This window comes from Diceros bicornis (genome assembly GCF_020826845.1).
Source record: "Diceros bicornis minor isolate mBicDic1 chromosome 27 unlocalized genomic scaffold, mDicBic1.mat.cur SUPER_27_unloc_1, whole genome shotgun sequence".
NCBI lineage: Eukaryota > Metazoa > Chordata > Mammalia > Perissodactyla > Rhinocerotidae > Diceros > Diceros bicornis.
The window spans coordinates 18,503-90,591 of NW_026690889.1; the positions used below are offsets into that span (position 1 = coordinate 18,503).

The 72,089-nt window shown below is 46.1% G+C and overlaps 1 pseudogene; it reads right to left on the bottom strand.

Moving 5' to 3' along the window:
* Window positions 1-5,600: 5,600 nt before the first annotated feature.
* Window positions 5,601-29,202, bottom strand: LOC131401965 (tubby-related protein 4-like; annotated as a pseudogene).
* Window positions 29,203-72,089: the final 42,887 nt, after the last annotated feature.

A 72,089-nucleotide genomic window follows, 5' to 3' on the forward strand; every position in this document is an offset into this window, starting at 1 on the left:
AGGGAGAGAAGGCATTTTTGTTCGACCACGTCTCCTTGCTACCTGGTTTAAATGATGAAGATACAATGAATGTTAACTTGAAGTTCACAAACTTTCATAACAAAATAAGACATATTTTGATTCTTATACAAAATTCAGGTCAGTTAGCTTTGTATGGCTACTACTACTTAAAGCACAGATTTATAGTCCTATGATTATTTTAAAACAATGCATAATTAGAATTTGTTAGAGCCAACAGTGGTTTTTGGTTCTTCTGTCTCTAAAGCCTGAGTGATCACATGTTTATTTTTATCTCTGAAAAAACCAAAAGGGCAGTTCTGCACATGTGCATGTGAACTACCGTGTTTACAGATGAGCCTCCTATGACCCCTGTCCCTGCCCCCTCCCATGGTCAGAGGGAACTCTAGGGCAGGGCAAGGAGGTGCCCTAAGACTCGTTAGTAATAACAACAATGAACAGTTCTATTAGCACTTACAGTGGAATTGCTCAAAACCTGGTTTTATTAACTTTCCTACAAAGTAACAAAGAAGGTGTCAATGTATTTAGCACCTCTGGTCTTGTAGGTACTGTGATAGATGCATCCTGAATGGGCCCCCTCTAATAAAACACGAAAAAACAAACACAAACTCAAACCAACTTGTCAAGACAACAGCACAGCCTCTGACCTCTCGAAAAGAGCAATGATGATAAGGATCTCAGGGTGTCCAGTAACCGTCAGCAGTAACTCACGGAGCTGGCAGTAACCCAGGGATTGGAGGGGCAAGTGGAGGATGGGCCATGCCAACAGAGCAAGGTCATTTCTTCTCACAGGACTCAAGACCCACATCTGAATTTTGCACACCAGTAATTGATTTTTTTTGATTTGCAATATTTTATTAAGCAATAGCTGGACAACTCTTACAACTTCAAATCATCAAGAAAAAAAACATAAGGAGATTAATCCATCTCAATAATAAAGACAAAATAATTTGGACAAACCACACCATTTTGAATGCAAACCATTAATGCCTTCTAGAATACCTCCTGCACAATCTGATACACCAAATACATAAGAGAGGCAAACGAGGGTGAGCTCGTTAGACTGCAACCAGGAATCTCAACAGATCTTGCTTGGAAAGCAAAACAAAGCAGGATGCTGGAATTGAAAACAAACAAAGCAACGGTGGAGGAACTGAGGCGCCCACAGCAGCGTGCGCCATCCCCGAAGTTTGGACGAGAACATGCTGGTGGTCTGGTTTGGTCTGGGACCTGTGCACCTGCATCGCGCACTTACAGTTTAAAAAAAAAAAAAGGGAAAAGAAAATGCCAGTAGTAATAAACTCAGAAATTATGTCCAAATTTACAGTACCAAAATAATGCATTTATAAACAAATGCGAAAACAATACCCCTTTGGTAAATAATACAGTGCCTTTTTCATCAAACGCATAACCCATGCTTTTCTACAACATGAAAAGAAATTTTTTGATCTACAGTAAACAACGAGATCTTAGAACCCTATCCCTCCCCTTTAAAAGAAATTGTAAACAGAAAATATAGGTACAAGTAAAGTTACAAGAAAATTGCACGAAGCCAAAGAAACGAAAACAAAATAAGCCACAACCCTTCAGAGTTTTATCAGCTGGGGAGAAGGAAATAAAAGAATGGTGAAGAGTTTTGAGTTGTGTGCTATTACAAAATCCCAGGATCTTAAACAACATTTTTGACACATTTTGTCTCAACTAACTTGGTTCACAACCATTGACTTGGCCAAGTGATGGACGGCCCACACAGGGACACAATGGGCTCCTTTTCAAGAGACCTTTGAACCTGAAGATAGCGCAACACTGCAGAGGACACTCGAATTCAAGCCAGCCGGGGCATACACTCCTTTGCTCTTTTTTCAACCCACTCTCTGGTCTTTGGGGCAAGCGATGACTTCTTTTAGGGCTGTTCTCAAGGGCGTCCACCAAGCAGGGCACACTCATGGGGAGGCTCCTCTGTCTCAGCTCGAATTGGTGTTTCTGTGTAATTTTTGAAAACAATCGCAATTCCAAATGCATTTGTTTCTAGAGGTGAGCCTGCTCGAGACAGTATTTTAAATGCACTGGTTTACACTCAGTAGATAGCTCACTAATACAGGAGAAATCTCTACAAAAAGGCAATGTTTGGGAACACAGCTTCCGAGTTTGTACAGCGGAAGGATGAGGCGCCATGTTTTGCGCCTTTGGGCTGTTAGAGTGGAGGGCAGTTCAGAACACGGTCCTGGTCGTCCTTTCATTTTACAGATAGACAAATGGAGGCCCACGGTCACCCTCCAACTTTCGGCACAGAGACCCTGGGGTCTCCTGACGTTCTGCTATGCTAACAAGAGGAACGTGCACGTTCCTGCGTGTCCTTGTGGGACACTCGACAAGGGAGCAGTGGCCATGGATGAAAAACACTAACCTACAAAATCCTGACTTATGCTGCCATGAGAGCTTTGACATTTTCCTGCTCCTTGGTGCCAATTTTTCTTGGGATATACATCCAATGGGTACACTGTACACACATCTGTGCCTTTGGTTTGATGAGGTTAGAGTTAAAACCAATTTAAAATTGGTTTTTATGTTTGTTAATTTATTGCTTCCCTGAAAAAGGCATGGATTCTTTATGTAGTTGACTATTGACTGGGCTAATGTTTTTAAATTTAGGGATCCAATGAGGTATCTTAATAGTCATAAACTGCTATTAACAAACATGAAGGATGTACAATTCTGCTGTTTAAAGTACTGACTTTAGTAGTATTTAATAAATTGGGACTGACGGAATGAAAACAATTTTTAAAACAAGGAAAAGCATCACCATGAACTTAAAAGACACCACACAGCAGCTGCTGCAGACACCTGGGCCGTCTGCCGTGGCCTTCGAGAGTCTCTGCTCCTTTGGCAGGAGCAAGGGGAGCTGGGCAGTTGCTCATCCACAGGCGGACGCGCATGTACGCAAAACATCCCAGCCCGAGGTCTCTGTCTCTACCGGGGGGAAAAGGCCTTTTGGGGAGCGATCTAAGAATTTAGTAAGTTTAGTTAATTATTTGCTACACATACTCACTTGCTCTTCAAACATGTATTTGTAGTTTTTATTCCAAGGATTTCCCCCTATATTTGCTCTGATGAAGAAAAGTTCTAAAATGTACCCTTTCGTGGTCTTTACATCTTAAAGACCAGGCAGAACTTTAAAAACGGAAACTTATTACTAATAATTCCTTCCTCTGCTACTCTCTTCCTAATAAGTCTCCTCTCATTTCATATCACCTTTTATTTTTAATTAAAAATAAAACTTCCAAGAGAAGGGGAAATATTATTTTAGGCTATGTTATCTCAAAGAAGTCTTCTCCTTTGTATATGATCAATACCACAAAATGCATAAAAAGAGTTACTTTTAAAGGATTAATAGGATTTTTTCCCAATTAGAAAAAGTTATAAATTGTCCAGCAAAAAAACTTCTACCATATCCTCTTTATTTCTTGCAGCAAAATATACTGCTACCAAATACGTCATTACAAACATACTATTTTTCTAAATAAATAATAAAATGGGCATAACTCACCAGTACATAGTAACAAAATAATTCCTAAGAACACTATTAAAGCAAGATAAATAATTATCTTTTGGACAATAAAACAGGGGAATTGCATTTGAATTATTTTAGAAATAGGCTATAACCATTATTGCACAACTAATAATAAGCAATGAAACATCGTAACAAGCTACAGAAACTCATAAAATAATTATATAATTCTGAATACACTGCTAAATTCTTTCTGGCAGAATTTACCCACCAAAGAATCAGGTTCAATATTTTAAAATATAAAATGGGAAACTCTGGTATTAGCTGGAAGATGGTCTTCACCGTATTTAAAACCTCATCTGTTTCTTGGCAGTCTGGAGAGAAGGGTGAGCGGATACCATCTTGCTCTGGGAAAGGAACGGGCCAGTGTCTTTTAAACCCAAACAGGGAATTAAAAAAAAAATTATTTTGAAAATACTTTTCTGCAGTATCTTCCACTTGTCTGTTTCCAAACAAAATCCAAATTTAGAACCCTAAGCTAGTAGACAGTTCTTGTGCTCCTGCCCTACCTAAACAACATTACAGATGTGAATAACTGAAAAAGAGGAACTGGGGCTTGTTCTCAGAGCTGAATGCCGCCCAAGGCGTCCCCTGAGGAGGGGGAGGTGGCAGAAGATCATCTCAGTGGACTTTTTTTTGGCGCAATTAACAAAGAGTAGTCAACCAACTACCTAAAGTCCCATAATTTAACCACGTTCTCCCAGTGGTTTATTTCCTCAGTAAACAGTCTGTACGGTTACTAAACAACTTTTTTTTTCCCTAGAGAAGATTGTGAGACTTTTGTCAAAGAGCTGACTGTAACTCTCTCCCTTAATACCCTGGCAAATGCTTAAAATTTTTTTGTGACATTTCTAATCTAGTGGAAACCATTTCTAGTCAATTGCATTTCAATGCGACCAAGAAGAGGAAAGGAGGGCTTTCAATTGGTATCGTCAGCCTTCTCAGAAAGGGTAGAACAGTGTCATCTCACGGGAGAGAAAATGTCCACTGCTGCATTTTCCAGATTAAACAATAAAAGGGGTGGGGGAATAAAGGCTGCTTCTCAGCTGGTGGGCATCCAGAGACTAGCCACCGCGGTAGCTGAGAAAATCGCTACCCCACCACACGCCAGGATCTCTCCACTTCTGTCTCCTACCTTCTCCCGAAGTCAATCATACTGAGTCAGTGAGCCTACGGAATTGTGACATATTATGAAACTAGTGGAGTCTTCAACGTAAACATCCTCCGAAGAGGAGCGCAGCCCTTGTACGATTTCAAGTCACGCTGCGTGAACCGCCCGTGCGTACATGTGCAGGAGTTCCCTCCTCACCTGCCGTCCCTTCCCCTACATCCTCATGAGCGAGGCCTATTTATACCGGGTAATAGCACCCCCATACAAAGCCTACTTTTATTAGTCAAACACAGTGCATTTGCCAAAACACCCTTCATTAATCAAGTCACCTCTGGGGGAGTAACAGAATATGTGTGAACTAAATGTTGTTCCCCCAAGAGAAGCTGTACCTTCAGGATTTTTGGTTGTGTCTTTTAAAAAAGTTTTTTGTTTTTACACTGGTGGTGATGTTGGAGGAGTAATAAAAGCTAGACATTGTGGAGAATGAAAAGCACGCATACTCCTTAGTCTAAAAGAATAGCAGGCCAGAAGGCAGTCCATGTTTCTGCTGAAGGGCCCCTCGGCCCGCAGCTCACACAGGCACACCAGGAGGACATTCCCACAGCAACCACGTTTCCTGAAAGAACACCAGGTGCCTTGCACCCTTTGCTTCCAAATACCACTCTCCTGTGTTTTGTTTTTGTTTAAAAAGAAAGAAGAAAGAAAGACAATAAAGGAGAATAAAAGCCCAAACAAACGACAGCAACTGAAGGTCAGTGCCTTTCCCGGGCCTGACAGACGTTTCCAGTTCTGCTCCTGTCTTCTGGTCCCCAGCCCCTGGGGCCCGGGCGGGCTCCTCGAGCATCTCCATCAGGCCCCTCTGGAAAGGCTCCTCTCCCTCTCCTCCTCCGCACAGCAGTCTCTTCATTTCAGGCGCTGAGTCACGGTGGCCAGGGCGACGGCGAAGGCCTGCACAGCGGAGAAGGGGTACTGGAAGTCCAGGATGTACGCATTGCCGTCGATCCTTCCCAACTGCATCACCTGGGGGGCGAGGGAGGGAAGCAAAGACATTAAAGCACAAACAAGGCGGGACACAGGGCAGCCGGGTCTGGGCAGCACCTGCTGGAAGCAGATAGCACGGCCTGCGAGATGCCAACAAAAGTGACTCTGATCACGCTTCTCGATCTAACTACGAGTTTGGTGGAAATAAAGGAGCGGAGGAACATGTTAAACAACGCAGTGGGGAGACAATGAGCAGACTTCAGGGCATGGAAAGCTCCACAGGTCAAATGAAGGGGCTTCCTCATCCAGGAAACGGAAAAAAGAAGAACAAGTAGGAAGAACAATCTACAGGCTAAAAGGGGCTGATGAGAAATATCAACTGCAACTGTCAATGTCACTACTCAGAGAGGGACAGAACGCCACCGCCTCTTTCCCGAGCCTGCTTGCCCTTGTCATTTCAGTACTCATGGGGACCACGTGACACTGTATTATTATACAACATGTTATGTACACTTATTTATTGTCTTTCTTCCATTTTTGTAAACTCCATCAGGATAGGGATTTTCTGTTTTCCTCATCGATCTAATTTCAGCACTTAGAGTAAGGGCTGGCAAACTCTCTGTAAAGGGCCAATAATATTTTAGCCTTTGTAGGTCATACGGTCTTTGTCACAACTGCTTAACTCTGTTGCTGTAGGGCGAAAGCAGCCATAAACTATACTTAAGTGGACGGGCGTGGCTGTGTCCCAATAAAACTTTATTTATAAAAAACAGCAGCAGCCGGACTGGCCTGTGGGCCACACTCCTGGCTCAGAGGATTGCCAGGCACACAGCAGCTGCTCAGTCAACATTTGTTGAGTGAATTAATGAAAATGAGATTTAAATAGGAGAAGTGAAGGGAATTCCAGGATGGTGGAGGAGGGTAGTTCCAGAACAGTAGCTACACAGCAGGGCTGGGGCAACCATTCCAGGTTGGAGCAGGAAGAACCGACAAATTACCCAATGTGTTTGCACCAAGAGGGGATTTGCATTCTGCCAGGGAATCAGCGAATGACTTAATAATAAATACACAGAGAAATTAGCAAATAAGCAAGCAAACGAAAACTGGGTAATTATTATGTCTGGGGGACAAAAACCACTATCCAATAAAAAAAGAAATGTGATGAAACCATATCACATGGCTCAGCTCTGAACGGTACTTACTGGCATAAGGAGGTGACCAGTGACTACTGATTCAACTGGGAAGGGGGCAGGGAAAGTTCACGTGTGTGTAGTCAGAGAGTGGGGGTGAAGAAAACAAACCCTCACGTTCCTCAGGAAGAAGTCAATACACGATGCTGAAAACTGAAAAATCACCAAATACTAGACACCCTGCTCTTTACAAATATGGTGGCAAATACCAGAAAAAAGCCAACAGAGGTGGAAGCACGCCCTCTGGGGGAGGCTGAGGTTTGGGAGCGCGCAGGGGCCTGTTAGGGGTCCTCTCGGGTCTTGTAGAAGCATTTGACTTTAAAAAATCAGTGCATGTGTTACTCTGATGAGAAATAAAGACAAGACAGCAAGGGGTACACCGAAAATCACAACTCCACTTGGCCCCGAGAGACACCAGCTGTTTTCCACATTTCCCATGCGGCCTTTTGAGAAACGCCCCCCCAAGGCCAAGGCACTGATATCCTGCCCCCCCCCCTTAAAGGTCCCCAGAGGCCCATCAGGATGAGACAGCCGCGCCGTGGCCCCGGGCCAGGCTCTCACCTGCCGCCCCTCCAGCTCCATCTGGAAGTTCTTGGCCGACTCCTGGGTCACCCGCCCCCCGAAGTCCAGCTGGCGCCCCTGCGTGGCCTCGTCCACAGCCGCTGCTTGTTGGCCATGACGTGCACGAAGCCCTGGCTGCGCGGCCGGCCGTCCTCCCGCTCGCTGGCCCTGCGGCCCTTGGCCTCCTCCGGCTCGCCGGCCACGCGCAGGCTGCGCTTGCCCTTCCAGCCCGTCTGGCCGCCCTGGCTCCGGGTCACCAGCTCGTCCCCGCTGACGCCCAGCCCAGGCTGGCTCTCCCAGCTGTCCTGGAACCCGTTCCTCTTGTTCAACTTCTTCCACTTCAGCTGGTCTTTCTGACTCTTCTCTTTCTTCTTCTCCCTCCCCAGGCGGGGGCTGGAGATCAGGGAATTCAAGTCGCTCAGAGTCCGAGCGTCCTTCTTCATCTCGCCCTCTGTGGTGGCCTGAACGTTTCCCTCCTCAGCTCGGCTGTCCAGGCGCTTCCGGCTCTTCTTCCCGAATGTCTCCGGCCGCTGGGGGACTGGACTTTCCATCAGGGAGAGGACTTCCTGGAAGTTGTCAGCGGTCTCTACCATCACCTCTGTGCCCAGGTGGCTCTGGAGGTCGGCGGGCGGTGGGGACACGAGGGGCTTCTCCACCACCAAGTGTGCCTTGGGGGGAGCGTGCCCTGGGGGTTGTGCACGGGCGGGCACGCGCTGTAGGAACTCCAGGGGTGCAAGGCGATAGGTGGCGGCTGTAAACTCGAGCACGTGAGCTTCCTGGATACATGGGGGGCAGGGGGCAGTAGGAGAGGGGGGGCGGGTAGGCGGGCTGCAGGATCAGGGCGGGCTCCTGTTGTGCAAACTGTGTCTGGGACAGGGTGTCTTTCGGGGAGCAGGGAGCCTGCACTCCCGGCAAAGGGGGGGTGTTATAGCTTCCTGGGTAGGGCACTCCCATCAGATAGCCCGTCTGGAAAGTGGCAGTCGGGCTGGCGGGCGACTTGGGGGAGACGAAGGGCACTCGGGACACGTCCAGGTGCTGGCTCTGACCTGCCATCAGAGGGGACAGTTTCAGGGGGTTGGGCACTGCAGTCTGTGCTGTCCTGTCCTGGGGAACCCAGATGTCCTCCCCCAGCACGGGGTCCCACTGGTAAGGGGGCGGCCGCTTCCCGGCCACCGCAGCCTCGGGCAGCGCGGGGTGCCGCAGGGGCTTCTCGACGGACAGTGCTGGCCCAGCGCCTCGTCCTCAGGGAAGGCCGAGTTGACATAGTGGGCGCGCTCGCGGGCGCCGTCGGGCGGGCTCAGGAGGCTGTAGGAGGACTGCGGGGACAGCGGGGACGTGCTGGCCGCATGCGCCCCCGCCCCCGCGCCCTGCTCGGCGCGCCCGGCGGCGCCCCCGCTGCACTGGCTGCAGGTGTAGAGGGCGGGCGGCGGCCGCGCGGGGAAAGGCGCCGCGCCCTTGGGCTTGGCCGGCGGCTGCGGCGGGGCGCGCGGGGGCTCGGCCAGCTGCGCCGCCCGCAGCGCCGCCTCGCGGTTGTTCCTGCGCAGCGTGGCGTGGATGAGGCTGCTGTCCGGCCTCTGCGCCGCGGCCGGGCCGGGCCCCGCGTCCTGGCGAGGGCGGGATACGGGGGCGGGGTCCCCGGTGGAATGGAGTAGCGCGGCCCCGTCAGGCGGTGCAGGGTCGCGCTGGTGCAGGGCTGGGGGACCTTCTTCTCGGTGGCCGTGAGCCTCAGGGTGGCCGAGCTGCCTGGGCCGGGGAGGGTGTAGGTGTTCCGGGCGCAGAGCATCCGCGTCCGGGCCGGCACACCTCCTCCACGCTGCCGCTGCTGTGGAAGGTGGTGATCCTCTCGTAGCCCAGGGGCGGCTGATGGTGCGCCGCCGTGGGGTACAGCGAGAAGTCGCCCTTCTTCAATCACACGTCCACCGGGGGCTGTGGGGGCGGCAGCGGGGGCGGCGGCGCTGCCGTGGTGGGGGCGGCGGGGATGGTTCCTGGGTAGGGCGGTGGGGGGCTCATCGTCGCCACCTGGACCTCCTGGAGGACACTGAACACCACGGCGTCCCCCTCGGCGGCCAGCTGCGGCACCGGCCGCAGGGCCTTGGCTGGCTTCTGCAGGTGCTCGGGGTCTTGGTCTCCGTGGTCCACCACCGACAGCTGGATGGCCCCCTGTGCTGGCGGCGGCAGGGACAGCTGAGGGGGCTTCGGAATGATGCGGCGCATCTCCACGCCTCCGAAGATCACCTGTCCGGGGTTGGAGTAGTGGTCGGAGATTGCGTATGGGTTGGCACTGTCACTTGCGTGCTCAGCTGCCCCCACGGCCGTGGTCTGGTTGGTCAGGACGTCCAGCTGCACGTTCTGATTGGCCAGCAGGGACTGCACCAGTCCTGTGCTCTGCGTGGGGGCCGTAGCTTGAGCTGACCTGTGGATGGGCGCGATGGGGATGTTCACGGTACACGGTGGGTTGTTCTCAGGCACGCCAGATGCTCCCGTCACTGGACGATTAGAAAAACCAACTGCTTACAAAACAGTGCCATGAAACTGGGTCAGAATAAGCAACTCATCTAGGCCTTTTACGTATAAACTGTAATTCCTACACACAGATGCCTTTGCGTGGGGAAAGCTGGACCCTTCCTTCAAGTTACACAAGCTTTTCCATATTTCTGGAAGGACACTGGCAATCGGTGGGCTCTGGAGCTAAGGGCATTGTCAGAGCATTTCAATGAATACTTCTGAACCTTCTGAGTGTGGTGCCACGTGTCTGAATGGTACCATGGCAAATAAATGTTTAAGGACACTTTTTACTCATGATGGTCATAAAACGGCCCATTCTTATGCGAGAGGAGGGCAGTGGTACAGTATGAAACTCCACTGAGGACTCAATGCCTAGGCTTCTGAGTAGGCTTATCCAGGGTTTTGGATTGGTTAGTGTGGGAAGTGTCGTGGGGCAGATGTGTATCTGAAATTTGTACGTAAATTAATTTTCTGTAAATAGAACCATGTCAAATGCAGTAGAGAAACCAATGATAAGAATCCTTTGGCAGATCTGCATATGAGGGGAAGGATCATTTCCTAACTTAACTGCTTTTTAGCATTTCAAACAGTATATAAGTTAGAGCCACACTGATTAAAACCCTGTAAATCCACCCTATTTGCACACAGGAGGAGTTTAATGGAGTGTGCGTTTGAGCAATCATCTGCAGACCACACGCAGGGCCTCAGCACCACTGTTCAGTACTGCCCTTTCTAAAGAGCCCACAGAGCACTGGAGGTCTGCTCATCTGGGCCTAAGTGCCACGTGACTATGAGCACGTGCGCAGAAAACAGGCATTAACAGGAAATTGCACAGGCTGGCTGACCTTTCACCAGAACTACAGAGGGAAGCCAGTAGTCCATCAAAAGCTAAGCCCACCCTTCGTGCCTGTGACAGACTCATCCCCCTTCCCTGGGGTCCTCCACTGAAATGTGACTGTCCCCTAGCTGCAAGAATCTAGGTCCTGTCTCAAGTTCTCTATGATTCCTGTTCAGATCCCTCTTCCAGATGCTCTCTCCTCTGTATGGAGTACTGAGGGCAGGCATCTTCCCCGCCAAAGGAGAGTCTCTCTGTTGCGTCACCAGCAGTATGTGTAAGCCCTGAGACAAATCATTCCTCCTTTCTCTGGGAAGCACAAACAGTGACGACAACAGCAGCAACAGCTGAGCACGAGAGAGCTAGATTAGCCACATTCCGGGGGAACGGATGGCGCTAAGGGGAAAGTGTGAAAGCCACTTCTAAATCCAAGGTTCTGAAATAGCAGGAGAGCTGCTATAAAGCTCATGTGTGAGGTTTCACCAAACTGCAGGTTTATGGGGTTGCAAAACCTCGCCCATTAGTCCAGAACATCTGCTCCACCCATGAGGAGAAAGTATACCTATCAGAGAACCAAAGACGGCTACTGTCAGAAAGTACAGTAGAATAATTTTACACGCAGAAATCTGGCTGAAGGAAGATCAACAACGCCCCCAAGTTCAGAGCCCGAGTTGGGACGCGTGTCCCTCCCCATCCCACGGTGAGGTCCAGAGCCCCTCGTTTGAGAATGACAAGATACAGTGGCCGTGTACGGTTCCTCTGGCTCAGAAGCTAGAGGCTTTCAGAACCTTGCTTGGTTCTAAGTAGAGGAGCCTCTATATTTATAAAATTGCAGGTGGACTTTTTTGAGAATAGTTACATATAAATAATTGGTGGACTACTTAGAAATCATTCTAATAATCAAAATAGGATCCCCCCCAGTAGAAAAGACTTAAATTAAGATGCTATGGATCTGAACGTTTGTAAGTTGAGATTTTAAAAACTTATACCAGCTTTGACCTTGAACTCAGACCTGGCCTCTATGCACTGAGACACGCTCTGCACATTAGGAGAGAGACGTTCCGCCCCGGAGGTGGGGCAGGTTTGAGAAACTGGGCTCTGTGGCACCACAGGGAGATGCCATTCTCTGAGCAGGGATTGAGAGGATGAGGGCTAGCCTGGGGTCAGTGAGACTGGGTTTCAGTCCTGACTTGACTGAGTCCTGATGAATCCTGTTAACTTCCCTATCTGGGCATATGACTAAGAGGACTACCGAGAGGATAAAGTGAGATGGTAGAAGTGCTCTAGGATCATGAGCCATCACGGCCACCTCATCGTCCTTGCTCTGGTAGCTCCCCTCCTCCCCAAACCAGTGACAGTAGGTGACCTTTCTCCAGTGACACGCCACCACACCCACCAACCTTACTGAGGAAGTTGTACCTTTTCCAAACCGAGGCAGCAGGCACGGACTGACATGTTGGCATTCTTGACTACTTACCACTCTGTCCCCGTCACGACCCACTAACAGAGGGCTCGTGACAAACCAGTTGATGTGTGAACACACCTGGTAAATCATCCTCATCTTCACTGAAAACATTCGGGTTGAAGACAGGTAAATTAACATACTCCATGGAAATCTTCTGGACCTCTGGGAGATAGATGGTCATCTGCCGCGGCTGGAGATGCAGGAGGCTGGTTTTATAGATTACTGGTGGGAGGAGGAAAGCACGGTTAATAGAGACAAGCCAGAGGAGAGCCAAGGCATCAACAGTCACGGGAAGAGACGTGGGGTGACCTGTGTGGGCAAAGCCGGAGACTCTGAGAGCAGCTCTCCACCTCCCCTGGTGCACGACTGGCCACCCCGGCCACGGACTGGATTCGGGAACAACAGATTCTCAGTCTAGCCCAGACTATCTTAGTCTGGCTATCTTAGACAAATTCTTTTTTAGAATGAGCTGGGTTATGACAAATGTATTTTTTAAAAATCCCATTTGCAATCACCAGGAGAACTTGGTGGAAACAGTTGTGATAACCAGAGAGCCAAGCGCAGGGGGCAGTCAAGCAGCTACTGGAGGGCAGCTACGCGGTGAGCAGCAATGACACTCGGGCTGTATTCGGGACTGGATTCTGGGCTTCCTGACTTCCAGTTTCATGCTCAGGATAGAGAATCACGGAGAACTTCCACACAGTTTCTTTAAATGCTAAGATTTAATTTCATTAACAGGGACATTTAAGAGAAGGCCTAGACTGAAACTAAAATATTTAGAGAAGACAAAACAAGTTAAAAAATAATGAATCTGAATTTAAGTTTCACAATAGGTTAAAATCAGGATGAAACTGTCCCGTCAACTTTCTCTTATGTTTAATACTCTTTGCTGTGAGATATGTAGAGGTTCTTTAATTATTCCTATTCTTATTTTTTATTAAGATGAGCCAAGTTCTACCTGCGAGGCTGTCACCTCACAGCCTGGTGGCTGAGTGGCCAGCATTCCCACAGCTCCAGGCCTTCTGCTCTGAAGCACCGTCGTAAGGCTGCTCCTTGGGCTTGAGTGGGCTGAGACGCCTTTTCCACGCCAGGGGTCGTTACAGGTCTTATTCATGTTTTCCTCTCTCTTGCCCACAAAAGAGAGTTTGAATTTTCTCTCAAAAATTCTGGATGGTTCCATATAGCTTAAGAATTAATGCATTAAAGTGCTATTCTTTGTCGTTCAGATTGACAAAAGGATGTAAAATTAAAAATCTCAGGAGGGATTTAAAAAATAATATCAGTTGCCTCCAGGGAAAAAAACTAGGTGGTTGGGGGTGAGGATAAGAAAGATTTTTACTGTATATTCTTTTAAATCTTTTGAATTTTGAATTTATTCCACATTTTTAAAATTAAGAAATGCAAAAGATTAAAAACACAAAAATTTCATGAGCCTGATCATTCTAATTGAAGGAAACAAATTATTCAATGTAATTATCCAATTATTCAATATAAAATATCCAACAGCACTCACTTTTTGAATCTAACAGAGTGTCAAAGATTATTTAATAGGGTGCCATATGTAACAAACCCTCTAGAATCCCAGAGTTAATTTCTTCTCTCTAGTAGAATCACGTGGAAAATTCTTTTAGCTTGACAAATGAAAACGCTCTTTTTAAAAAGGTCAACGATTAGGACAATGATTTCACCGCAGTCACACACCAAGCTTTTGTCTTGGGCACTGAGATTCCTAATACAGGCCCTCCCATCTTAAGGTCCTCCTTGACTTCTTTATGGATCTACTCAACATCCAAGAACTAAGGGCAGAATGAGAAGACCCATTGAGCAAATGCGCACGTCCATTCCTTTTTTCAACATTTGCTGTAGGCAGATGGCTAAATTCTCAGATTACAGGTGTGGGGTAACCATGCCTCTCACACAGTGGTTATTAGAATCACCATACATATCATGAGGGTGCTGTTGAATTACTGAAGGGCAGGCTTTTGTGGTCATGAGAGGGTTTCCCGGCTGTTGAAAACATAAGAGATTTCTTTCCGTTACGTGAATGGATTGTCTATTGTTATTTCCTAAGTCAGTTTTATGTTTTACTTTTATTCTTTTTTTCCTTTGAGCTGAGAAACCTCAAAATGAAAAATCCAAATGCAGCACCATTTAATGTCTCTGAAGATGCATACACAGCAACAGGTCTTTTTAACATCTGCTTTGCAAGAATTATTTGTTTTAAAGGATCTAACTGTGTCTGAAACAACTCTAATGGGCAGATCCAGAATTTTTCAAAAACTATTTTTGGTAGGTTACACAGACCACATTCAAGATGGGGCCACCAGCCATCGGTGAACCCCACTGGCTAAGCTGGCCTTCTAGAGAGACGTGTGCGTGTTAGATGATCAGGCAACGTAGCAAGGTGGGGGACAACACAGGCCCTTAGCCCACACAGGGATGTGGCCATTAGGATGAAGCTGCTTTGAAAAGGACCTTCTGTCATTTCACTCCTTCACGGTCCCCTAGTAAATACGACACGTCAGTCATTCAAGCAGATACAGAAGAGAAGACAAATTCTGGGTTCTGCCCAGCCTGGTTCTCCCTGGGTTCCATTTTCCTCGATGTCTCAAACTTCTCATGGAGAGGATATTTATCTGGTACTTAGAAATGAAATCCAAAAAGATTTACCACTAAGAACTGTACAGTCAGCCAACTTCTTCTTAAGGTCTTGAACACTTTCTTCTTGACTCAAACTTCTCATGGAGGGAATATTTATCTGGTACTTAGAAATGAAATCAAAAAATATTTACCACTAAGGCTGTACAGTCAGCCAACTTCTTCTTAAGGTCTTGAACACTTTCTTCTTGACTTTCTTCAGGAGTTTCTTCTGACTCAAGAACCTAAAGACACTGGTACCAAAATCTGTCCACAGTAAAAGGCCAGAAATCAAAGTAACCAGAAGCCTATAAGAGCTTTGATAGAGATTTCGGCTATTTTGTCATTTTTGTAAGTCAGGGCTTGTATTAAAAAACGAAAACACCACTGGCAAAAAAACAATTTGAGTGATAATTCTAATTTTTGTGAAATCAGAGTGGCTAGAGTCAAACTTTGGAAGTAAAATACATGCTCATCTTTTGGTGTCATAAGAGCTCATTTTCTACATTAGGCCACCAAAGGTTGAAATTGCTTATTCAGCCTGAGTTCCAACCGGGACAGTGGGCAGAGAACAGGATGCAGTTTTTACCTGCACCGAGGTTGGTTGGCAGGAAAGCAGCCAAGCCCATAATCTTAAATTTGGTTCCCCAGATATTAGACGTGACCTGAGCAAGATAGTTGTGCTGTGGGAAAAAAAAGGAGAAAAATCACAATCTATTTCCATATTTTCTATTGATCACTCAAGAAGTAAGGATGTTAACACTTTTTGCTTAAAAAGCCACACGTGGGCACTGCCAGAAATATTCGCTTTCTGTCATTCCACTGTTTTTAAGACCAGAAGCTGCCTACAGCATGTCAGGCGCCCATTTGCAAGTGGTGGCTCAGCGAGGTGTCATTCTCAGGTTGGGAGTGGGGGCGGGTGTGTCCCGGTGTGTCCACATGTGTGTAGGTTAAAAAGGCACAAAAGTGATTTGGGCACTTTTTTCTTTACCTCTCCTTCCTCCCAGTCACTGAACCAGAGAGAGCACCTGGCTCTGAACCCATTTTCATCCTTGATATTTCTCCTGGAAACATCAGCTGCACTGATACCAGTATATCCCAAAACTACCCAATTATCTGTTTCTTATTCAATCAAATTTTTAAAAATTTAAGAAGTTATCACTATGCCGAAACCATGCATGAGTGTGTGTGTGTGTGTGTGTGTGTGTGTGTGCAAGGGCAATAATAAAGATGAATAAAATACAGCTCCTCAAAGAGCTTAGAACCTAATGGAGGAGAGAAGGCCTGTAATTATTTATATACAAGGAAGTGACTGAGAAATGTCCTGAGGGAGTTACAAACAAGATGCTCTGGGATTACTGTGGCTGAGCCAGGGGAGGAAGCCTTCACGACAGAGGGGAAGTTCTATCTGGAAGCACGTGCGCAGAAAGGAGGGTGAGGAGATGGAGCGGGTTACCCAGGCAGGGCAAAGGCACAAAGGCGGGAAGAGGTGAGTCAACAGTGTGGCTCTGGCACCTGGAGAGGAGGGGGCGTCGAGGAGGACAGGAGGGAAAGACAGGCCAGGCCAGGCAGTGGGGCTGTCACCAGGGATTGGCTCCTGTCGACACTGGAGTCACTGAAGGGTCAGAAGCGGCTTGAGGGAGCAGAGGTGAGAAGTGTGGCTGTGTCTCAACCAGAGCTACCTGTGAGGAGATTCCTGTGGCAACAGGGGGATGCCCGAGGTGGGAAGAAGGCCCCTCGGGATGTGGAGGTGACGGAGCATGGAGGAGGGCAGACAGGCTCTAGTTCTCTACGCCCGTGTCTGCAACTGCGGTGACAGGCACGGAGAGAGGGGACCGAGGGTTCAGCGGCCATCAAGCACACACTGAGGAGGGGAGAGGAGCATTGGATCAGGGGACCACCCGAAAGCCGACACTACCTGAGTGATGTCTTCAAAGGGAAACTCTCTTTGCGTCAGGCTGGGGAAGCCAATGGAGGGCTTGCGCATCGGCAACCGTGGAGACCTGGAGATCTCCTGCACCGCCCAGGACAGCTTGGGGGACTTCCAAGACTCAATGTTGATCCTGCGGAGGCAAGGCCCCGAGGGTCAGGCGCCCCGGTGGGGACGGCGCCTGCACTCCTGGCACTCCCTTCACTGTCCACCAGTCACCGTGGATGTGCCACTCCCAGGGGCAAGGTCCCTTAATTTACCCAGGCCCCGCCCGCCTGCTTCTGCCTTATGAACACGAGGAAAGAAGGACAGAACTGCATATCGAATAATATATATTCAACAATATAGTGAGGTTCAATTGAGTGATTCATTTGTAAAGAACCTCAGAGAATTAACTTTCTACTGAAAACTTTCTACTGACTAATAATAAGTTTGGAATCGTCCACATGTCTTCTGCCAGGGGTCTGCAAAATTCGTCCTGAGGAAAGTGGCGGGTGGAAGAGGCGTTTCTCACCTAAGTCCACAATGGCTTTATAGTTCCTAACACAGTGCTGGGATTTCAACAGACTTACCTAGCATCTCCCCCCTGCAATATTGACATCAAATCAGTGGATCTAAGTTTTTCTGTTGCCTTTTGATCCTATGTTATATGTCTGGCCCTCAGTTCATTTGTTTATAACATGGGGACACACGTGTTTAATGGCAGTCTACCCCAAAGAGAGCGTTATAAAAGTGAATATGGTAAGGTTGATGACATTCCCTGAAAGAAAAGCATTAAGCCTCACAGATACTGCTTGAGAGCTTGATAAGACACCTAGGGCTCCCAAAGTGTGGGAGGACAGGGGGACCGAGCTGGTTAAAGCTCTGAGCGAGGACAACTGGCCTGGCTGCTGCGTAGGGGCACTCAACACTGAGAAAGACGGAAGGAAAGAGGACCAGCTCCAGAGACCGCAACATCCGGGAGCTTTCCAGGGACATTTACAGGTGAAAGATTTGGTTGCTTATGTATTAAATGTCCTCTTCTCCTTAACCAATGGGAAAAGCCAAAACACTGTAGAAGTGTAGAAAAGTTCATAATTTTATTTGCAATTTTAACAAGCCTAGAATAAAGATGAAAAAAATAAATCGAACAGATTGCTGGATATCTGGATATTTATATGGGAAAAAAATGAATGTTTACCCCTAACTCAGACTATACACAAAAATTAATCTGAGGTGTAAAATTAATCCGAGATTTAAGTGTGAAGGCTAAAACTATAAAGCTTGTAGAAGAGAACAGAAGAATGTCTCATGATCTTAGGGTAGACAAAACAGGACAAAAGCATTTCCTAAACAGCACACGAAAAGTGCTAATCATAAAAGAAGAAATTCACATTAGACTATACAGCAATCCATATATCTGCTAAAGGACTCATAGCCAGAATACATGAAAACTCCTACAACTCTAAATAAGAGAAAAACAACTCAATAAAAAATGGGCAAGGGGCTGGTCCAGTGGTGTAGTGGTTAAGTTCACGTGCTCCGCTTTGGTGGCCCGGGGTTCAAAGGTTTGGATCCCAGGTGTGGACCGACACATTGCTTATCAAGCCATGCTGTGGCGGTGTCCCATATGAAGTAGAGGAAGATGGGCATGGATGTTAGCCCAGGGCCAATCTTCCTTAGCAAAAAGAGGAAGATTGGCATCGGATGTTAGCTCAGGGCTGGTCTTCCTCATACACAAAAAAAGGTGCAAAAGACTTGAACAGACACTTCACAAAAGAAGATATCCAAATGGCCAATAAACATAAAAAGCTGCTTAGCATCATCAATCATTGAAGATATTAGGATTAAACTACCATGAGATACCACTATACACCTACCAGAATGGATAAAATTATTTTCAAAAAATGACAATACTCTGTAGGTGAGGATGGAAGCAGCTAGAACTCTCATATACTGCTGGTGGGAATTTAAAATGGTACAACAGGCACCTTGGAATACTGTTTGGCAGTTTCCAATAAAGTTGAACATACGTCTACCCCGTGGCCCTACAACGCACTCCTAAGCATATACCTGAGATAAACGAGTGCATACGTCCATAGAAAGTCTTGTAGAAGAATGTCTACAATGGTTTTATTCATGATAGCCCCAAACTGGAAACTACCAAACATTCAACTGGTAAACGGAATAAACAAATTGTAGTATATTCATTACAATGGAATTCCACAGAGCAAAAAAGAAAAACTGCTGATACACGCAACAACATGAATGAGTCTCACAGTCATTATGTTGATTAAAAAAAGCCAAATAAGAAAATAGGACATGTGGTTTGACACCATTTATATGAAGCTCAAGAGGAAGCAAAACTCATCTATGCTGACAGAAGTTAGAACAGTGATTACTCTAGGGAGTGGGTGTCGAATGGGAAAAAGTACAAGGGAACTTTCCAGGATGATGGAAATATTCTTTATCTTCAACTGGGTGGTGAATACACTGGTTTACCAACTGCACAATGTATTATGTGTTTACAATCTGGGCAGGTACGTATCTGCACGTACATTAGACCTTCATTTCACACAGCATCAAGAATTTTAGAGCTAGAAGGATCTTAGTGAAAATCTGCTCCACCCTTTAACTTCATAGACAAGGAAACTGGTCTCCAGGTCATGGATCAACGTTACATTCTGAGGTTACAGAGCCCTCGGTGGCAGGGTCAGGACGAGCAAGGCAGAGTTTTTTATCTATGACACTGCAGGCCCTTCCATCTGCTTTTAGCTTATTGCCACTCTTTAGGACAAACCCTTAGGATAGAAATTTTTTGTGTGTGTGAAGAAGATCAGCCCTGAGCTAACATCTGATGCCAATCCTCTTCTTTATTTTTTTGCTGAGGAAGATACCCTGGGCTAACATCTGTGCCCATCTTCCTCTACTTTATATGGGACGCCACCACAGCATGGCTTGACAAGCAGCACATTGGTCTGTGCCCGGGATCCGAACCTGTGAACCCCGGGCTGCCAAAGCAGAGCACATGAACTTAACTGCTATGCCACTGGGCCGGCCCCCCCAAACATTTTTTTTAGAATACTATTTTTTCCAATTACAGCATCAAAGGCATTTAATTCGGCATTCCTTTCAACACACTACATACACTGTAAAACCTCTGTCTTACTGTTCTCAGACCAGAAATAAAAACAAGTAAGCCAGAAAGCTACGGCCGCTCCTGCCACCCACCACCAGTGCTGACCCCTAGAAGTTCTGAGGGTTCAGCAAACTTCTTCCTGGGGATCTTTTGCTGTCCTGAAGGGAAGAGTAAAGGAAAGCTATAATTATCACAGGCAGATCTTCCAGACGACAGACTTGGACTGCCTCTTGCTATGCTCCTCTGGTGTGGGTTAATGGGATTCTGCTGCAGACACAACACAGACACACCTCCAGAGGCTCAAAAAGGGAGGACGCCCCTACAGACCAAGATTACCTTGGGAGTTTGGGTGATTTGCTAGCTCGGGAGATTTCTTGGCAGCCCAGTCGTCACTCAGTTCGATGTCACTGGAGTCTGAGCAGCTGCAGCTGTCGATCATGGTAGAAATCAAGCTGTTTCCATAGATTTCATCTGGTAAGATACCAAGCAGTAGATTTTAAGGAAGTGACATCAGTTAGAACCTCACGACGATCATTACTAGGAACTAAGGACAGCCTGACTCTATAGGCCGCCGTTTGAAGTCTACAGGTTGAAACAGAAAGGAGCAGAGCATTGTCTTCCTTTTACATTTTTATGCCATTATATTTTCTAAGCAAAAGTAGCCCATTACTTCTACGGTTAGCAAATGGGCGTGGAATTTTAATGCCTCTGGAATGTACAACAGTCTGGCACTGCTTACTGTGCCAAACCTGGCAACAAAACGGCGCGCTATTGTGCCTCACCACACACCAGGCTCCATCTGGGTTCACACGGGCAGCCTGGGAACCCAGGCCGGGCAAGGGGCTTGCTGACTCACTGACTCCCCCAGAACCTGCTTCTGCCCTGGGACCGGGGAAGGCCCTTGTTGGTTCTGGGCCTGCTCTGGACTCAAGACCTGGCAGAGTCGGGTCCATTTCAGGGACCCCGAGAAGTTAATGTCTGGCGTGTCAGAACCGTCTCCTGGAACCGCCACAAAGATGCTTGTGGGGGGGTAGGGGGTGGCTATCCCACCTGCTAGAGGTGCCTGCCTGCTTCGAGCAACGGCTGGAAGAAGACCTGTGTGGCAGGACTTTCAGTGGGAGCTTTGGGTACTCCTGAGGGTGCCTGCGTGGAAGCCACTCAAAACAACCTTGTCAATTGGCCATTATGTAGAAGATTAGAGGCCCCAAGGCAGAAGACGACAGATACAGCAACGGGGCCATCACAAAACTGCAGAGTAGGTGAAGTCCATGTTTAACATCCTCCTCAAAACCCCTTCTCCTTTGCTGCCTTCCTCACACGGCCTCACACCCCCTCACATCCCTTCACCACCCAAACCCTGCTCTGCCCCACCCCAGGTCTGCCCTCACTGGAAGTACCTCATTCTTCAAAATCACTTTGTTTTGCTGACAAAAGCCTCATTCCCTCAAGGCTCCAAGAGCCTTGCCAGGCAATAAAAAAGCTGCATCATTCAATCACAATGAAATAATTTATAGACTATGAGCGATTTTACCATTCAGAAGGGCTGTTTACATTTGAAAGAATGAGTTTGTAATCCAAACTAATCTCTGTTTCTGAACACGTGGAGGCGACATCTGTGTGGAGGTGACATCTGTGAACAGGGCCTCTCTGAGGGCCCTGGAGGCAGAGCAGAACAACTTGGCGTGCTACTTGGAAGGAGACTAGCTGATGCCCGATCGGTGTTACTACATCAGCCTCTTCTTCAGCTACTTCCTGAATCAGAAGGCACGACTCGTGAATCCAGCAAGTTGGAGTGGTGTGCATCTGAGTTCCAGCAAACAAAAAGGCTTAATTCACACGCCCCAAGCAGTGCTTTACATTATTTAACTTAGGAGCCCTAGATCAAAGGAAGTTTGGCCACGATTCCAAAATGCATGTAAGCCCACAGAACGCTTCCCCTGTGTTCACGAGCACAGAGCCAGTTCACCGACCTGAGGAAATTCAGTAATGTATTGTCCACTCAACACCTCAACATTGTCCACGGCAACATCGACTTGCTGATGCCGGGGTTTTGTAATTGCTGGATGTCATACCCTTTGCTTTTTTCCTTTACTCACGTCTTAGTCTGTGTGGGCTGCTATACCAAAATACCACAGACTGGATGGCTTATAAACAATAGAAATTTACATCTCACAGTTGGGAGGCTAGAATTCCGGGATCAGGGTGCCCGCGTGGTGGGGTTCTGGTCACAGCCCTCTTTGGGGTTGCAGACGGCTGACTTCTTGCTGTGTCCTCACATGGCAGAAGGGGCTACTTTCTGGAGCCACTTTTATAAGGCAATAATCTCATGATTATAAAGGCTCCGTCCTCATAACCTAATCACCTCCAAAGGCCCCACCTCCTAATTCCATCACAGTGGGCATCAGGATTACAACATACGAATTTAGGGGGGCATAAGCATTCATAACCACTTTTATTCTATTGTCTGTCTCCCCAACTAGTGGAAGGAGAGTTGCCTGTCTCGCCTCCTGCTGTAACTCTAGAGACCAGAACAACGCAGAGACTCGATAAATACTTCCTGAAAGAAAAACGAGGTCTCTCCCTGCCGCCTGGCTGCACCCCAGACTAACTGCAGCAGGATCTTGGGGGTGGACGTGGGCACTGTCGATTTTTAAGGCTCCCCGGTGATTCCCATGAGCAGCCAGGGCTGAGAACCACTTGCCCAGGAGCAGAAGGACTTCCCCATAGAACGGACTTAAAGGGGGCGGCGTGAGAAGAAGGGAGTTGCTTTCTGAGACAAGCCCCAAGTCCTGCTTGTTCAGTGTTACAGTTACACATTTGGAGGCTCATCACTCTGCTCCCTGTCATCAACAACTAGAAATTCAGTGCAGCACGTCAGAGTAAGACCCAGGGAGCCTGGGGGTGATGGACATCTGTACCTCTTATTTCTAGAGATTCTGTGTCATTAATTTATCATGAAAATTCTGGAAGAAACATACAAGTTGTAGAAAAACGTAAGTTGGGATTCCTCTTTGAGAACAGAAGGCTGAACTGTACTGTTTGGGGCTTCACATCCCAGTTTTGTCAGTTTGCAAGAATATGCTTATTTCATCTGGGTTGAGGCCTTTTCAAAACACACAACCCAAATCAGGTATCTTTTTAGAATTTTAAAAAAATCTTTAAGCACAGTTTCAAAGCTTTTAAATAAAAGTTCTGTCTTAGTCTGCTTGGGCTACCATAACCAAATACCACAGACCAGGTGGCTTAAACAAGAGAAATTTATTTCTCACAGTTTGGGAGGCTGGAAGTCCAAGATCAGGGTGCCAGCATGCCAGATTCTGCTGAGGGCTGTCCTCCTGGCCTGCAGACGGCCACCCTCTCACTGTGTCCTCACGTGGGCTTTCCTCAGCGTGTGTGTGTGTGTGTGTGTGTGCAGAGAGATCTCTCTTCCTCTTCTTACAAAGCCACCAATCCTACTAGATTAGGATCCCACCCTTACAGCTTCATTTAACCATAATCACCCCCTAAAAGCCCTGTCTCCAAATACAGTCACATGAGGGTTAGAGCTTCACCATATGAACTTGTGGGGTGGACACAATTCAGTCCATACATTCCGCCCCTGGTTGCCCCCTCATTCATATCCTTCTCCCACGCAAAATACATTCATTCCATCCCAACACTCCCAAAAGTCTTAACTCACTCCAGCATTAACGCTCATGTCTAAAATCCAGAGTCTCATCTAAATATCACCTCAATCAGAAATGGGTGAGAGCCGAGCTACGACTGACACTGAGGCAAAACTCCCTTCCAGCCGTGAACCTGTGAAACCAGACAAGTTACGTGCTTCCAAAACACACAAGACGGCGGCGGGCCAGGCACAGGGTGACATTCTCATCCCAAAGGGAGACACAGGAGAGAAGGAAGGGCCTCAGGCAAGTCCAAAGCCTAGTAAGGCGAATTTCTAGACCTTAAGGCTTGAGAATAACCCTCTTTGGTTCAATACTCTGCCCTCCAGGCCCACTGGGGTGGCAGTGTCACCCCACAGCTCGAGGTGAGGGTCCCCACGGCTCTGTGGGGCTGGGATCTTGTCCTCAAGGCTCCGAGTGGAGGCTGTCTGGCCTACTAAAATTGAGGCAGTGGCCCTGATGACCTTTGAATCGCCTTTGGGGTCATTTTTCCCTCTTGAAGAATAGTGCATGTTCCTAGCCGACCAGCTCCATCATCTCGTCCTGTCAAATCCAGGAAGTCAACAGCCTTCCTTCGTCTTGGCCCGTATGGACAGGCTGAGAACTTTCCAAATCTCCAAGTTCTGGTTCCTTTTTGCTTAACAATTCCTTCTTCAGTCTGTCTCTCTCCTCTCTCATTTTACTATAAGCAGTTAGGAGGAACCAAGCCAATCCTCCAAAACTACTTAGAAATCTCTCAAATATCCAATTTCATTTGCTTGCAAGTTTTATCTTCCACAAAACATTAGAACACAGTTCAGCCAAGTTCTGTGCCACTTTACAACAAGGATCGCCTTCCTCCAGTTTCCAATAACATGTTCCTCATTTCTGTCTGATACCTCACCAGACATGGCCCTAATATCCATATTTCTAACGTGTACCTCAAAACCCTTCCAGCCTCGACCCATGACCCAGTTCCAAAGCTGCTTCCACATTATAGGTATTTGTTACAGCAGTTCCCCACTTCTTAGTACTAAAATCTGTGTTAGTCAGGGTTCTCCAGAGAAACAGAACCAATAGGAGGCAAATACATATACACACACATACAGAAGAAGAGAGAGAGATCATAAGGAGTTGGCTCACGTGATAATAGAGGCTGACAGGCCCCAAGGTCAGAGTGCCAGCCTGGCTGGGGTCTCGGCTTGTGGATGCACACCTTGCTGTGTGCTCACGTGGCCTTTCCTCAGTGTATGCGTGCGTGTCGAGAGAGAGCTCTCCCTCTTGCTTTTCTTATAAGGCCATCAATCCCATCCAACTGAGACCCCACCTTCCTTAAAAGCTCTATCTCCAAATACAGTCACATTGCGGATTGGCATTTTAACATGTGAATTTTGGGGGGGACACAATTCAGTCCATAGCAAGCTCTGACTAAAGATTTCCTTTGGAAAATTTGTGAACTTTTGTTAAAAAAAAAATTATTGGGATTCATGCTATCTATTATACAAACACACACTGGTAATTCTGAGAAACACATTTGTTAAGTTACTTGGGGGACATTTACAACAGAGGATCAAAAACTTCAGAGCATAGCAATCCCCTGGAGCTCCCACTAAGTTGCAGATTTCTAGGCGTCGCCCCCAACATGCTGAACCAATCTAAGGGGCAGGCCTAGGAACCTGGATTCAAGTAAGTCTCCCAGGCGATCTGCGGGAAGGTGGCCCGTGGACCACATCTGAGAAACGATGACATGGAGGACTGAGAGAGTTCATCAGCTTCTCACAATGAGCAAGTCCTGGCTTCTCAAAGTCAGGAACCCTCTCCTCTCTGAACCAGGTTACGTCTACCACTCAGTTGGAAATTAGTCATGTTCTGCCTTGTGACACATCGTCTATTTTTGTCTCGAGGTATTTAAATCTTGACTTTTTTATTGAACTTTTCAAGTGTTAAGTTGTCTTTCACCCAAAAGGGATCATGAACTCCTGAAAGCAGAGATGCCCCAGCACTGCTTCACAACCACCTCGAGGAGACTCGAGGACCATGCACAAGGCAGGCACTCAATACGTCCCGCCTATCTGCTTTGCTTTACAACCTTTTCATTATAAAAACACAACACCTCCTTCCCCACAGGCCTGTTAGCAACCGGGCCAGCCTGTGTTGGGAGGAGCTGACAAATGTGACCACTACGGAGAAGCAGGCTGGGACGCTCAGGTCAGGTCCACGCAAGCAAGGTCTTAGGAGGCTGCAGCCTTGTCCCTATAGCACAGCCCCCGCTGCTTCTGTCCTGTTCTTCAGTGGGAAATTGACGCACAGGAGCGGGGGAACAGAAGCAAGCTCTTCACATAACTTTCCGTCAACACGGAATCCGAGCATAGGTTTTATAAAACTGCATACACGGGAGGAACCTTAGAGACAACGACCCCGCTGAGAACCGGCGATGCACCCTCAGGTTCAGGACCTTTCCCAAGTCCCCCCATCAGTCATCTCTAACCGCCATGGCTCCTGTCTTCTCTCTTCCCCTGAAACTGCAACTTCCTTCTAAGTTCACGTGCACTGCTCTCTGGCTTCTCTCACTTTGCCTTCCTTCCTTCTGAATCTTCCCTCTCCCTCCTTTCCACCTGCCTTCCTACGAGCCTCCAATTCTTCTCGCTCTCCCTGTTCTTGGTACTAGGTCATCACATGACTCAAAAGACGAAATAACTGACTAATATCCAATTTTTAAAGTATAGTTTCACTGCTTTCAATCTTACGCGGTAACACTGACAGCAGAATGTTGCTACAGATGCGGAGCATTCCAATAAAGAAAAGCAGACAGCAAGTGGATCGACTGTAAAATACTGAGGTGGGCAAATGAGGCCAAGGTTGAAAAAGCCCATTGCACGTGACACTCGGCTAACTGGTGATGCTGCACGGCGCAGCGGCTTCAGGGACAGAATGGGGGCAGAGGCCAGTCTAACGGGCGGGAGAGGGAACAGGAGATGGGAAGTGGAGAGAACAAGTATGAACTAATGAAAACAAATCTAATTCAACCCACGTCGTCCCACGGTCAGGTGCTTGCCAGGCACTGGGGGTACAAAGATGACTCAGTTCCCTCCCTCCGGGCCCTCAGGATTCAGGGACTGTGTGCCCCGAGGGAGACCAGCAGCTCAACTGACTGACGGGCGATGGGCACAGAGGGGACAGCTGCTCACTCTGCTCTAGGTGACCGACAAGATTTCACAGGGAGGCGGCGGAACGTTTGAGCCGGCAGGTACTGCTGACAGAGGCCACAGGCCTCGACTGTGACTACAAAGAAAAAGAGCAAAGTCCCTTCCCTGGAGGCTCACACTCTAGGGTCCCAGAGAGAGGTGCGCAGTGAGCCCCCTGAATACGGCAACGGAGTCATGAAGATTGGCATAGGAGAGTCTTTAGAAGGAGGGAGTGACTGTCATGCGAAATCTTTACGGACCAGCAAGAAAGTCTCCTCGGTCATCAGCTAAAAAGCAGCTAAGGGTGGCTTAGCGAGAGCAGAAGCAGGATCCCAGCAGGAGGCTGAGGAGCAGGCTGAAGGTCTGAAACGTTTAATCCTGTCACTCGCTCTGGGGGGCAGCGACGGCAACTCACTGCTGTTTTGACGGTCTCAACAGCACATTAAGGCCCTCAGTGGATACCTGACAAATAACTGAAAGAGGAGGCTGCCATTCCCAAAAGGCCCGTGCCAGCCTCCCCTTGATGACAGCCGATGTCTCCTCCCCCCACAGCCCCAGCCACACGGAGCCTCAGGAGCGCTCTTAAAAACCCGTCGGAAAGTCCACTTAGGGAATCGGTAACTTCAGCAGGATTTTGGAAACGGAGTAGCTTCAGGGATGTTCCGCGCTAGCCAAACGTTCACAGATAGGCGTTACCTTTGCGTGGGCAGTCAGGAATACCAGTCCGCACCCCCCGAGAGGGGCCTGCAGTCCCTGGCGAGGCGCCCCCCTGCGTTGCTGTCTGACGGCGGGTCCGTGATGACGAGCTCCGGCGCAGCTGGCTGACGCGCCGCCCCTTGAGGACGCGCACGAGCCCGCCCAGGTGCTCCAGGCAGAGCGTGTGGCACGGGCCGCCCACCTCCGGGCCGCGCTCTGTGCGCTTCACGGTGCGGTGCAGACGCTCGTTGCCGGCCGAGGGGCAGCTGACAAAGTCGCGCATGTTGTCGGGGTCCGGAATCGGGGGCTGGAGGCAGGACGTGGAGAGAAAAGAGCGTGCACATCACTGATTACCCTGGCGGAGCTCTGGCTGGCAGCTCGGGGAGGGTTAACTGTGCGGTGCGGAACAATGACTCCCAACTCTGGGCGCACGTCACAACCTCCTGGCAGCTTTCAGAGACCTCAGCCCGGATCCCACCACAGACGATGGAACTGGAATCTTGTGGGGGTGAGCCTGGGCACGTGTATGTTCTAAAAACTCCCCAGGCGATTTTAACGAGCAGCCAGGGTCCAGAATCACTGGTGTGGAACCAAGAGTGTAAAGCAACTTGAAGAAAGTATCACAACAGATTCTAAAACTCGGATGTTTTAGGAAAAAATTAACCAAGAAGTCAATCTGATACTTAGAAGCAGAGACAGAAAACAAAAAAGAGAACACAGGAAGCAACCTACGTGCGGAGGGCCAGAGGGAACGGGGAACCCACACTGGAACAGCCACAGGCAGGTCCAGTCCACATACCACCATAGCGACAGACCAGTTCTCAAGCTCCAGTCAGCACAGAGGACGCTGACAGCGAGGGCTGGGTGAGGGTCGCCCCTCCGCACAGTGATGAGGAGAGCAGGCCCCGGGATTGACAGGGTCCCATCCTGACCGTTCCCCTAACGAGCCACAGAGCAAGTCCCTCACTTCTAAGAACGCGTTTCCTGCTTTCTCAAGAGGGGATAACGGCAGCATCTGCCAGGGAGTCAGGACTGAACAAGGCAGACTGATCATCAGGACGACAACGGCAGCCACGCTCGGGATACTGCCTCTGCCATGAGAAAGCTAATGCCTATCACACAAGGTGACTCTCTTGTGGACACTAAGGGTGATGCTAGGGACAGACTGCGCGCGTGGGAGACCGAGGTGGGACTTTGCGGAGCCGCACACCTTCATCTTGCAGAGGAGCAGACGTGACTTCTGTGCTCCTGCTCTGGGACTCTCGCCTGTGTTCCTTGTCTCGGCCCTCCTCTTGGCGAGCCTTCGGGAACAGGCAGCCAGCACGAGTGAGGAAGGAGGAGAAGGTGAGTGGAAGGGCTTCACCTTGATGGTGGGGATGAAGGCAGTGGGGAGGTGGGAGCAGAGGCGGGGGGGCGGGGTCAGCTTGCTGACGTCTTTGTCCTCTCGCAGGGCGCTGGCAATGGCCTGCTGGCACAGCAGCTGCAGGCCGGACACGCGGTGCTCCACACGGACCACGTACAGGGCTGGTCCTGATGCCATCAGCAGCCACGAGTCCCGGTGTCCCCAGCAGATGGAGATGATGGGGCGCTGCCAAGAAGTGAAGGGAGACTACGCTTAAGCTGTCGCTCTTGTAAGCAAAGATCATGCACGCTTGTGTCAAGCCAATTCAAGTGACCTGATAGTTCTTGAGGATATTGGTTTTAAAAAGCACAAGAGAGGATGTTAAATACCATATTACAAAAATTCAGTATTTCCATTGAAAAGCAGTTAGATCCCCAGGCCACAGCACAAAGCACTGGAAAAGTTTTACAAAGTTCTTTTACACGTATTATCTCATTTAATTTGGTGCCATAAAACCTAACTTAGCTCTTATGACGTTTCTCCCAGGAGATGCAATCAGCCTGGGGGACTGTACTGCATATTCCTTACTGAAGCTCTGCTATCTGGAACCCCAAGTAACTGGTGGTAGGTATTCCCATGGCTTGGGGAGGTGGTAAGGAGGCAGACCAGACGGCTCTTCCCTTTTGTCCCGACAGGGAGCATTTTAGAGTCAAACCATCACTGGATTTGGGGTCATGAGCTATGTGACCTGGGAACTATGATGTAACCCTTGGAAGTCTCCTACTTTCTCATGAGCAAAATGGGAGCTGTGAGGACTAAAGGAGATGAAAGACGTCAAGTGCTCTGGGACCTATCACCAGTTATAACCCATAGATATTAAGTCACTGTTATTCTCAGCCATCCTCGAGCTGATGGGGCAGAAAGAAAGTAGAAAGCTATCTGGAAAGGGGAGAGAGAGGAACACAGCCCCTGTGGCAGCTGCTCGAGGGGTCTGTGGCCATCATTTGCTTTGAAAAGGCAGGCTGAAATCCAAATGTGCAAGTTAGAAACTAGTTGCACTGAAAAAAATCCAAAGCTTTAGGGGTGCCATCTATGTAAGATGAGCCAAGGAAGAAAGAGGGAGGTGGAGGGAGTGATGGAGAAGCAGCGAGGGAATTTCTTCACTCCGATCTGGACAGATGGAGTTCTAATTTAATGAGGTCTTGAGGGGTTTCAATGATCAGAAGTGGGGCTATCAGATCTTTTATATGAATGACAGATAGGAACAGAGTTTTCCCAACACTTTAGTGACAAACATCAAGATAAAAGGAACACATGAAGACGCTTGCTTAAAATCGCCTCCAGGGTCGGCTAATCCTGGTTTGAACTTCAAAACACAATGCGGGGCTGAAGATAATTCATCTTCCATTTCCATCACAGTGAGGCCAGGCAGTCACAGCCTCGTGGACGAGGACCACGGAGCCTAGAACTCAAGTCTGGGGGCTTCCGGCGTACTTCCAAGATGGGCCTCCTTCTAAGAGGATCCCACGCGGAGGGTGGACCCCAGAGAGACGCCTGTTAATTTAGAGCAAGGCAGAATCTCTGCTGAAGACAGGGCAGACAGCACATTAAAAATACACACCAAATGTATTTGGTATCATCAACCCCCTTACGTGCAGGTTAGGACTAAAGTTCTATTCCTACCAAAGTCATGCTTAATCTTAAAGATACACGCCACCCGCCACCCCTGAGCCTCCTAAGATAATATGTACAACTTAGAGCTCAAGTCATGAAGGACAGTTTTCACTTAGCACAATCGGACTGGTTGGAACTGGCTGCAGAAATCTCAGACACTGCTTTCTCCCAATTTCCCATTACTTTTGAGCCCATTTATCTGACATGCCAAGGGTTATGATGTACGAATCACATATATATATATTTTTATCCTCCTGTGTCCTCCCTCCTTCTGGTTCTGTTTTTCATAGTAACTATCTCTATGTAACAGTTGATTACAATTTTGGGGAGGATCTTACATACTTATCATAATGACAGTTTTATATATCTCTTACATCTTTGTACAAAAGAACTTAAACCACTTAGAGTTTCAAACTGGATAAAAATCCTCTCTGTTACATTTACATGTACAATCACTAAGCATCATAACAAAAATAACAATTATGTCTTAAAAGCTTACCTACGTTCCAATAGCACATTGAGTTATCTTGATAAGCACATATATTATCTCATTTAATCTTAACTCTACCACGTAGGCATCACTATTCCTATTTAACATATGAGGAAACTGAGCTAAGAGAAGCTAAGTAACTTGGTTACAGCCAATAAAAAGGAGAGCTGCAATTCTCACCCGTTTCCCTCTCAACCCCACAGCTTATGCTCATCTTACTACAAGGTGCCACCACTCTTTTTTTTTTTTTTTGTGTGAGGGCGATCAGCCCTGAGCTAACATCCATGCTAATCCTCCTCTTTTTGCTGAGGAAGACCCGCTCTGAGCTAACATCTATTGCCAATCCTCCTCCTTTTTGTTTTCTTCCCCAAAGCCCCAGTAGATACTTGTATGTCATAGTTGCACAGCCTTCTAGTTGCTGTATGTGGGACGCGGCCTCAGCATGGCCGGAGAAGCAGTGAGTTGGTGCGCGCCTGGATCCGAACCCCGGGCCGCCAGTAGCGGAGCGAGCGCACTTAACCGCTAAGCCACGGGGCCGGTCCAGTGCCGCCTCTCTTAAGTGTCAGTATAGCGATACAACCACCTGAGAACGCGTAATGGCCCACTACCAAACTTAACTATCTGCCCATCACAGATAATAACGAGCCCAAATTCTCCCCTCTGGTCTCCTCTTAGTTCATTTGCTCAAGGCCATTTTACCCAGAAACAAACCGAACCACATGTCTGTAGAAGAGACACACAGACAAGAGGAGAAACAAGCCGCATAAACAGCCAGCCAAGGGACAAGGACCGGAATGATTCCTCACGGCAGAAAAGGATCCAGAGGTCACGTGGGCCCACAAGCAGGGATAAAGTAGCCAAGGAGTCCTGGTAGAGGAGCACGAAGCAGCAGTGGGACAGCCTGTCTCCGAGGTGAGGAAGGGCCGTGCTACTTCATGCTGGGCCTTGCATCAACGAGAAAACATAACTGCTTGTTGTGTTTGTACTTGTGATGCAGACAGACTCTAATGAAGTAAATTGTTTACTGATTTTGTTTTTATTGTTTTTGTGTCAATAGATTGTCCGAGGATTAAAAAGTAAGCAGCATTGTTTGTTGGAGAGCCCTACAGGAAGTGGGAAAAGCTTAGTCTTACTTTGTGCTGCTTTAGCGTGGCGACAGTCTCTTCTTCGTGTAAGTATGTGGTTGATATATTCAGCTTGATTATTGGGACTTGAAAAAAATATAATAAAGTACTTTTTATCCAGAATGATTCATTTAAGGAAATAGCAGTAACTAAGAATATACTTTTGGTCTTTCTTTTAATCCTCCCTGCTTGATATTTTAATGAATCTCAATATAAACGAATACTCAAGTGGTTGTGCCTTTATTACATTATTAATCTTTGACTATTATCTTTTTGTAAGTTATGTAAGTTGATGATAATTTCTCTATAAATGTCTCTGACAGCATAAGTGTTTCTCTCCTGTCCTAATTTGATGCTACAGATAGGGTGACCAACTTGTCCAGATTTGCCAGGTACTTTCCCAGGTTTAGCCCTGAAAATCTTACAGCCTGGGGGACCTCCCAATCCTGGGCAAATTCGAGTGGTTGTTCACTCTAGCTGCAGAGGATGATGAATGTTTGTTTAATTAGAAATATTATGAATAGAGGTTCTTTCACTTTGAGGGAAGCCAGCGGATGAAAGCTTAAGCGAAAAAGCTGAAGTGCCGTTGTCACGTCGTCGTACGTGCCGCTCAAAGAGTGTTACAAACGATGGCGAGGACTGAGGAGCTTCACGTCATTTCAACAGTCCAAGTACACCACCTTCTGAAAGAAATGGCACTTCATCAACTTGTCAAGGTAGGTTATATTTTTGCCTGGGTCTGTTGGTATGTGTAATAGGAACCTTCATTACTGTTGTTATGAGACCTAATTTGATAAATTTGATGAGCATAATTCATTAGGTACCTCCATCTAATTTCTCTGGAATTATTTTTAGATAACACAAGAGTGGTCAGAAATCCTTGGACTACTTTATTCTTGGCTTGGCTTTTAATTGATTTGGACATTTTGCTAGCTTAAATCATTTTTTGAAGCAGGCAAGGCAAAATAAATGATATTCAGAAATTGATGTTATTTGTAGGCAGGATTGTTAATTATAAGTTAGAATTTTAGAAAACATTGATTTGTATTGTAAGACAAAATCTAGTTAGCCTCATTCATTCTTGATAAGTTTGCATGAACCTCTGAAGCCAGTATCCTGCATGAGGATGAGATATGTTTTAGGTATGATCCTTGAATAGTTCTAATTAGATTTATTTAAGTGAAATATATTAAGAATAACATAAGACTCTTAATTTTTAAAAAATATTTCTCTGGCTTTGACTATATGGAAAAGATTGGTCGTTATTTGCCTAAGACCTAGGAGACATCCTGTACATGTTGCTCTACCTTATTTCTCCGTGCAAATCTCTATCTCCATTGACAACTCCCTGGTCCAAACTACCATCTCTTGTTTAGAGCATGCAATAACTTCTTTTCCTGCTTTCACTCATGCCATTCTTTAACTAATCACTGGCAGGGAGAAAAGAGGTGGCCATGACTGACTTAAGTCTCAACGTATCCACTTCCTAAAATCAAGAATGGAGTCGTCTTCCTCTAAAGCACATGACTATGTGTGGAGGAGGGTGGCTGCTGGAACCCAAGTGTGATTCTGTTAGGAGTGAGGAAGAGGAGATGGAATAGTTACTGGAGAGGTGACCAATAGTGTTGTCTACACTGTTTTGACCCTTAGCCCTTTTGACTTTCTTTCCATTCCTTCAAAGGGTCATGCTGGGACCTCAGCTGCCTCCCTGTCTCCTGCAGGAGACTGTGCAGGGGATGGCTCTCCCTGCACAGAGGCTGGGCCCTCAGCTGCCTCCTGTTCTCCTGCAGGAGCCTGTGCAGGGGATGGCTCTCCCTGCACAGAGGCTGGGCCCTCAGCTGCCTCCTGTTCTCCTGCTGGAGGCTGTGCAGGGGATGGCTCTCCCTGCACAGAGGCTGGGGCCTCAGCTGCCTCCCTGTCTCCTGCAGGAGACTGTGCAAGGGATGGCTCTCCCTGCACGGAGGCTGGGCCCTCTGCTGACTCTCGTTCTCCTGCAGGAGCCTGTGCAGGGCATGGCTCTCCCTGCATGGAGGTTGGGGCCTCAGCTGCCTCCTGGTCTCCTGCAGGAGCCAGTGCAGGGGATGGCTCTCCCTGCTTGGAGGCTGAGGCCTCAGCTGCCTCTTGGTTTGTCTTTCCAGCTTTCTACCCTTTCTTGTTTTTGTTTAGGCCGCAGGAAGAGCAACGCGTTTCGTGTGTGGCTTCTGGCTCTGGTGTCCCACTTAGAACAGCAGTCTGTACCCCAAGATTATGCACATATTTACCGAAAGGGCTTTCTTTGATACATCAAATCTAGACTCCATCTGGGATTTTCCTATCAAATTAGAGAAATTCTATTTCAAATAAAAACAGAAAAGGAAAACCTATCAGGCCGTGCGAAAAGAAATGGGCAGAAAACACATGGCCACCTATGGCATGATCTCACTTATAGGAAACATCCTGAACAGATTTAAAAAAAAAAAAGGATGGGGCCGGCCCGGTGGCGCAAGCGGTTAAGTGCGCGCGCTCCGCTGCGGCGGCCCGGGGTTCGCTGGTTCGGATCCCGGGCGCGCACTGACGCACTGCTTGGTAAGCCATGCTGTGGCGGCGTCCCATATAAAGTGGAGGAAGATGGGCACGGATGTTAGCCCAGGGCCGTCTTCCTCAGCCAAAAAAAAAAAAAAAAGAGGAGAATTGGCGGATGTTAGCTCAGGGCTGATCTCCTCACAAAAAAAAAAAAAAAAAAAAAAAAAGGAAACAGTGACAGAAAACAGATTAGGGGTTGCCAGGGCCTGAGGGAGAAAGTGGGAGTGAGTGCTTTTAGAACAGGGTGTTCTTTTGGAGAATGAAATATTGTAAACGCATACAGCGGTGATGGCTGCACAGCATTGTGAATGTACTTAATGCTCAGGAAGTGTACAATTTAAAATGTAAAACAGTAAAGTGTTCAAAGACGAAAGTGAAATTTATTTTAAATAATCAAGATATAAACAATAAAAAAAAATCAATGAAAGAAACCAAGAAATAGAGAAACACAATTAGGAGGATGGGGAGGGAAATTTGTGGTAAGGGAGTAGGTGGAACAGGTGGGACTGGAGGTGCTAATGAGGGAGGGTCCTGAGCCAGCTCTCCCAGGCCGCAGAGATTAGCCTCAGCTGCCTCCCTGTCTCCTGCAGGCACCTGTGCAAGGGATGGCTCTCCCTGCACAGAGGCTGGGGCCTCAGCTGCCTCTCGTTCTCCTCCCTGAGCCTGTGCAGGGCTTGGCTCTCCCTGCACAGAGGCTGGGCCCTCAGCTGCCTCCTGTTCTCCTGCTGGAGGCTGTGCAGGGGATGGCTCTCCCTGCACAGAGGCTGAGGCCTCAGCTGCCTCTTGGAGTCCTGCGGGAGTCTGTGCAGGAGATGTCTGTCCCAGCACGGAGGCAGGGATCTCAGCTGCCTCCTCGTCTCCTGCAGGAGGCTGTGCAGGGGATGGCCCTCCCTGCACAGAGGTTTGGGCCTCTTCTGCCTCCTGGTCTCCTACAGGAGACTGTGCAGGGGATGTCGCTCCCTGCACGGAGGCTGGGGCCTCAGCTGCCTCCTGCGCTGCTGCAGGACATGGTGGGTATGATGGTTCTCCCGGGATTGAAGCTGGGTCTTCTGGTGGCTCTGAGGGTTTTATCACTGTCACTGCAGACCGTCTCCCGTTAGCTGCTGGTCCAGGCCTGTGGGACACCGGCGCCTCCATTGGGGAGATGGATGGAATATCCCCTTCCGCAAGCTCCACGCTGATCTTCTTCGTGGAGCTCTGCAAAGACAGTGACTGGCTCCGTCCCAGATGCATCAGAGCCCTGCCCAGCTGTCCTTGCTGCTGCTTCTGCCCTCTGGTCCTAATTCTCCCAGATCAGGCACACACCTGTGCCTGCACATTATTCCACCCCTGAGGAAAGACCTACACCTCAGGGGCTTGGGATAAACCTCAGGCAGAAGGGCACCACCCCGCACTCCACATCCCACCCAGCCGGCCTTGACCTGGGCTTTGAACCTGACCGACCCCCCAAGGCTTCTAACACCTCACCGACTGCTCCTGCTCATGGTGGTCTACCCACATGAACCCGCCCTTCCAGGCACACATGGGGAGGGGATGTGGGGCTGCCCAGATGGGACCACAGTGGTAGCCTGGTTTGGAATGGCCTTCCCTGGGCCTCCCGGTGTTACCTTTCCGTCCCTCCGGGTAAACGACCAGAGCCGTCGGCCGTGAGAGGGGCACCAGCATCTGCATCGGTCTTTGGGGGCTTTCCTGGGGCTCCGGCCCCTGGTCATTGGGAAGCAGCAACTAAACATGTTGCTCCTTCTAGACAAGTGCTAGAGAAGTGAGCTCGCTTGGGGGCTGTGTTTAGGATGTGGGTGCCTAGTTACCAGGGTTCCAAGTTCTATTGGGCTCTGTGAGGTCACTTCCTGGGATCTCCTTACCTAAGCTTCCTCCTCACACAAGACCTTCCTAAAGGCCCCCCGGGCTGCTGACTGCTCACTCTCCATCTCCATACCCTGTCCAGACACAGTCACACTGACACAGTCCACCCCACAGCCTCTGGGGAGGTCTGGACGCAACCAGGGCCCCAGCTTTGAGGACACAGAGTTGAATTCAGTCCCGCTCCTGCTTCTTGCCAGTGATGTCACCCTGGACAACCCTGCGCCTCTCAGGGCCTCCCCTCTCAGGGTCTCTCCTGTGTTCATGTCCCTCTCTGTGTAGTGGGGGTCATTCTAGCATCTACTTCCTAGGGATGTCATCAGGTGTATAGACCTAGAGATCCCTTCAGAGGCTGTGAATCCCGTGGGCTGCTCCCACACGTAGCTCCTGCACAGACTTGGCAGTGCAAGGATTACAGAAAGGGCTGGCTGTGGCAGAGAATACAACGCAAAGAGGCTTGGGTCTGCTGGGCGTCTGGGAGAGGCACTTCCCCTCTTGCCTGTTTCCCAGTGTTCCTAGGGAGGGTTGAAATGAAATGACGTTCAGACATCATCTCCTTCTGGCTCGCAACCCTCCAGGGCCTCCTGTTATGTTTAGACTCAGGTCCAAGTGCCTGAGTGGTGGTCATCTCAGCCTATGTGGTGGGCAGCCCCCACAACGGCTCCCAGCGTTCCCACTTCCTAGGCACACATCCTATGTAATCCCCGCTCCTCTATGAGAATGGACTTTGCGGCTGGCTTCTAACCAATAGAATAGGGCCGAATGATGGGATGTCACTTCCACGGTCAGCTTAATGAAAAGTCTGTGACTTCTGTGTGGTTCTGTCTCTCCTGTGTTCATTCTATCTCTCTGTCTCTGTCTCTCTCTGTCTTTGTCTCTCTCTGTCTCTGTGTCTCTGGCTGTCTGTATCTCTCTTGGTCTCTCCCTGTCTCTCTGTCTCTCTCTTTGTCTCCCTGTCTCTGTCTGTGTCTACTCTCTTTGTTTCTCCTCCCCATCTTTCTATCTCTGTGTGTCACTGTCTCTCTTTCTCTCCCTCTTTCTGTCTCTCTGATCCACTATTCAGGAGAAGCCATATCAGATATTATGAGCTTCCTTCCCTATGACACCCCCTAATGCAAAGAACTGGCAGAGGGTCCCGGCCCACAGACAGAAAAGGCCTGAAACCCCCCCATCCAAACTGAATCCTACCACTGCCCCGATACTTGTGAATGATCTCCAAGATGGCTCCTGCCTCTATCGAGCTTCAGTTGAGAACACAGCCCCAGCCTCCTGCTAGACCTTGACGGGGAGCCTCCCAGCTGACCTGAGCCTGGACCCTGGTAGAGACACTGTCAGATGCTCAATGATAGGTCTCGTAAGTGCTAAGTGAGGCTAATGCTGTCACCCAGCATAGACAGCTAGTACCTCCTTCCAGGCCTGGGTCTGGCCCTGCCATCCTCTCTCCCTCACTTCTCTCCTCCCCAGCTCACTCTAGCCACACTGGCTCTTTTCTCACCTCCTCTCTCGTCAAATCCTCTTCTGCCTCCAAGTCTCTGTGCCTTTGAGCTTCCCCCCAGCACGCTGTTTGCAGACAGATGCAGGGCTGGCTCCTCTTGTCCTTCTGCTCAGGGCACAAATGTCCCCAGGGAGGCCCTTTACACCCACCTAGGGGCTCCAGGCCCTCCCTCCTCCAGCACCCTGCTTCATTGCTCTGTAGCACCTTCTCTTCTTTTTCACATGGATTTGTTCATGATTTTGTCCTTTCCACCTCCAGGCTGTGAGCTCCTGGAGGACAGAGACCATGTGGGTGCTTTCAGCACTGCCCTCAGGACTAACATGGGCCCTGCTCAGGGTGAGTGCTGGGGCCACAGTAGCTGAAAGAATCATGAAAGGATCTCAGGGTCCCCTCCCGCCTCTGAGCAGCTCCCGTTGTGGACGTGGATGCCAGTAATCAAAGGTGCCTGTTGCTTTGGACAGGGGAACACCCAGAACGAGCCCTGGGCGTCCCTTCCCTGCTCCACTTGCTGCATTGAGCATGAGTGGACACAGGACACCCCTGGTGGTCAGCCCCAGCCTTGCAGCCCCAGGCAGGAAAGCAGAAAGCAAAACACACACCTTTCTTTGTTTGGGGTCCTCAAGGCAGTGGTTCCACCAGGGCCGAGGAAGCAAAGGAGCAGGACCTGTGGGCTCCAGGAGGGACGTGAGGGACCTCAGAAGCCTCTCTTGCTCCTCGCTTTCCCTCCACTGGCCGTGGCGTGTCCCGTTGACTCACAAGGCCTCCTCGCCCCAGCCAGGGCAATGACTCCACCTCACTTCCAAAGGAGGCCCCCAAGGCTCCGACAAGGATGGCCTTGTCCCTGGTCCCCAGACAAGTCGACCAGTGCTCTGCCATGTTCTGCACTGCCCGGGGCCCCAGTCCCCAAGCTCTCAGGCTGCCTTCTGCTCAGCAAGACCTCGAGGGAATGGAATGCATTTTACAAGGACTCAGAGAACAGTGGGTCATGGATGGAGAACGAAGGTCAATAGACTCTTCTACAAGCCTGTGGGACCCTTAGAGTCACCCCATCTATGCACCCCAATTTACAGAGGCGTAAGATCTAGCCTTCTCTGCTGTATGCCCTCCCCCCTAGGGGGTCACATCCTAGTTCCCAGTGCCCAGAGTGGTGGCCACAGGACGCAAGACCTGGTTCTCTACAGGCTGCTCTAGGGATGGCCCCAACCCCTGCATCCCCCTGTGTACCTTGGGGACCCCCTGCCCCCCAGTCTGGCATCTCTCCCCTTCATGCTATGGGCCTGGGCATGTTGTTAGGGGACCGGATGCCCATGCCCCATGGCAGAGCTGCCTCCAACCTCTTCTTCCTTCCTCCTGTCACCTCCCCAGTGAGCACTTCCCTTCTGAGACCGGGCTGGGCATTCAGAGTGTGTGTGTATGCTTGTGTGTGTGAGTGTGTCCACGTGGGGATGCGTATAGCAAAGGGCCCTACATGGGAGGGCGTTGGCAGGGGTCCCCCAGGGTATTAGGGGCTCTCATTCCCAAAGCAAACCCCTTGGAAGTGCTGAGGCTGGCCTAAGAGCTTGGAATGCTCTCTTCCCCTCTGGACTCTGCCCACCTTGTGACCCCAGGGCCTGTCCCTGCTTCTCCTGGCCTCAGTTTCCCAACTGTCCTGTGAGGGTTGGACACGGAGCAACATCAGCCCCGATGAGCATGGACATGGCCTGGGATCTCCGCCCACATGAGTGTGGCAGGGATCCCCTCACGGTCTCACAGGCCTCTCTCCTGTGCGGCAACCAGGCCTCCTGTCCATGGTCAGGCACACAGAGGGGCCCTGCAAACAGCACTTCTGGGTGACACAGCTCGCAGCACACACGTGTAACACAACGGTCCCTTGACATGGCTGCTTTCGTCTGTCCCCTCCCCAGCCAACTGCTCGGTGACCCTCACATCCCCTACGTCGCAGGAACACGCCACAGAAGCCAGGTGGGCCACACGGTGCACAGTTGGGTAGGTTGGACATCTGGGGACATGAGGGTCACTGAATATACACCGACCTCACTGTCCTGGTCCACAGACTCCATCCCAGGGTCCAGCTCCGTGCATGGCTGGTCCTGCGGACACGAAGACAGTGGTGGACACAGACCCTGGGCAGGGAGAAGGCCAGGCTGCCCTTTTCCCTCCTCCTCTACACCCCCTCCCTACCACATGAGGTCCAGCCAGTCCCTGCCTGCAGCCCTGGCGGGTGTAGGAGGAGCTGAAGGGAGCCCAGCTGGGCAACTATTGGAGGGAGTTACTGTTATTAGGGAGCCCACTGAGTGCTGAGTGATTGCACCCCATTTTACAGATGACCAGTGGTCCCAGCATTCAAGGTCACTCTGCTCTAAGTGACCAAGTCCAGACGTGAACAGGGGACTAGAAATCCTTGATTTTCACCAGTGTTGAGCCCAGCATTGACCATCGAGGCCTTGTCCTGCATTGGGTCTCCCCCAGCCAGGCGACCTCCTGAGTCCAAGCACTTTGGGCAGCTTCGTCTCCCTGCTTGAATCCCAACACACTCTCCTGAGGTCAGAGTCACTGACCCCATTTTTCATGGAGGAAACTGAGGCTCCGAGAAGACACCACATGACCTTGCCTGTCACAGGGCTGTGAGGTGACCCAGCTGTGGGTTTGACCCCAGGTCAATCTGACCCTAAAGGCTCTGCTAGCACAGGAGCCTGAGGAGGTGGCCTGTGAGCCCAGCACAGAGGTGAGTCCATCCTGGATGGGGGCTCCGGGGAGGGGCACTGCAGGCTAGGAGCTCTGAAGGGGGCAGGGGCTTGGCAGGGTCCTTGGGGAGGAAGGCTTTAGGGAGGGTGGGGTGCGGTGAGGGGTGCACTCTGGGGACGGTGTCTGGACCAGATCACACAGGGCCGTGACTCAGGCAAGGAGTTGGGCTTCACTACAGGTTGGTTGGACTTGAACGAGCAGTCTCATCAGAGCCTCAGGCGGTTAGATCCTAGATTTGGAGGGAGCTCGGTGGACATCTTATCCACCTCCACTCAAGCCCAGATCCCCAAGAACCAACAGGATGAGAAGGCTGCCTCCATTTCCTCCCATGTACAGTGGGCACTGTGGCGGTCGCCTACCTCCTGCCTGGGCTGGGTCTGCTGCCTGGAGGGCCCAGAGAGGGCTTCTTGTCAAAGTAGCCATTCAGGACAGGTCTGTGCTCAGAGAGCTCTGAGTGATGGGACCAAGGGCACGTCCCACCAGTGGCCTAAACAAGACGCTCCTGTCCACGTTGCTGTTGTTTACTCCAGGTGGACAGGGATGATGCAGCATCGCCCACCGTGTGGATGGAGAGGGCCAGCGAGGAGCTGTGGTTGAAGAGCCTGAGACACGACGCTTGTGTGTGACCAAAGCTGCCATGGGTGTGGTGGAGGCTGATGAGGAAGAAGTGCTGCTGGAGGCCAAGATGAAACCAGAGACCATCGGGGCCCAGGGGGCGGTTGATTTCCATAACTGTGGGGGTGGCATGATCAGCAGAGTCTCTGGACTCGGCAGGACACCCCAGGCCGGCATCCAGCTCCTGGGGTTCTTGGCCCCTTTGTAGGTGTCGCTGGGGAACACTGGTCCCGGGCAAGAAGGGACTGGGAGTGGGCTGTCAGGGAGAATGGGGAGGGCAGCCACCTTCTTTTCCTTGCCATCAGGGGACTCTGGGTCAAAACTCATGTTGCTCTCCTCCACCTTGGAGCTGGAGGAACCAGCCAAGTGCTCGCTGAGCATTGGACAATGTCCCTGCCACTGAGGTCCTGGCCCCACCTGAGGTGTCCCAGCACTTGGAGTGGGAGCCGTGCCTGGTCCTGAAGCCTGTGTTGGGGCCTGTTGGCTTGGAGGCTGGATGGAAGGGCTGCATTTGCAGAGGTCACGCCCCCTGGGTGAGTGGGGACTCTGGGACACCTGAAGTCACAGATGCAAGTGACCCGCACCTGGGAAGGTGTGAGGGAGGTGCACAGAGGGCAGTGCCTCAGTGGCAGGCAGGGCTTCATGCCCATGGGCAGCACTCCTTGGCAAAGGTCAGCTAGTCCTTTGGACCCTAGAGGGCAGAAGGCACCTAAGGCTCCCAGTGGTCCACGGGAGGCCAGGACAGCCTGCTGACTGGCAGGCATCAGGCCTGCAGCACGAGAGGTTCAGGGTGAAACTGCTCCTGGGTAGCCTGGGCCAGCTGGTTGGACAGAAAAGATGGCCACCTGGTTTTTGTCACTCTAGTCTGTACGTGCTCATCTCCCCAGCTAGCCAGACCCTGGGGAGGGTGGCCCTGTGGCTAAACAGCACTAGGGACTGAGGAGAAGGTGCCCTTGGCAATATCGAGTCCCTCTTCTTCATGTGAAGCAGGGTTGAGCTGGCTCCATGCCTGACTTCACCCCCTTGGTGACGGCGGGCTTCCTCAGGTCAAAGTCATACTAGGCATCGGGTTCATGGCACTGAACACATTGGCATCCTCAGGGGTCTTCAGCATGGGGGGGAGGGGCCAAAGGAGGGTTGGTTGTGCTCAGGACAGCCACACCAGGGCCAGGGAAATGCACAGAGACAGGAAGCAGATCAGTGCTTGTCAGGGGGTGGGGGAGTGGATATGGGGGCATGGCTGCTTCATGGGTACAGGGGTTCTGGTGGGCTGAAGCAATGATCTGGAACTAGATAACGGTGACGGTACACAGCATAGAGGATGTAGTTAATGGCCGGCCCTGAATTGTACAACTTTAAGTGATGAAAACATTAAACTTTATTGAATCTGAATTGGAACACATAAAACATAAGAAATCATAAAACATAGAAAAGGGAAAAGACATCTCTGGGTGGGGGCTGGAGCCGGCCGGGCCTTAGTTGCTGGCGATGTGGGTGGTGCTGCAGCTGCCCTAGTGCCGGAGCCACTGCTGTGGCTGATGCTGGAGATCCCACCAGCTCTGGCTGTGCAACTGGCTCAGGAGCTGGACCGGAGCTGGGGCTAGAGCTGGGTCTGTCTCAGGCGATGGTGCCTGACCTGCTTCTAGAATTGGCTCCGGTCCTGAGACTGACTCTAGCTCTGCCTTATTGACAGATTTGGTGCGGGAGCTAGCGATGGGAATGGCTGCGGCTCTGGAGCTGGTCGAGTGTGGGAGCTGGAGGAGCTCTAGTTCTGGAGCTGGCTGCACCTGAGCTCTGGAGCTGCTGCCAGAGCTCTCACTAGTCCACAGCTGGAGCAGGATCTGCTTCTATGTGGCTCTAACTTTGTAGGTTGAGGTAACTCTGGCTCTGCTGCTGGTGACCGAGCCTTCTCTAGCTACACAGCTGGTAAACAACGTGTCCTGACCTTTAGATGGTGTCAGTGACATCACCAACCCATCATGAGCTGTCCATCAGATGGTGGGAGCACTCCAGCAAATAGCATCTATTACATTAGTGTTATTTCATCTCAGTTCCAGTTACATATTTATTTTAAATATACTTATAAGGAGACTAGGATAACAGAAACCATTTACTCTTTGCTGAGATTTAACAGAGCACACCTTATTGATGTCGTTTTTTAAGAAATATTACACAGTGGAAGACACCATTCTCTTTCCTCTCTCTTTCCTCCCCAAAGGTAACTACTGTCTTGAAGTTAATATATGTATTCTATACACATTTTCTCTTGCAAAAAACAGTTGTCCCCAATTTGCTGAGATTTTTTTATGTGTCTATCAAAGATATGCTTCTGAGCAGATGCTGTTAAAAACTCTGTCCTTTCAAAGTAAAGATGACAAGTCAACCATTAGTTGAGAAACTACCTGCTTTTTAGACATCATTTTTAAAAGAGAGGTTTGAAAATATCTCCATCATGTTACCATTGATCCTCCCTATTTGGAAGAGTTACATTCTATTAATTTTTAGCAAACACTGCATGAGCCAGACTGAACCAGGGCTCCTAGGGGAAGGACAAGGTTAGGTTTCTGCAGTCTTTGGTCATGACATGTTTGGGAACCTGTCAACGCATAGCCTTGTTTTATGGTTGTCTCTTTTGAAAAGACCTTATTTAGTATAGACTGTAGACACATTATTTGAACTCCCAACCAATATCACTATCCATAACCCATGCCTGGAGGAAGCTCATCTAACGCAAGTGTTTTCCACATATGGCCCATCACAGGCTTCCTGTGCTTAGGAACACTACACAGCACTTCAGCACTATGTTTGTGGATCATTACAAAGAGGAAAAACAGCAGCAAGAAGCAAAAAAGGTGAAAAACGTACCATTTAATAGACCAGGAAAAGGACACTTGTTGACCTGAGAGCTGAAACAAGAGTGTCACCTTGTTCTACCTCAGCTGGGACTGTGCGCCTCAGGCAACTCCCACTTTCTGCCACTCTGCACCCGTCCAGGAATTACCAGGGAAAACACAGTGTGTGTTGGGTTTGGATTCACCTGTAAATGTTAGTGACTAGGTGAATTCACGAATATCAAATTACTGAATAAGGAGGATTGACTCTGTTCTGTTGCCAAAAACAATGAGTGTGTGAAACTCATACTTCAGAACTTCAACATGGAAGGCTTTCTCATCTGCTTTAAAATCTACATGAAGAGTTTCATGGTTTTGAGCCATTTGTTAAAAATGTCAAAAACATCTTCTGATTGGTTTAAAAGAACAACTGATTGACCTCAGGAATGGCTGTGTGTACTCACCATCTCTGATTTCTCTCATTCTCTCTTGAACCCATTCCAATGAACCCCCACCACCCCACTACAACTCTTTTTTCCACGGTCACAAGTGACCACCACATTGCTAAGTCCTACAGTCATTTGTCAGTCTGTGATTTACTTGATCTACCAGCACTTGACATAACTATTCACTATGTATGTTAATAAAGTCTGGTAATAGCCAATACATTATTTTGGGACAATCAGATATTCATTTGACAAAATAGTAATAAATATTCTATTTGGTCTCACACCACTCCTTAAAAATCAACTCCAAATCTGAATATAATAAACAATAAAAGTTGAATGAATATTAAAAGTATTAGATTGTTTTAAAAAGATTATAGAACATCTTTATATCTTGGATAATAGACAGTCTTACTAAACGAGACTCAGAAAGCAGAACTCTAGTCGACAAGATTCATAAAACTGACTACAGCAAAATACAACTTTGTAAGACCAAAGGCACCGTAAATTAAGTAAAAAAAACAGAAGAAAACACTCCAACATGTAATCAAGGGTTTCTCTGCAGACTATGTGAAGAACTCCTGTAAACTAATGAGAGACAAACCATCCAGTGGAAGTGTGGCAAAGGATACGAACAGCCAAACAATTCTCAGTGGAGGAAATAGGAAATGCCAGTAACCAAGAAGTGTTCAACCTTCCCAGAGATGACAGAAATACAAAATAAGTCAACAAAGAGACATGCCTTAGATATCAGATTGACAAACAATTACAAAGTTTGTTTCAGGTGTTGGTTACATGGAAAAATGAATCCACTCATACAGTACTGAAGCACAACTTTTGGAGAACAAATTGAAAATACCTGTTGAATTTCTCAAATGAGCATTTTCTATGACTCAGCAGTTCTGTTTATTAGTATCTGCCCAGGAGAGACCTTCACACAGATGCAAAAAGAAACATGTATAAGAATATTCTTCATAATATTGTAATAGCAAAAAATGGGGACAACCCAAACGTGCACCAAAAGAAGAATGGTTCAACAAGACGTAGTTTATTCGTAGTAACATGTCAGAGTGACAAAGAATGGAGTAGATCCAAGCAAATTGTTACAGAAGTATCTCCCATATAGTTTTGGGTGAAAAGAGGAGGCTGCAGAATGAGGTGCATATTATACCATTTTCTTTAAACACACAAAACAAAAAGAAAAGAATATTTTTTCTACAGCGACAGATATATGTGGGGCTGTGGTTAAAGGAGCCTTTAGCTTGATCCATATATAACTTTTAATTAATTAATGTTTTACAAAGGTACTGCTTCATATATTATTTGTATAATGAAAAATTAAAATACATAAGACTAATTAAGTTCATTCTTTCCTACTAGAGAATTTCAGCTACCCCAAAGTAACTAAGAAATCAGAACGTCCACAGGAAAATGTCAGCATAGGTGAGGGACAATTGAGCTTGGCTAACATGAGCAGACATTTTTCATACATTAGGGGAGATGATATTTTGCTGTAGGACCATCTTTGCCGTGCAAAACTTGGGACAAAAGTGCAAGTATTTGCCAGGATACAGCCAAGATAGAAAACCAACCAGGTCTTGAAAATGAAATAGAAAAGCCCAGTTATCACTCTAAATCTACCTCTTCATTGGCCAAAACCAGGTTTGAAGCTGTTTTAGCCTGTTTCTCCATGAACAAGAGCCACAAAATTGACGGGCCAGCATCACCACCTCATGGCTCTGCTTCTCATCGCAGGGTCCATCACCATACCCTTTGGCCCCCAAATCTCAAACCAAGAGTTCTGTCTTTTGGATATCCCTTCAAAGTTAAATGTTTTAGAAATACAAGAGACCCAAGTAGGGTTATGGATTTTTTAATTTTGACAAGTCAAGATTTTTTAAGAGACTACTGTCTATCATCATTGCCAGTTTGCAAAAGAACAGCTATTTAAAACCAAGAAATCAGAAAGGCCATAAACTCATATCAGAAGACAGTCCTGCTTATCAAAGAACAGTTGCAAGTGGTATACACATTTCATAAATACGTAAATATCCCATAACTATATTAATAATTGTGATCATTAGTTAGGCTGTTAAATAGGTCAACTTGACCAGGTCATGAGGTGCCCAGATAGCTGGCTAAACGTTATTTCTGAGGGTGTTTGTAAAAGTGTTTCTGGAAGAGATTAGCAGTTGAACTAGTGGGCTGAGTAAAGCAGATTGCCCTCCCTGTTGTGTGTGGGCCTCATCCAACCCACTGAGGGCCTGAATAGAACAAAAATGCCGAGGAAAGTTGAATTCTCTGTCTGTCTCTCTCTCTCTCTGCCTGAAGGTTTGAGCTGGGACATCAGTCTTCTCCCGCCCTTGAACTGGAACTTATACCATTGTTGTTCCTGATTCTCAGGCCTGTGGACTCAGACTGGAACTACACCGCCAGCCTTCCTGAGTCTCCAGCTTGCAGACGGAAGATCATGGCACTCCTATGTCTCCTAGTGGTTCTGTTTCTCTGGAGAACGCTGATTAACACAATCATATTTACATACTTCTCCTTTATCAATCTGTGTCTCAGCTTTATCAATAAAGGCAGAGCTGGAGACAAGGTCTTGTACATAGATACTTAATTTGGGAGGTACCAGGAGTGAGAGAGCAGGGAGAGGTCATGAGTAATACTGTCCTTCTCATGGAGAGGCAGCCTTCCTTTGATCCTCATTGGTCAGACTGGCCAGACGGCTCTGTCAGGTTCCAGGCACCCCCAGGAAACCACTGCTTGTCTGTCCTCACTCCTCCTTGTACATGGCCTGAAAATTGGCTCAGAGAACTTATGCAATTCACCAGAGATATATTCAAGTTGGCCTGGCAGAAGAGGCATTGAAAAACAGGCTGACACATGTTCTGGTTCCTTTCACATCAGATTTTATTCTTCCCTTTACTCACTTATTCTTTCAATAAAAAATGTATCAATATCTACCATGTCTTAATAATGATAGCAACATTTATTGAGCGCTTACTATATGCCTGGTACTGTTACTGCTTTATAGGTATTATTTCATTTAATCCTCACAATAGTGTTATGAGGTAAGTGCTTTTAGTATCCCCCATTTTACAGATGAAGAACAAAACACAGAGAAGTTAAATAATGTGCTTGAGGCCACACAGTCAAGAAATCGTGGTGCTCAAATATGACTCGGGAGTTTGGGCTCCTTCCTAACTGCCAGATGTCAACTGTGTTTCAGCTGCTCTGCTTCCAGGTTTCAGGCTCGTGATGGGGCATAGAGAGAAAGAGAATGCACAGCGGGAGACAGGTGGGTGCCATCCCAACCCAACACAGTAAGTCGGATGGAAGTGGGCACCCAGGTGCCATCGGAGCATGGAGGGGTACTCTCACCCCAGAAGTTGGGGCCACTGAGCTAACTCTTGAATGACAGAAAGTGGAGATGGGGCGATGTAAGTTGGGGAGGAGTCCAGGCAGCAGAAATAACAGAAGAATACCACTGGGAACACCACAGAAGTGTAATGGTTTCAAATATCAGTGCACACGCTCAGGTGGCAAACCATGCCATTGCCTTTTTCCTTTGGGACCTTAAAGTCTATTAGGATCCCCCATTCTCTAGGTGTCAGAAATAATCTCCTTCAATTCAGAGGCTGAGTCCACCCTGGCCCTGGGACCGTGTCCTCAACTGGGGGCTTCTGTGGAGCCATGGTATGTATCTGCATGGAGGACAAAGGTGGAGAAACCATCGTTACTCATCATCAGTCCACATGTTTCTGCTGACACTGCCCACAAGGGGTCCTTGACACAGAATACCGACTTGCTTAGTAAGCCTGTCTTATCTCCTGCTTCCTTGACCTTCTGCCTTCCTTCAGTGATGGCTCTCTCTCTGCTCTTCTTCACTGACAAGCTTCTCCAAAGACTCTCATCACCATGTCTACACTTCTTCCCCTCCCAGTCTTCATTCACTATTCAACACACAGTGATGTGTATTCTGTTCCTACAACACACCCAAAATCTTCTGCTAAGATCGCCACTGGGCTCCACGTTGCTAAATCCAATAGATGCTCTTCTCTTCATCTTAGCTGATTTCCTGGCTATATTCAACTTTCATGACCCGACACTTTCCTACTTTTCTTTCTACAACGTTGACCACCTCCAAAAGTCATCCCTGATTTTTCTCTCATCTCCTTGATTTTACCTCTCCCCAAACATTTAATCTATCAACAAGTTCTATCAATTGTATTGTCAAAAATTACACATCAAGTCTATCCACTTCTCTGCAGTTCCGCTGCTAACACAGTGGCATATGCTACAATTCTCTCTCCCCTGGATGAGTGAAACAGCCTCTTCACTCATCTCTCTGCTTCCACACTTGCCTCCAACAATCCAGTCTCTGCACAGTAGACGTGGCATCCTCAGTTCTGTGCAACATCTCATCATGTCTGGCTCCAAGAAAATTCAGTTCTGTTTTTCTTATGAAAATCTTTGGTTTTGTAAGATATCCTTGATGTTTTCTGGCATATAGTTTTATTTATCTTCATTTTTACTGTCAAAAGACACATATAATCACACACACACACAGAAACTCTCATTAAGGGTCTATTACTTGTAAATCATTAGCTTGATATAGTGAGACATAAAAAGTAACCTCATTCTTTTAAAAAGTAACTTGATAACAGGGACTCTGGCTTAAGGAGCTCATGAATTGGTTGGAGAAAAAAATAAAACAATGAAAATGTAAGCAAAGAGAAAAAGGTGTAAACAACAGTCCACCATAAAATATCATCACAAGATGGCACAAGATTAGTTGCCAAATTAAATATGAACAAATTATTTGTTACAGAAATTCACAGGAAGGAAAATACTGGAAGCTGGACTGGAAAGAAAAAACTTCAGGGAAGACAGAAAATAAATTTGAATTGGCCCCTGAAGAATGAGTAGGATTTATAAAAGCACAAAGAATTAAAAAGTCATAAAAGCTCAAGTAAACTAGTTTTGCTAAAGAAGAAAGTATGGTTTACTGGGTCATCAGAAAGAAGGCTCACAACAGAATGAGGTCACTCAGCGAGGACCACGAATGCCAGGGTGAGAAGTCTGACTGATTTTATAGGCAATGAGAGCCACTTAAGCATTCGATGTAGGGCTTCCCATGATCAATGTGGTACTTTAGGAAGATTATTCTGGCATGGTGTGAGACTGAAGGATGAGAGGAAGCTGTCACTAATCCACTCAGCCTCCCTATAGGGAGCTCTCATTTTTTTTTACATAAGCTTTGTGAACAGTTATCCTCCAACAACAGTTTCTGGATGAGCATCTCCAGGATGGTCATGGCTGCACATATCTTGTTTAATTGGAAGAGACCACAGATAACTAAATCACAGGCTGACACATTTATGATGAGACTGAAGAAGACAAGTCTTTACTCAGCCTGTGTCCACTGGGAAAGCAGGAGGTGCCCTCCACTCTGCTCCCTCCTCCCTTACATCCAGACAAAACACCAGCATCTCCAGGCCACCTCCCTTTGTTCCAGTCAGGTTCATCTGATGCTGTTCCTTACCTTCTCCTTATATCTGACGTCACTGCTCATGCTATTAGGTCCTAAGACTTTGGGACTTCAGCTCCTTTGGCCTTGCCTTTCTTTGGCTATGACAGCAATGGTCATCTCTTTACAGCTGAGACAAAGACCAATTATTTGCATCTTGGTCTCTCCTCTTTACCTTTTAGGGTTTCATCCTCTGGGGCAGATGCTACAGAAAGAAGAACGCCAAAATGCTTTTGCTATGTGATGACAATAAGTTATTTCTACTCTTCAAAGCCCTGTAGATCTATGGGCAGGTCTGTGCATTCCGTAGAACAATATCTTGAGAATGAAGCTCAAAATGCACTCACTCCCATTCTGTGCCAGGCATAAAATATACCCGCCAGCAGAAAACTAGGGGATTGCAACTCCAACACTTCAGTCTCAGACTTACCTTTAGTTTATTAAACACTTTAAAGGATATAACAGTTAATGACGTATCTTCCCGCTCAAATATTATCAATATCTCCTAATATTTCCAAATAAAATCCTTTGGGAGGAAAGAAACTAATACTTTAGGGGATGTCTTAAGTACCAGGCCCTCTTCTAAGCAGTTTTCATACATTATTTATTTCATCTTCTAAACAACACTTTTAGGTGGGTACTATCCCCGTTTTACTGAGGAGGAAACTAATGTTGAAGAAGGTTAAGTAATTTGGCCAAAGTAACACAGAATGTAAGGAGTGGATTCAACCTAGCCCCATCTTCACTGTACCACCAGGCCCACTCTGCCTTCACATGGCATTCAGGCTCCGAAGAGTGTGGCCCCAAACTGCCTCTCCAATCTAGTACACATTTTCCCATCTTTTATTTTGTTATATATAAATCACAGTTGTTTGTCCAATCTAATTTCATGATTTCAAAAACATAACATCATAGAAAACCAACCAGCAGCAGTTGCTAAGCTGAAATACACATACTTTACAACCTAGCAATTCTACTCCTAGGTAAATACCAAGAGAAACATGCACATATGTTCATCAAAGACAGGTACAGTACTCAGAGCAGCACTACTCACACGAGTCAAAAACAAAAACATGGGCATAACCCAAATATCTATCTACAACATAAGGGACAGATATTTCTACAAGGAAAATATAAATAGCAAAGAGAACAAACCGTAGCCATACACACGTATGAATCTCACAAACATAATGCTGTGTGAAAGAAACCAGGCACGAAAAAGTATATGCTCTATGATTCCATTTTTATATGAAGTTCAGAAACAGGCAAAACTTATCTGTCCCACTGGAAGCTGGGACAGAGGTCATCTGCCCCCAGGTGGAGGGGAGCAGATATGACTGAAGAGAGATGACGCCTCAGCACAAATCAAGGTGGTTGCACCAAACTATATTAGAGTCATCGTAGTCTTCACAGGCATGACCTCACGCTGGGAAAAAAAAAAAAAAAAAGCCAGTTTTACTAAAGAACATTCTTTTTTTTGTTGTGAGGAAGATCAGCCCCGGGGCTAACATCCGTGCCCATCTTCCTCTACTTTATATGGGATGCTGCCACAGCATGGCTCGACAAGCAGTGCGTCGGTGCGTGCCAGGATCCAAACTGGCGAACCCCGGGCCGCCGCAGCGGAGCGCGCTCACTTAACCGCTATGCTACGGGGCCGGCCCGTATGTTATTAACTTTATTAAATCTTGACCTTGAATATACCTCTTTTTAATATTTTGATATAATACGTAGTATGTGATGAAATGGGAAGTAGGCGGGAAGCACTTCTGTTACGCACTGAAGGACAATGGCTGTCTTGAGGAGAAGCACTTGTGTGACAATCTGAGCTGACCTAGCCACTCTTGATAGAACGTCATTTTTACTTAAAAGAACGACTGACAAACTGAGGTTATTCAGTTTTGGGTATTTGGCACACATTTTCTCAAAAATTACCTCCAAGAGCCTATCACTTCAAGGAAAACAACTGACAGTATTTGTTGACAATGACAAAATTCAAGCTCTCAGCCAAAATTATGGAAAACTTACACTTGATACAAAGAGCTTGACAGCTTTCCACTATGTAAGACTTTTCTGATAGGTCGGGGGTAGTGTTAAGCACTGTATGGTATTCTGTTTTGTTTTGTTTTCGTATAATGAAATGTGTCAACACTTGGAAGATCTGCAGAACTCAATGAGCAGAGGTCTAGAATAGTAAATCCTTAGAGATGGAAAAGTGGTTGCTTGGGGCTGGGTCAAGTGATGGAGCAGGAATGGGGAGAGATGCTAATGTGCTCGGGGTTTCATTTTGCGGTGTTGAAAATGTTCTAAAATTAGACTGTAGTGATGGTTATAAAACTGTAAATATACTGAAAACTACTGCACTGTGTACTTTAAGTGGGTGAATCGTATGGTATGTGACATATATCTCAAAAAAGTTATAAAATAAAAACTCTACCACCGTAATAACATTGTAACATCTGGAGTTTATTTTAAAAAAAACAGGTTGTCAACCCAAAGGCCATGGTTTGCTGACCCCTGTTTTATTGTACAATGTACCATCATCTTTGAGTTTATCATTCTAGGACATCTCTGGTGTCCAGTATTTCAAAGTCTATCTTTAATCTACTATTTTTTTATTCTCCCAACATGCCCTCCTTTTATCTGTGCATCAAAAAAATGTTCTTTAAAGTGAGAATTGCCTCTATTAGTAAAACAAGCTTACTTCTAACCAACACTCCACAATCAACACACACAACAACAACAATAAAAGATATCGGCTGAGGCTACAGTCAACTGAAGACTTGATTGAGGCTGAAGGATCTGCTTCTAAAATCACTCATGTGGCTGTTGGCACGAGGCCTCGGTTCTTCACCTCAAGGATTTCTCCATCTGTTGCCTGAGTTTCCTCATGACATGTCAGCTGACTTCCTCCTGAGCAAGAAATCCAAGAGAGAGCAAGGAAGACACCTCAGTGCCTTTTCTGACCCAGTTTCTGAAATGTACAACATCACTTTCACTTTCTCCTATTTGTTAGGAGTGAGTAGTCGTCAAGTTTTGCCCACACTCAAGGAGAGGGGAATTAGGCTCCACCTTTTGAAGGGAAGAATATCAAAGAATTTGTGGACATATCTTAAAACCACCATAGCCACCTTGGCAGTATACAAACAGGCTCTCATCTCCTCTGTGGGAAGGCAGAGAAACTGGGGACCAGGCCCAAGACTCAATGGTCAGAACAGCCAAACTCCAAAGAAGGATAAATTCCCAACAAAGGTAGGTCTGCTGTACCAAGGTCAGGGCCCGGTTGGGAAAAAGATGGATGGAGTTATCTAGATTGATGTCCCTGAAGATCCTGAATCCCCAGATTCCCCTGAACCCTCTGAGCCTCCAAAGGTAGCCCACTCCTTTCCATTATGCACTAACCTCCTGTCTCCCACTTGCTTGGAGATGATGCAGAGGCTGCTTCCCCACAAGACAATGTTCACCCACCCACCTCCATCTCAGTGGGGTGTGGATATTCAGGATCTGCCCTTCCTGGCCACCAGGACTTTAATCCCTACAACTGTGATTTAATCTCAAAATTAGGATTAAGTCACAACATAACCCAGCTGCTGACACATTGAGGCTGACAAGGGAGCAAAGGGACTATGCCCCAGGGAGCTACAAAACCTACCCAGCATGGACCAGCATAAGTCAGGAGAGCGTGTGTGAGACTGGAGTCTAGGGTGCTTGATCAAGAGGACCGGAACATAAGTTGAATAAGGGAGAGTCGATCCATTTGCAAGCTCTTTCCTAGGATCCAGGATTCAACACTTACTCATCAAGAAAATGAATAGGCAAGCTACAGATTGGGGAAAATATTCTCAACACATGTATCTGACAAGAGACTTGTGTCAAGAATATATAAAGAACTTCTACAACTCAATAATAAACAGACAATCCAACTTTTTTAAAAGGACAAAAAACTTGAGTAGACAGTGAACAAAGAAGAAATGGCCAGTGAACACATGAAAAAGTTCTCAACATCATAAGTCATCAGTAAAATGCAAATTAACCCCATGAGATACTTCCACACACCCATTAGGATGGTTAAAATGAAAAAGACCGACAACACCAAGTGTTGGTGAAGATGAGAAACAACTGGAACTCTCATATTTTGGTGTGTAAAATGGTACAATCACTTTAAAAAACTGTTAGGCAGTTTCTTAACTGAAACCCAGCAATTCCACTCCTAGGTATACATCCAAGAGCAACAAAAATTTAGGTCCACAAAAAGCCTTGTACAAGAATGCTTGTAGGAGTTTCATTCACAATAGTGCCAAAATTGAAAACAGCTCAGGCGTCCATCAATAGAAGAGATAAACTGTGGTATGGTCATATAACAGAAAACTACTTTGCAATAAAATGGATTGAATTATTAATAATCATAATTTGCCTTTTTATTCATATATCACATAGTGATTAAATCTCAACCTCTTTGAATCCATTCCCTCATCCATAAAATGCAGCACCTTCCTTGCTCACTCTACAGGACTGTCATGAGGACCAAATTGGTTAAAGTTGGTGAAAGCTCTTGAACTATGTGCTTCACCTTGGAAATATGGTACAGTGGTATAGTCCTAGTTCTAGAATGCTTTAGACTTGCAGTCAAGGAGTTGTTATTTGTGCACTTATCTTACAGTCACATGTCATCATGCCTTGAGGGCAGTAACTTTTACAATTGGCTTTCTTTCACTGGTATTTTGCCTTATTTAAAAAAATATGTTCCCAACAATTTATCACAAATGGTCAAGCAGATTGCACACTAAACACCCAAATACCCACCACCCACATTCTACAATTGATAACATTTTGCTATATTGCTTTCATCACTTATTTATGCAGATATCCTTCCATCAATCACTGCATGATGGGTCAGTTTATTTTTTATGGTATTTCCTTCTCTTCTCCCTTCTTGACCACATCCTTGATTCTTACCTCTTTGAAGCGTTTCTTTGGCAAACCTGCCTGAAAGTAAGATTTCCACTCTCTGGGAAATACAGTCATTTTACACCGATTATGTCTGCCATGTGTGGTTACTATTTCATGTACTTACATCTTATTTCTCCACATCAGTGGTTCTGAACCAGGGGTGATTTGTACCCGCCAGGGGACATTTGGTAATATCTGGTGATATTTTGGTTTGTCATGATGTCAGGGTGAGGTTCTGGCATCTGGATACCAGGTTTGCTGCTAATCATTTCATAATAGACAAGGCAGTCCCCACAACAAAGAATGAACCAGCCCCAAATATCAATATTGCCAAAGTCAAGAAACCATGCACTAGATAAGTTATAAGTCCTCCAGCTTAGCAGCTGAGGGTGCCCATTGAAATACAAACCTGGAAAATACCCAAAAAGAATGTTCAACATGTGGTTAGACTGAGAGTGACCAGTCGCAATCTTTCCACCCATGATTTCATTATTCTAGGACACAAGTTACTTTATTCAATAACACTCTGTAGAAACTTCATGACTCCTGGCCTGTGTAGGTTCTGAAAGGGTTTTATTTTCATTGTGGTCCATGAATTTTTTTTGCAGAGACAACCCATTTGAAACACATTCATCCAAGCAGATGCCTTGTGAGGAAGAGTGACTGGTGTGGGCTTACCCATAAACTGTGTCTCTACCCTCCGTTTCCGCTCTGTGGTTTGTTTCTGAGCTGCACCGTATGCTGCTGATTGAACACCCTGAAGACGCAGAGTTAGCACCACAGCCGTTTCTTCTTTGTTTCCGGCAGTTCCATAGGCAGTAACATTTGCGAGGAGATCAAAAGAATTAGCTATCCCCTGCCATAAAATATAGAAAATGTCACTAAGGAAAATGGAAAGAGATGCCTGAAACTGAATATTCTGTGCCCAAGACCTTTCTCTAGAGATTTGGAACTAAAGAAACACCTTCCTTGGGGATGCTTGTCTTCCTACATATCGAGATGATAGGTGCATTGCAACAGAATGCTTGGGAAATCAACGCAATTGCTCAAACCTAGTAGGAAGTAACTGTTCTCCTGTTATCGGGTCGCTTCTTGAAAAACTATGGATGAATACAGCTCTGCTTTACTGTCCCACATTCTGTCCTTTCTGTCATTATTTTTCATGTATGTGTTGCTTTTCTTGTTCACGTTCTCCCTGTTCTGCTGTCTGCTATTCTCTTACCGTAAATATTCATTGTTAACCAATTGAGTAAAACAACAACTATATTAAAAAATAGTAAAATGAATAGAGTTAATCAATATGGTAAAAGAATCTGGTGAAATATCAGAGACTTCATGTATTGGGTCAGAAAAGAACATCTGTTTTCACCTGTTTACCTACTGAATTAAGCCAAATACATATACGTCTGTGGGCTTCTAGACTGAGGAACTTTTAGGGGGTGGGTGGAAGGAGAGAGAAGCATAGGATCCTTAGTGCAGACTCACAGGCCCTCTTTTGGAAATAGTTTTAACTATTAAAATCTCTCCGAACCTCCCGTTCTCCTAGTGATTTGGATACTTATTCTGTATGTGCTCCCTTCTCCTTCGAAAATGAACTAGGATTCCAGTGATCTGGCCTGCCAGCCAGATGATTGAGAGGAAACCCTGGGAGCCATTTGTGATGGTTCTCAACCACCCTTGTATATTAGAATCATTTGACAAGTTAAACTATATAGACAATAGGGCTCTAACCTCAGAGATTCTGATTCATCAGAGACCCAGGTATAAGTACATTTTGTACAGCCTTCCAAGTGTTTCTAATGTATGGTCAAGTTGGAGAATCACCAAGCATGAAAAGATATTAAAATATTAGAAAGGATTTCAAACCTTTAAAGAGAGTGTTGCATTCCCATTTCCACACCTATTTGAGAGCCTCACTAAGTCAGAGCAAATCCATTTATTGTTATTCTGATAATTTGTGAAAGTCAGCTAGTAAAACACACACTAGAATGGCAATTTGGACATTTTCTTTATACCACAGAGATCTGGGCTTCATAGAAATATGTGTATTTAACTTGGGAAGCCAAGACTTTGAGTGGCTGATAGTTCATGTGACCATGATGTTGACTTAAAGCTAATTATGCATTTATAGATGGTGAGTACAATTTGCCAGTAGTTTTCTCAGAACAAGTCAATATGTAAAAATCAAAATCGGTTATAAGAGATTTAGTATCTGAATAGACTACTTGAGGGATATTTTCTGGCATTCAACACATTTAGTATTAAAGAAAGGCATGCTCAACTGAGATTCAGAAAAAAAGGAAAATTTTTAATGCCATGACCTATGAGTTATTAAAAGATATAAAGCTGCATTAACTAAAAATGTTGTTCCTGTTAGGGAAATAAGAAAATAGGTGAAACGAAGAGAGCAGAGAGTGTAAGAACTAAATTCATATGTGTGGGATGCCCAGCTCCAGGGCTGCAATAGGGCTAATGGTCACTTCCCCAGCCAATTCACAAAAAAATTGCAAAATAGTACACAGAATTTCTATGCACACCGCACCATGTTTTAGTTATCACATTGCATTTTGAAAAGTAGCATTTTAAATTAGCGGGTATCTAACGAATAAATAGAGCTGGTACATTTAGGTTCGTATTTGGAAAAATATCTACCACACAACATATTGAAAAATGTTGCGAGAGTGTTAAGTATATTCTATGTCTGCCCCTTCTCATGCCCAGTCCACAAGATGATGATGGTATGAAACTCACCTGGACTTCACAGTCTCTGGAAAATTTATTTTTGCCAAGTTGAGAAGAATTAGGGTTGATTTCCAAGAATGAAAAATAGAAGAGAAGCTGGAGAGAGTTACTTCCTCAAGGTCAGGAACTATTTGACCTTACAAGATGAAAAAACGTCTCCCCATTTTTCTTCTCACATTCCTGTAGCATCAAGTATCTAAACGTGAGACAGGATCAAGTTTTCAAAAAAAAAAAAAATGTTTTGGAGACCCAGGGAAACAGAGTAGCATTAATGAAGAATGTTTACCTTCAAATGTTCCTGAATATTTCTCTCAAACTCCTTATACCATCTCTATAGACTATTCCCTATACTAGCCATGGTCCCTGTTTTATTATATAAAACAGTGTAACCTATCACCAGCATTGGTGGGCAATAATTCTTGACATGATTTTTATGGCGTGTCCCCTGCCACCTTTTTTGACTACTGCTGTAGGTTGGGCTAAGGCAGTGGTTCTCAAACTCTGGTGTGCATCAGCACTGCCTGGAGGGCTTGTTCAAACACGCTGCTGGGTCCCATCCCCACAGATTTCAATTCAGTAGGTCTGGGCTGGGGCCTGAAAATTTGCATTCCTGACAAATTCCCAAACATTCCACTCTCCTGGCTGACACGGATGCTTCTGCTTCTGAAGCAAAGACAACTCTTACCCAACTTCATTAGTCTCTTCTCCTACCTGAAAGTGAAAATATCCAGTTATCAACTTGCACTCATTTCCTGACAGGACCATTTACAGAAGAAACCCTTGCTTCCTTAGCTTTCCTCAAAGCCACGTGGCATAAGGCCAGACACTTCAATAAGCCCCTTCTAGCATCTTCTTACTGAGACACCGAAGCTTCCCAATGGGAGGTACACTTTGCTGCAGCACATTAATAAACCTAACACTTTGAACGTCATATGCATTCCTGGTGGTCCGCAGGCACTGGGCTTTATCAATACTTACCCGTGCGTTCTTCCTCTTCATGTGTGAAGTTTGACTTTCCCTTACTTGGAGCCAAACCAGGTTGAGGGGTACGAAGGTAGCTTCCAATTGGATAGGTCCAATAATTTTTGGGTGGTCAGTCAGTGGCATTCATCCTCATCTGTGGAATGGAGCAAACAGTTCATAATCAAACCAGCTGAATGTATACGCTCCACCTATCCGTTGGCAGTGGTGCCCAAGACGTTTCTGTGCACTGACAGCATCAGAAATATTTAGAGATAATTGTTGAAAATATAAATCCCAAAGTAAATCTCAGACCCAGTAAAACGAATTTCAGAGAAGTTGGGACTCAGAATCTGATGTTTTCAGAAAAACCCTGGGTGATTTCATTCAGCATACAGGTTTGGGAGCCACTGATAAGGACAGCTGGACTGAAGAGATAAGAGATTTTCCTAAGATATTAAGAGCTTAAAAAGTATCTGAGTGTATGTTCTTTGGGAGAATTCTTAGCAGTAACAGCCTGCTGTGCACAGAGGCAATAATTCCCCAGTATCATAGAGATAATCAAAATGGGAATAGAAGACTAACCTGTTCATACAATGTCCACATCTAGGACAGGGACTGGATAAATGGGAAAAGTCAACTGTTATGCTGTTACGATTCCCATTTGTTTCCTGGGTTTTAATTTGATAATGTGCACAGCCTTCTCTATCTGCTTAGTAACGTTTCCAACTATGGATGGCCTTAGGCTTTGATTGAAAACCCTGGTCTATTAGGCTGTTATTGCAGAATGAGTTAAGACTCTAAGGTGTGGACTACTTTCAACATTCACTGTTATTTTTTTAAAGCAACCAATAAAAGAGAAAAATCAATTGTAGGCCTGGTGTCACATTTCGGTTCTATGACCTGTTTTCTTCCTGGCATCTTTGCTCACTTCAGTAGGTTTTCTCTAGAATTTCAGGTCATGTTCTAAGGAACTGGTTCAATTTCGCCGCAACTAACTCTGTTCTGATTTTTGAAGGCTGTTACTCTATTTGGACTTACCGTTGCAATCTTCTGTGCCGTTTGTAAAATTCTCCCTTCCAGGACATGATATAAATCCTGTGTCAGTGGTAGATCCATAACCCTTTGTGATGTTATTGCACGTTGCATTTGGGGGACAAGTAGTGGAGACATTTTCACAGTCACAACAACCGTTAGAGTGGAGGAGAGGATAGGAACTCTCTTTAGACCCTGGGCTGCATCAAGTCAACATGAGTCTTGGTTACTTGAATCCTTTTATGTGCTGAGTGTGACACTCGGCAAGTGGTACTCACTTTGTAAACATTTGTTCAATGGATGATCAATGAACATGATTGGTGTTGCCAGCTTATGTTATTAGAAAAAAAAATTTTTTTTTCGGCAGGGACTCAAACTCTTTTGGAAAACATTGGAGCAATCCTCTTGAACTGTCCTACTCAAGGTGTGGTCTCTGGACCAGCAGCATCAGCATCACCCGGGAGCTTGTTAGAAATGCAAATTTCCTGGCTCCACCCAAGCCCTACTGAATCTAAGTCTGGGTCCTGGGCTAGGAATCTGTTTGAACAAGCTCCCCAGGGGATGACGATGATGCTCAGGCTTGAGAACCTCTGCATCTCAGCTGCTTCTAGAATAAAAGAGTTCTCTGATGAAAACCCTAAGAATTTTTAATAAGACTTGATTTAAAATTTCTTGACCTTTATTTCATTCTTTTACATCAACTCAGTGAGGTGTCATGAGTCACCCTGTCACAATTTAAAGCCATGGTTTCCCATCAGCCAAAATTCCCAGGTTTATATTGGACTTCTTAAACCTCAGATTGTTTCCAACACCAGTTCTATTTCTAGTTCTTCCTTCTTTATCACCTCACCAAACCTATGACTCATTTTCTCTCTCCTCATGAAGCTTTCTCTCTAATCCCCTCCATCTCCTCTCCTTTTCCCAAGATCCAAGTCCCTTTCATATCTTCTTATCCATTGTCCTATCTCACACCCTTTCTCCATCATCTCTGGAAGCAGATGGCTATGATTCAGGGGGCAGATTTATTTGTATAAGATTTAATTTTTAAATTACTTTTAATTTCATTAGTTGTGATATTGAAACTTTTGTATTTAATCCAAATGAGATAAAATTATAAAGAAAGAGATTCATCCTCTAACATATGATAAAGTAAATAAAAATTTTTAAAAATGTGTGCCAAAACATGCATCTAAATTGTTCACCTGGGAGATTATGTACTCATTTGAATAAAATCAATCCATATAATATCTTTTAATTCTTTTCTCTTCCTTTTTATTTTTCTGGTCTTCTTCCTTTTTTCCTCCCTCGTCACACCTATACATTTTGTCCTTGGACTTTATTACTGAGAAAGACAAGAAAATTCACTTCATTTTCACTTTTTCTTCCAAATAGTATTTTTGAAAAGAAATAAAAGACATACCATCTTCAACTGAAGAAGAAACAACACTTTGAATACCATTTTGTATGATTTCTGACATTTCACTTTGACCAACCACCTGGGGAAAGGATGAAATGATCTGAATCCATTGAGCCCCTATGTAAGCCCTGAGTCCTGAACTCACTAATGCATTGCTTCTGCAGACCTCTGAAGAAGTGTTCTTCATTGCTGGTGTGCAATAGAGAAGTCATCTTATTTCCAACATTATGATCAGTGTTTGAGTCGGAGGAAATAGAAACAACACTTATTGTGCACTTATTCTGGCGAGTACCGAAATAGGCAGTTTACTGGGGTTATCTTACTTAATCATTGAAGCAGGCCTCTTCATACAGTAACTCTTAAAGCCATTTTAGTGACCAGGAAAATGAGGTTCAAAGAAGGGAAGTCACTTGCCCCTGGTCTCCCAGCTGGTAGACTGCAGGACGGATAGAGTCTGGCATACTAGGGAAAAACCTTCATGGAGGCTATTACGGCACCATGTTTCAATGTGCACGCGCATGATTGTGGACACACAACAGCAGTTGTAATGGGGTCTCATTTTAGGTTTTCCCAGGAGAAACTACTGATGGGTAATTCTGGTCTTTAGATTCCATGTAATTTTCAAATTATGTACAAATATTTTGCACCCTCTTATCTTCCTTAACAGCTATAAATTCATATCCTTTCTGAATCTAAATCAGCTTCCATTTTAGCGAGTAATGGAATACTCAAATGCAAATATCGTAGATTTACTTTCCAATGAAATCCTATACATGCTCATTTGATTAAGGTGTTATTTTTAGGGAAAAAAAGAAGTATATTCAAGTAGACAAAAGAGCCATATATATTCTGCAAAATATTGCAAAAATGTTACCTATTGTAGCTGCCCCTCTATGGCCGCAGGAAGTGAGGAAACAGTGAGATTCCTCTCTTCTGGTTATAAAGAGTGAGTATCAGAAGCATTTGAAGGGTCATGATTTTTACATAATGGAAACAATGGACAAAATGCCATTTTGCGTTATTTTGTAATAAAGTTATTTATTAATAAAGGAGTGAAGCAATGTGCCTTCTCTCATTTTGCCATTAAGAATCTAGTTAAATGAAGCTTTGATTAAAATAACGCCTATCACTACTAAGCATTTATCACACATAAGGCATCCCACAAAATGACATTCAGATGTTCTATTTATTTTATTGCATTTCCTCAAAATAGCCATAGCATGTAAATATTATCATTCCCATATCAAGTTGAGGAAGAAGCAACCAAGAGAGGTTCTATATTCTCCCCAGGTCATCTCTTGGTATCTATGGGAGCAGAGGTTCAAACTCACGATTGTCTACCTGTAGATCAAATAGCATTGGCCTCCATTCTCTGTGTGATATTCTCTTCATTACTTAGGAAGCTCACTTACCATCTCTATGCCACACTTTCTCCATCGGAAACAGGTTGAGGACAATGTTTGTCTTTCTTACCTCCAAATGGTTGTAGGATAATATAAAATCACACACAGGGACTGTGTTGAAAACCCAGTGCTGTAGAACTGCAAGAGGTACTAACCACTTCCTTCACCATCAACAAACCTTGGGTTGAACACTTTTGAATCTCAATGAAAGCAAGAAAGCAGTAGAGTCCTGAGAGAGAACAAAGATAATTTAGGTTAATAGCTGGCATCCACAAATGCCTTCTGGGTCTTGGAGTCGGCCTGGGGCTGACCTTTTTTGCCATCCTGCACATTGCAGAGTTCAGTACTGTCTCTTAGTTTCCGCCAAACCAGGTGCAGAAGTTCAATTAGGGAAATACAGTGTGCCACTGGCATAACTCCAAGATTTCCACTCTAGCCAACGGCCTTTCACATTTTTGATCCTGGAGAGACCATTATAAGAGTGGATAATTGGCCCTTGGGAATCAGATTCGATGTTTATTAAGGGACTGTTTCCTAGGAGTTTCATTCTTTAGAAAATAAAGTATTGCCAAAAAAAAAGCAAAACACGAAAGTTGGACAGAAACTCAAGAGTGAAACAGAGTCAACAATTAGAGGTGTATTCTTATTTAGTTGGGATTGTCACCAATGTCACATTTTAATGACACAGGATTTTAAGGTGCATATAAGATTAAGTCTGGTGGCTAGTACTTGTGAAGTCTCAATTTTATGATGCCATTATTATTTCCTTGACCTTTTCCCTCCCCTCACCTTTACCTCGACACAAACACATACACACACACACAACCACCACCACCACCAACAACAGGGGCACATGGATGACACAGGATGGATAAGGCGATGCTGCAGCTTAGCAGACTAAAAGAAGATGAGATGATAACAGTGATCTGAAGACAACTGTCTTTTAGGTTCAGCAGTTTATCTGCAGGCTTGAACTGCACGTTAGATCATTTTCTCCTTGGAGAGGGAATAAGCTGTTTAAGCCCTTACCGCAGAAAAGCAGCACTCCTCTTGTAGCCAGAGATTTGAGCGCTGTTTCCTGACAAAAGTCAGAGACACACCTGATCCCTTATTTCTCCCACCTGTTTCATAGACTCTTCAGCGATGATGGTCTAGTCATGTAAAACAATACACAATTTTCCTTATTACCAAAATTGCATGATCATTTTAGCATAAAATCAGGTAAGCAAAGAGAAAAAAAAATGAAAACTGAGACAACTATAAGTTCATCTTTCAAAGATTTTCCCTATTAACATTTTGGTGCTTTGTCTTCCAGCCAATTTTCCTCTTATGTAGATAAACATAAAAATTTCATTTCACAACGTTGGTATCCTATAATAGCTAAACTTAGTTTTTGCTCAAAAAATACACTCTGATTTGATTTTTAATGTCTAGAGTACTTAATTTGAATTTATTATAATAGCTTTAACCAGCATCCTATCAACAGACACTTAAGAGTTTGGAAAATTTTCAATATTATAAATCAGCTTACATGGAAGGTCTTCTTTGGTTCATCATGAATTGGACAAGGTCCCATTTTTCTCAGACATCAGTGGGGAAGGGCAAGTTGGACCTGATTCCAATAACCTTGTGATGGCCTTTTCCCCGGTTAAGGACTCTTGAATCACAAATATCTCCAAAATTTCCAGCATAATAGTTAGAGCTCCGCATACCACTATCTCTGTCTCCTCAAACAGCCCAACATCTTCACCAGCTCCTGTGGCCCCAGAAAAACCACAGTGACACCAGGGACCTCTGCTACAGCAACCAGTTTTTCTGGAAACCACTCCAACCTGGAAGGAAGAGAATAAATCCCCCTTTTTCTGCCTCTGTTTTATGTTTCCTGTGTGACATGAGCTCTGCCATTTATACTTGTATGACTTTCCAGGGCTGCTGTAACAAAATAGCACAAAGTGGGTGACTTAAAACAAAAGAAATTCAATCTCTCCCAGTTCTGAGGCCTAGAAATCTGATATCAAAGTAGCAGCAGGCCCTTCCTTGACTCCCCCAGCTTGCAGTGGTGGCCGCTAATCATTGGTGTTCATTGGCTGCAGCTGCAACAGTCCAATCTCTGCCTCTGTCATGAAATGCTGTTTCCTCTCCAACCAGTCATATTGGATTAGAGTCCACACTAATGACCTCATCTTAACTTGATCACATCTGCAAAGACCCTCTTTCCAAATAAGGTCACATTCACAGCTTCCAGGGATTAGAACATCAACATATCTTTTGGGAGACACAATTCAACCCATAGCAATAGCCTTGCTCCAAGTCAGGAGAGGTGGGTTTGAGTGTGGGAGACCATAAGTTTATGAGGTGGTTGCAAAACCTAGAAGACTCTGCCTCAGCCAGAGTCTTGTGTGTGTGTGTAGTTGTGCATCTTGCAATTCCCAAGTCAGTAGCCATGTAAGCCTTTCATTTTTTTATCTTAATATATTTTATTTAACCCAACATCTCCAAAGAATTATCATCTCAACATGTAGTTAATATATAATTATCATTGAGGTATTATACATTCATATTTTTATATAAAAGCTTTGAAACCCATTGTGTATTTTACACTTACAGCACATCTCAATTTGGACTAGCCCCATTTTAAATGCTCAATGGTGACATGCAGCTAGAGTCTACCAGATAGGAAAATATGGTTTAAAAAAATAGATTTTATTTCTTATAACGTTTTACAGTTATAGGTTTATCGTTTTAGGTTTACAGAAAAATTAAGTGGAAATTATAGAGAGTTCCTATATATACCCTAATCCCCCCCAACATAGTTTCCCTATTATTAACATCTCATTAGTAATCTATATAACTTATATAACATTATTACTGTAACATTATTAACTACAAATTATTAACTTTAGTGTGGTACATTTGTTATAATTCCCGAACCAGTCCAGATACCTTATAATTAATGAAAGTCCATAGTTGGAATTAGGGTCACTCTTTGTGTTGTACATTCTACGGGTTTTGACAAATGCATAGTAATATGTATCCGCCATTACAGAATCATATAGAACTATGGTTTCACTGCTCTAAAATCCCCTTTGCTCCAGGGCCATAGAGGTGTGTAAGTGTGACCTTTGTCTTAGTCATAGATGTTTGGGGTGATGGGGAATACAGGGGCTACTTCCAGCTAGTATCCTCTGCTTTAGGGTGAGGAAAGGGAGGAATTTCTCACCACAGCATTAATAATGGAGGAAACCAATGTTGAGGGTGCAGAAGTGGATCATCACAACATATTGATCCCGGAATAAACATGGTTAAAAGAACTGAGGAATAGGAAAGGAGGTCAATTTTTAGAAAATCAAAATGCAACTTTATTTCTGCATTGATCTTGAGTTACTGATTTGGAATCTTATAAATTCAGCATGACTATTGATTCCCCAGGCAGGGACTCATGGGTTTGTGGTGTTTCTGCACTCATGATTGGTGTGCAGCCCTGCATGGGTCACACACAGAATGTTCTGTGGCTGTCCTGGGCCCTGGGTGTGTGAGTCTGTCCCTCCCTATCTTGCACTTTGGAGGCATTGATGCTGGATTGTTCTTGTCTGAGCCCTGAGTGACATGGGCCCTGTCTGTCACTTTCACCTTACACCTGACATCGCCTCCTCTGATGCAGTTCATTTGCATCACTGCAGAGGTTGTTCATGCAAATGGCTTGTTGACTCAGGCTTGGGACCTAATCTAGCCAAGAGCAGATGGTCCCTGGAACCTTGTTATCAATGGACATGGATGAAATCATAGTGCTTAGGGCTGCCAAATAAAGTTTAGGGATACCAAATAAAGGAAATGTGCATACCTCACCAAGACTCTATACACTCATCCTTGGAGATTACATCCTGTAAGAGATGCATAAACACAGTCTCCTCCTTTCTTCCTTTTCAGGCACCTGAGAATGGCATCAAAGTAGAAATGGTTTCATGTCTCCCCATCCCACACAGCCTTACTTGTGGAAATTTGTACAGTTCCAGCAGTGTTCCAATCTGGGCAGAAATTGCACATGTTGTTCCAGTAAGGGCTGCTAGAGACTTGCTCTCTCTCCTACAGGTGTAATTTGGGATGTCGTTGCCCAGCCCTGAGAGCCAAGTGAGTGAACTCTCCAGTGTCCTCTGTTCATAGTGCAGGACATTATAGAGATCAACTCCCAAAGATATGTTGGGTAAAAAATGGTGGTTTCTGTTGATTTCCTCAATGGCAAAAACCAAGGCCACAACATACTTATAGTTCTTGTACTGAAACCTGCTGTGACGGATGGGGCTCCTTAGGGAAAAGACTCAAACCACAATTATCTTCAAATCCAATGTAATCACTTAATTAAGGAAGAATGCCAAGCCAACTCATTCCATCTGTGGCAACAGCTCTCCTGAAGCCTTAGAATTTATAGCTAAATCAAGTAACATCACCTGGGCTCTGGAACATCCTTACTGAATTCCACACACATGGAGAAAAGTGATTAAGTTTATGAGAAAAGTTTAATGAATGGAAAAGCAGATCACATTCAGAGTGCGTTTTATAAATGGTTCTTTGGTTCAGGATCCAAAATGCTTGTTCATTTGAACACATCATCAAATGCTTCAGAGAACAGCAATAATATCAACATGAGATTGGAGATAGCCCTGGGGAGGAAGAGTAATTACAACTGAAGGCTCTGGGACAAGCAGAGAAGCACGGCATCTGTGGGTTGAGAATGGTGCAGCAGAAGGCTGGCAATCAAACTGCCTAAATTTCTGCCCCATGAAACTCGTGTATCTGCCACTGTCAACAACCAGGCAGCTAGGATGAGCTTCAGAGTTCCCATGAAGAAGGAATCACCGTAAAGCAGGAACATCTGGGAGAAGTTTGAAGGAATTAAAACTGAAAACACTTAGGAGTCTAAGAGACACAGCCTTGTACAGTTTAAAAATTGAAAATGTGATTACCAAAACTGACTGAAATAGAAAATAAAGAGAGAATATTATACAAATGTGGCCATGTGGTTTCAAGAGAACATTTGAGAAAAAAATTCCAAATATCCACCAGGCCTGGAAGAATTTACGTGGGGCGTTGCCTGCACGCCAATTTGGCCAGGAACAAGGTCTCCTGAGCTGGTGTGAATGGAGAGCAGAGGGCGAAAAGCAAAGCATTTAGCCTTTCGTCCTGCAATGAGAAAAAGCTCTCCCTCCAGCATCCAGGTGCCTGAAGCTGCGGGGACACATGAGTTGAGCTTGACTTCTGCCCCCAGGAGACTCACCCCAGACCTTCCCTGACAACACACCTGTCATTATAAATAACATGTCAATACATTTGAACATTTAGATGAAATTCACAAATTGCCAGGAAAATGAAAGTTAGCAAAACTTTCTCAAGAAGAAATGAGAAATCTGAATAGTCCCATATCTAAAGAAGAAACTGAATCCATAGTTTAAAACATTCCCACATTTCATCGTGGCCAACACCGCTGCCGGCAAATTCCACCAAACATTCAGGAGAGAAATAATACACATTGACTCTAGTTCTTCCACAGAACAGGAAAAATGGGAAAACTTTTTGATTTATTTTATGAGAATAGCTTAACTTTGCTACAAAAATCTTACAAGGTCATTACAGGAAAGGAAATTTACAAGCCTCTTTTTTTCTGGAACTAAACTCATGTATTCCTAAAAAAAATTAACCTTCCAAATCCAGCTCCATATTTGAAGCAGGCCACATCATGACCAAATTTGCTTAAAGCATTGCCATTCAGTGTGCTACTTCCTGAAAAAGGAGAAAAAATAATCTGGGTAACTGTGGTTATTATCCATTATATATATCATGTATAATCTACTATAAACAGAACTGGTCATGTTCTGTTTGTTGGCCTGGGTGGTGTTAACACATGTGTACACTTTTTGATAACTTATCAATCTTTACACTTGGATTTGTGCTCTATTCTGATTGTATGTCATATTTCAACAAATATGTTTATTAAAAAGAGAAAATGAAAGCACAACAATGAATGAAAAACACAACAGTTATCCAATTGAGAAGTGCCCAGAGGACTAACCAGAAAGTTTGGGGAAAACAAACCGAAACAGACCTAACAAGTTAAAATGCAGAGTTATTTAGAGTCAATACAAACCGGAAATTTACCTTATTGAAGGTGAAATTGTAGAGATATACACATGTGCATGTGAGTATTCTATCATGTATACATACATGTATGTGATATACATAGGTACATGCATTATATATATGTGTGTTTGTGGACACACACGCACATATGCTTCTCTCTATATATAGAACTTATAGGAGGTATATATATGTGTGTGTGTGTGTATCTATACATATACATACGGCTGCTCTGGAGAGGGAGGGAGGGACAGATGTTTACTGACCACCTACAAGGTTTCTCAAACTTAATTTTTCCAACATTTGAAATGTCATTTTTTTTAAATTAATATATGTTTCAATAATACATTTGTATTTTAATGTGTTATACCAGTATAATCCCAGCATTTTTAATTTGTTCATTAATGGCAGAATTCTCCAGCTTGTATGCATTCTCTTGATGCTGTGATGTAATAGGCTGGGCGCTGACAGCCTCCCTTTTGTATTCCACAAAACTCAAGTTTGTGGTCTCTCTCTGGCCTGCGGATTTGGACCAAGTTTGTGCATGTGCTCACTAGCTGTCCTCCAAAATTCACTCTAACCACCACTGTTGGGAGCATAAACAAGGAAGAAGCCCTAGGGTGGAGGTGTGTGTATGTGAGGCACGCAGAGCACTGGGGGTGCCTAAGGGCCAGCTGGGGAGATCCATGGGTGAGGCATACCCCACAAGTCATGGGAGACTTCTTGATGGAGTGCTCAGTGCAGTTACAGGATCCACATCCTTTAAAGCCCTCTAAGAGTACCTATCTGCCAATGCCCCCAAACTCTTCAACCCATCCACACTCATATTTTTGTGCTCCAACAGAGGGCTGGAACTTCTCTTCTTGAAACCTGGACTTCCACAAAGGCCCTCTCCTCTGTGTGTCATGATCTAAGACAGTGTTTTCAGGGGTTTCCATGCAGCAGCTGAAAGGAGCTTGAGCTGGTTAACGGGCCACTGCAGGGTCCAGAGCTGGGACCGAGGTCTGTCTGCCTATTACCAGATGCATGGCTGGGTGAGACTCCCTCTGGGTCCCTTGGCATATGGTGCTGGATCCCACTTCTCCCACAAAGGCACTTTTGTCTATGGATGGAGGCCAAAGCATTGTTAGTGCAGGAGTAGAAAAACAGGAGGTGTCTTCTTCCACCATGATGCTGATATCACTCTCCTTTGAATTATAGAGATTCCAATTTGACTCAGTTTTTCAGGAGCCTGCTATTTGCCTACAATTCTCTACAACCTCAGACTCTCCCAGACCCACTCTATGAAGGACATAGAAAGAATGTTCTCAGATCTACTTAGAAGGGCCAGGCAAATAAAAGCCAACAAATTGGTTCTGGTCATTCTGCTGGGAACAGAGGGCAGTGGACGTCTCATACATTCTGGTTTGGAAGCAAGAATTCTTGTTCTCTGTGGATGAAGAAACAACAAGAAAAGAGAGCCTGTAGTAGGTAAATACATGCTTGATTCATCTGAAAAGTTCATGTCCTCCCCTTCAACTTGAAGGTTAGTGTAGGGAGAGAGCACGGGTAGTTTCCACTGTTCACCTTCTCCCTTAATATTCAGAACAGAGAATCAGTTTTATTTTGGGTGGCAATTCAACAAACTAAAAGATAAAGTTCCTAACCCTTCTTGCAGATAAGAGTGACCAGACCAAATTCAGGCCATGATGTGTGACAAGAAGTATGGAGTGGGGGTTTGTGGAGGCTGCACAGATGGAACTGACATAGATGGGACGTTCAGCATTAGACACGTGACACCAATCCACAGGTGTTGTAGGTATTATTTCATATACACCTGACGATGTTCCTAGAAAGCTGTTTTTAGCACCATCCCCATTGTGCAGGTTGGGAGACTGGGGAGATCTTGAGAGGCACAGTGGCTTTTCCAGGACACAGAACTGGTAGGATAAAAGAGGTGTGACTTCAGCTCTGTCTCCTCAAAGCTGGCCACTGGTTCCACTCCCAAGGAGCTGTGGGGAGGGTGGTGATGGATATTTGTGTACAGTGATGGAGATGACATGGGCAAGGAGGGAGAGTAGCCAACAGCCTAGCGGGGGCTTTGGGTGGGTCTGATTGAAGGAAGGGGCCAAGTAATAGAACCTTGAAGAAGTGACCTCACTTCCTTGGTGACAGCCCCCAACAGAACTTAGAACTCTGGTTACCAGGCAGCCACACTGTAACCACAGCCTCCTGTCCAGTTCATTTGAGTGGAGACACTCGACACAGCAGGATGTTCTCGTGTTGTCCCGTGACTTTCCGAGGCTCTGGCCCCCGGAAAGCCAAGAATGAGAGCATATTAAGTGGCTTTAGACATTGGCTCAGCCCTCACTTCGAATGTCTGTGGCCTTTTGGCAGGAGGAACCATCAGGTAACAGCGTAGCCCAGGGCAGGCCACTCTAAGTCAGGCCACAAGTGTGATCCCAAATGGACAGCCCCACACCCCTTGACCCTCATTGTGTGTGTGTGTGTGTGTGTGTGTGTGTGTGTGTGTATGTGGGAGGTGGAGTTAGAGAAGTTAGTATGAGGAGGAACCACCCTGAGCAGGAGCAGGTAGCTAAATGGTGGAGATCTTGTTGTGTGTCATGTTCACACTGAAGATCTTGGCTGCAGGAGAGGATGGTGAGTGCTGGGGACCAAGCTCTTCTACCCACATGTGAATCCCAGGCCATTGAGGTGTTCACATTCCTTCCCTGATGGAGACTATGCAGATGCCCCTCTGTGCCTGAACTGTGGTGGGGTTTCCCTCTGTGGCGAAGTCCAGGCAGGCCCCTGATGCCTCCTGGCCTGACTTCTGGGCACTATCACTGCAGAGCTGCACCCAAGTGATGGTTGAGGAGCTGGTAGATGGTTTCCAGTTCGCCATCTCCCTGGAGAGGACACAGGTGCACCAGTCCCTCAATGAAGAGGGCTGGTCTGAGGTGAGTGTGGGTGCAGAGGGGTCTCATACCCAGGACTCTGAGATGACCAAGGCACTACTAGAATGCAGACTCAAATCTGAGTCTCCCCTGGAACCCCCCAGGGTTTTCTCATTAGAGTGCTCCACAGTCCCACTCCCAAAGGAATCTGGACCTCCACTCCTTCCCACCAGCTACACAGGAGGGTAGAAAGTCACCTCAATCCTCCCGCTGGTTCACCATGATGTCATTGAGTGTATGTACCTCCTCTTCTCCCTCAGTGTGAGGATGAGTCCACCGTGAATTTAAATGAGGCCTGCAGGATGCGGGCCCTCCAGACAGGCATGATGGACAAGCTGACAGAGTCCATCGCACCAGCT